We start from the raw sequence: 72,089 nt of genomic DNA, 5'->3' as shown, positions 1-72,089 counted from the left end.
AGCATCTGGGTAGCTAGGCTGATGGGCTTTGTCTATCAACAAGGCTACATACTGAGTTCAGCACTTGTTTTGCAACAGGCTGATGCAGTGCTAGAAGCTTTGAGAAGAGTAGCTGGAAAGTTGCCTGGCAGGAAGGGACATGGAGGTGCTGACTGACAGCTGACTGAACAAGAGCGAGCAAGGTACTCAAGTGCCCCAAAAGGCCAACAGCATCTTGGCTGGATCAAAAGTAGTATGGTCAGCAGAACTAGGGAAGTGATTGTCCTCTTGTACGAGGCACTAGTGAGACCTCATCTTGACTTCTGCATTCTGTTTTGGTCTCCTTGCTGCGAGAAAGATACTGAGTTGCTCAAGTATGAGCAAAACAACTGGCAGAAGTGCTAGAAAGACAGATGCCAGTAGTGGGTGAGGAAAGTAGGCTTATTTAGTCAAGAGAAGAAGAATTTGATGGGAGATATTACTCACTACAGCCATCTGAAAGGAAGTTCCAGTTAAAGTCAGCTGCTTTTCTTAGGTGAAAAGCAACGTAATGTGGGAATTGCAAAGGATGCATGGATATGGTGTTTAGGGGCATGGCTTAGTGGTGTTAGTGGAATGGTTGGACTTGATGACCTTAGGGTTCTTTTCCAAACAAAATTATTCTGTGCTTCTATTCTGTGATTCTAAGTGGACAGCAGAAAGCGATAATGTAAAGCTAAAGGACCACTGCAGGATTGTTTTGTTCCTGTACATTTTCATGGGGCTTATTCTTGGTTGCTTTTGGATGAAGATCTCTGTATGCCTTTGGTCTGATCCTACTAGGCAAGTAGGAAAGCACATGGCTTGGAAATACTGTACTGAGAATTAACTCTTAAGATCATGTTCTGCTACTGTTTAGGTGCAGAAAAAATACAAGTAACAAATTAGTTTGGTTCTCAGCTATAAAACAAAACTAGTCTGATAGTCTAGATATTAAAGCTGTTTGAGAGAAGACCTTTACCTTTGATCTTGCAGGTGGTTCTAAAACAGTCTGTATCTCTGTCAGTAAGCGAAAGGTGTGGTAAGAGCAGAACTATCTGGAAAACCAAAGATGACTGGGAGCGTGGAATGTAAACAGTGAAAACAGTCAAAACTTTCAAAATGCTTTAAATTTATCTTCATAAAGTTGTAAAGGAGCTTCAGCAGCTGTAGCAAATTCTCTAGAGATTTTTTCAATACAGTAGTTAGTTTTACAAATGTCAAAATGGCTGTTATGTAGCAGTCCTTAGGAAAACAAAGAATTATTGCTTCATGTAGCTGAAATGAATGGAACCAACTGCTTCATAGGTAGTGAATGTGAAGAACCGAACTTTTCTTTCATTGTTTCATAATTATCATGGAGTACAGATCTTCTAGAAATCCTTATCGATACTCTTGCATTGCAGGATTAAATGTAGCACCATTAACTGTAGAGATCAAAAGGTTTGAAGGAAGAAAAAAGGACTTAGCTGGGAGAAAGCAAATATCTAGGAGCTCAATTTCAGAACCAAGAAATAAACCTGTCCCGAGTTTCGTACCCACCTCCTGAATTCACACATGAGAGCTGGTGGACTGTGCAACGCAATTCCTTCAGTTCTCATCTTCTTTGTAGGTGTTTGGGACACAGCTAGATGCCTACAATCCTTTCTAGTTTGGCTCACTGTGCATCTCAGCTGGAAATGAAAATAATGCAGCTTCTTCCTTGTAAATTCATTCTGCTTGAGAGTGGCAGATCACAAATTACTGTTGGAACCATAAGGATTAGAGCTAGTTTGCTCTTCTGGTGGAGTATATTGCTGCAAATATTACCTGCTCTGATTTCTTTTAGTAAGACCAGTTGGCTCTCTGACATTTTTGTCAATAGTTGGTTCTCCAAACAGCTTGTTCTCTCATTTGGAATATACATTTTATATCTTCTTGTGCCAATCTGTCTCAAGTTTATTGTGGAACAAGGCACTTTCACTGTTACTTTTACTCTGCACAAAACAGTAAGAATATTTAAAAAGTAATTTTGAAGCCTGTGTTAGCTTAGTCTTGTTCAAGAGTTCTACTGAAAAGCCTCCTTTATGCCTTTCTCTGCGGCATACCCTGGTAGTCTGCTTTTCTCATAAATATATCTTTCCCTACCGCTTCTCATTTTCTGTCTGTTTAAAAATGATTTTGTAAGTTTTATTTATCCTGACATCAGACAAAAAAGGGCTGCAAATTTCAACAGTAGGGGACTTGTGGTGTCATACTTAGCATTAACTGCTGTGGAGATGTTTTCCATTTACTCCCTACATTTAGACAACAAGAAATGACTGAAAATCTTTGGCTGCAAGATCTTTATCTCTGACCCCTGAGGCTCTGCAATGTAATAAAATTCTTATCTATCCTTTTCTCCAGCACTCTGAGGGAATCCTTAAATGTCATCAAGAGTGAAGGAAGATCTAAATTTTGTAATTTTCTAAGTTTTCATGATTTTTCATATTCCATAGTTTTTAAAACAATAATATCTCCATACTATCAAAAAGGAGAGGAGAAAAAAAAAGCCCTGACCATCAGTGGTGTATTTTAAAAGCAGCTACTTCTCTTTCTAACTTCTATTTACGTGTAGCTATGATTTGGATGCTACGGGAATGGAAAATTCATTGGTTTTTTGCTCTGGGGTATTAAGTGTAATCTTTATTATGCGCTCTTGCAGTATTTGTTTTAATGGTCTGGGGATGCTGAGTAGTTTCAGATAATCTAAGGAAACTGGAGTCTCAGAGCAATTGTTCTCTTGGGTAAGCCTGGGACCGTATCGTGCTGGGCATGGGATGGTAAAGCCCTACATACTCTTCTGTGTAAGGCAAAAATATAGAGGGGCAGAAAATGAATTAGTACACATATCTACCCTTTCCCAAGGTTTCTATTTTCCTGTACCAGCTGTGACTCAGTGTGATATTTCCATCTTCCAATCAAACCAAGGCTCTTGCTATTATTTTTTTTTTCTGCATCTTGAAGCATGTCATCTCTATGGCATCTGTTACGGCCTTGCAGCGAATAATCACCATGAAAAGGTATCTTCTCAGGATTAGTTTAAGCTTCTTCCCAAATTTTCATTTGTATTCAATTATACTTCCAAAAGTTAAAACAAAACAAAATGATGTCTTCATTTCCCCCTCCACCCCCAACTTTTTTATTTATTTATTTATTTATATATATATTTTTAATAGGAGTCTTATTGAGTCTGCAATGTTGGTCATGCTTAGTAAATCATTGTATATTTTATTCTACCTTCTGGAGTAAAGCAGGTTCTAATATGCCAGTTTTTGCATCTGTTCATGCACAATAACCATCTGGCTTTTTCTTCGTGTGTATTTAGGTTATGCATGTATAGCAATCCACTGTAACTTAATTAGTTTTAAATAAGGTGGGGTAACTGCTAAGTGACTGAGTAGACTTCAGTTAAAATTCAGAACCTGGTTCTTTACCCAGCTGAAGATGAGGAGGTGAGAGTGCAGTGAGAGATGTCTGTCTTTGTTGGAAAAACTCAGTGGGGAAGAAGTATAGGGATAGGAGAAGCAGAAGAACTGCTTTATTTTGAGAGCTTTGTTCTCCAACTCCTGTGTTCTAATCTGCATTTAGAGCTAGGGATTCTCAAATTTCTCAAAATTAAAAAATTGCTAAATCTTCTAATCTGCCATCTCATCTTCTTTGCTCCCTTAATTCTCTTGTTTTTGCCCATGACTTTGCTTTTCTTGTTGCACATTCTTTTTTCTGGCAGAGAGCAGGCAGTGAAAGTTGAAGTACTTGAGTGTGACTCAGATGCTGCACTTATACTGCTTAACAGGTGATAGTCTGAGAAGTGGATAATTTGGCTTTAGAAAGATTTTGCATCCGGTGAGATGAAATTATTCATCAGAGAATGAATCCATTATGCAATCTTGCTGTCAACAAAAGCACGAAGGAAGACAGTTAATCTCTACCACTTTTTTTGTTACTTTACTTCTGAAGGGGTCACTAACCTCCTGCATGGATTATGAGAATCATCAAACTACTTTTCTTAAGAAGAAACCAATCTGTCACATCTGTCTGAAGTGACTGGCAGGATCTTCCCACGTTATACTATCCTTACATGAGTTCATAGTGATGTATGTTACTTGTACTAGTAGCTTGATGAAGTCAAGTGTTTAAGCAGTGGTACTATCCATGAAACGGGAAACAGATACAGCTATCCAATGAAGGAGACAAACCTCACTTTTAGAATTCATCCATCATAAATGGGGATGGAAGAATTAACAAGGATCCCTTTTTGTGATTTTATTTTTATTTAAAGTCTACACAATGATGGCATTTAGATTGGATCAGAATGACTGAAGCACTAATAATCCTCCTTCTGCTGAATGTGTGAGGAATATTTTAGTCACCTATTAGGCACTCAAAAATACACCCACAACCTTTGATAGAGATGTTAATGTAGTGTTGTGTTTGTTGTATAATTCACTTTTTTGGAACTCTAAAAAGTAATTGGACAGAAATTCTGAAAACAGCTTATGGAATCATTGTGTTCTTTGCTTAAGGTGCATTAAATGTCTCTCTTCTATGTCTTTTCCTCTTAAGGATTATTCTTTTGCGTAGTTTCGTTTTGTAGATTTTTTTTTTTTTTAATGTGTGCCCTTTATATTGAACTCTGTGGGTTCAGGTAAGATTATTTTTCATTCCCCTGCTTGAGATTTCTTCTACTAAGACTGAGAACTGAAACTGAGATGCTGTGTATGAGGAGAATTATGCTAAGAATTTAATTTAAAAGTGCATTTTCTTTTGCAATGTTTGAGCAGTTTGGGGATTTCAGCAGCACTTCCTTAGTGGTGGTGCTTCATTGCAGCTATTCACCTTCCTTGAAAGGAATTTTGAGGCATTTTCTTCTTTACAATAGAAATCCATTCCGTTAACTGTATTGTGAAACCAATAGTTGTATTAATATCTGATCTATCAGTGGCTTACAGTGTGAAATTAGGCAAATAATTGAGACTCCTTGTATTTCTGTTAAGTATAAGAATAGTGATTGTTCCATTTAAAGTACCCTAGTACCAAAGTGCAATGCAGACAAGAGTATGGAAACAACTGTGTATTCAAGTGCCTTTGCAGTTGGTAAAGTTTGCCTCTAATATTCTAGACAATCTGATGGCTATTTGTGACTCATAGAAACATGTTCTTTATCTACAATAAAACTGCATTGTAGGGTTTTGTTTTTAAATAAATTTAATGCCATATAAAAGTTACCAACAACATACAAAATAGGGCCATTGTTTGGCTTATCCTATCCTATCTCTTGGGGTGTTTTTTGTTCATTTTTTCATCTATCTGCGTACCAGAGGACTGTAATTCCACTTTGACCTTCTTGTTTTGATTAATAAAATGAAACTCAAATGATTTATTATTTGATGAAATTGGCAGGTGGGTATATAGATGTTTGGTTTGGAACTAGGTGTGGGTGTAGTGTTTCTTACATGTACTGGCAGTCAAAGTCCTTACTGTGTGCCAATTAAGAAAGAAAAAAATCAATTTAAAAGATCGTTTATTGGTAGGTGAACAGATATAACAAACACTTAAGGGTAGGAGAGAGTAGCAGGATATCCATTTGTATCAACTGGAAAGCCTTGTCAGAAGTGGCTCATTCAGAATACTTTAATTCCTGCTTGGGATTTCAGTTGTAGTCAGCTTGATTAGAATATACATTTAACAAATATTGTAACAAGTAGTATTTGTAGTAATTTGTCATTTGTTGCATATTAAAGGTAGATGTTCAGGAGTCCAAACTGTGCATAAAGTCAAGAGCTGGTTGTAAAACCCCCTGTTGACTTCAGGAGGTCTTGGCAATTTGTCCCCGAGTTCAGCTGGAAGCAAGTCTTGCTCTGTGCAGCTTCCATGTTCAAACCCCCTCTCTCCCCCCCAAAAAAAACCAACACAATACCACTTTGACTGTAACGTGTTACTGGTTTTTAGATTTAGATCCAGTTCATCTACTAAAAGAAATTGCTTTTAATAAAAATTTATCAAAGTGAGGCTGCAGTGCTTTTGGTAAACTTTTTGGGGAAAGCTTAGCTGGGTTTATCGTGTTATGATTATGGCTTGTTTTTTGTCACCTGTTTATTAGTTAGATATTAATATTTGGGTTTTTTTCTGTTTTGTCTGGGGATGTGATTCTTGAAGTCCATGAAGGTCTACCCTCTTGCAGCAGCTCCTTCTTGACCCTTGCAGCTAAGTTTGGAATTTGTAGCCTGGCTGAACTGAGTTAAAGCTGCAATTGTGTATATGCATTATGCTGAAAAGCTCCACAGAAAATTGAAGTTGCTCATGAATTTAAGACTGGTCAAGGAAAAATTATGTATTGTTCTGTTACTTAGGCAGTATGCTATCCTGCATGGTTTCTGAATGGGACTGAAGTTAAGCAGAAGGAACTCATGTTATGTTTGGCATTACTGAGTGGGTACATCCAGGGAAGTTTCCTTAGAGTTGTTTGAGCTCATCCAAGATTGGAACGTAGGTGGAAGCCCCTGAGTTAAGAACTGAGGTTAAGGTTGTACTGTGGCATGTACTGAGAGACTTTGTTAGGTCTTTGTCACCAGATAGATAAACTTTTAGGAAGCTTAGTATTTGTTCAGTGGGAATTTTGTAATGTAACAATTTATCAGTATAAAAATATAGTTATGCTTTAGATATTTCTTCTTTCTTTATAATGTCCTTTTGTAAAGGATCTGATAATAGCACAATCTAGAATGACACATTTTGAAATCCTAAGAAGAACACCATCTTCTTATCTATCTTCTGTTATCGGTGCTGGTTATATCTTGGATTTCCTTCTGCACACAGTCCAGTAATATGAGTTTATCTAAAATCTATTTTGTATCAACTCCTATTTTAAAACTAAAAAATAAAGAATCTACTGCTTTCTTGACTGTTCCAGCAGTTAGTCTTATTTCTGAGAGAAATAGAAAAATGTATTTCAAACAGGTACTTATGATTTTAATCTTCAGCTACTGTATTTCAATCCTTATTTGCTTTTCATTATATTATTTTCATGAATTTGTCAGGTAGTCTGCTGTTGCTTTTTGAATTAGTGGGGCACGATTCTCGTGCTCTTACTTTCTGCAATTTCTTTAATGTTTCTGTCAGGATTTAATGTCAAAAATCATGATAGTTCTGTCTGTAACTTCAGAGCTGAGGAAAACACACAATACATGTATAAATAGCTCCCTATATTTATCTTATTCAGAAATACTTATTTCTTCCTTTAGAAGTAAAGCAAACAACTAAGTTCGAATAATCTTACTCAGATGAGAGTTCTGTAAAAAACAGATGCACATTATAAGCATTGGTTTCTTCAGTAGAAACAAAAGAAAAAATAAGTTTGCTTCTTTTATATTCCACAAGAAAACAGAGAATTTGAAACATTACATTGGTAAAATGTGGTTGTCTTCATTAGATTTGTTATTATCCCTTATTTTAAACGAGTTGCTCATTTTCATCATTTTTTGTGGAATTTCCACTAGTGGCCCATTTAACGACAAGCCTTTGTTTACTTTCAGAGCCCTGGGTTGTTTTTTTATTTTTTTTGCTTCCAACTTTTTTTTTTTTTCCTGACAATCTGTGTTTATAGAGATAACGTGATCTTGGCAAAGCTTGTAGTGCTGTATCTTTGCAAAAGCTGGCTGGTATTTCAGATAGGGAACAAGTGGAGGACTCTCAGGCCACTGATGATTAAAGAGGCATTAAGTAAACTATCATGCAAGTACATTTTCCTGAATTATAAAGATAAAATGTCAGTGTTGTTATCATAAATGATTCAACATTATAAAGCAATTAAAAGGGTTTAAAAAAAGAACACTACTTTTTTTTTTTTTTAAACATGCTAGAACCCTTCTATAAAAGAATAACAGAAAATGCCATGTTTATATGTATAATAATTGAACTCTTAAGTCACTCACTATTTAAGAAGCTTTTGAATGCATTGATACAGGCTTGGGAGTTTTAGCATTAGTTAAACTGCCATTTACAAAAATCAGTTCTTTGCAAGTATTTCTTTGGCATTACCTTGAATGATATTGTTATTTGAATTTCTTAGAGGGTCTTTTTTGTATGTGTTTTTTATCACGTTAAGTAACCAGATCCTAATTCTCTAATAATTCATCTGATCTAGTTTGTGCTCCATGACTGTTTATAGTGTCATTGAATTCATTTATGATCAAGGATGTTGCAAGTAGGAAAGTGTTGCTGTGGTTTCTTTTTAGTTTAGTTTTCTAGGACAGGTCAAGTCTTCAGTAGGTTTTTACTTGCTAGTGCAATACTATAGAAAAATTAAAAACAAATATATAGCATCTTATACAGATTGTGATTAAATTGATTGGGATTAAATTTTCTGAAATAAGTCAGACTTAAATGCCTGTAAATAAAATCAACGTTTCAAGTTAGTGGAGCTTATATATAAAGGCTTAGGTTTGTTTTGTTTAAGTAATTTAAAGCATATTTTAAAAAAGAAGTAATGCATCCAAACAAAAGAAAAAAAAAAGAAAAACACCCACTCACACTTTAAGGAATTTGTACATGAAATTTGCATCAGGTCTTGTCTGTTTGTATGTAATTTCTAAACTGAAGCAATTAAGGGAAGCTATAAAAGCAGGGTGGGCTGAAGACTAGGGTGCAAAGGAGACAGTAGAATCTATACCTTTTGGCTGTCTGTAGAGATTGCTGATTCACTCTGACTTAAATGTTATCCTGTTTACTTTCTGACAGTTCCCTTGGCAAAGTGCTAATTCGGTAAAATGCACATTTTCAGATTCTCTTCTGCTGTTGTAAAAGCTGGGATAGAAGTACAGGGTGACTTCATTCACCTAGATATTTCAAACTGTTGGCATTTATCTCAGTTTTACTTGTCTTCTTGCCCTCGACCCCCTAGTTTTTACTGAAAAATGTTAGAGAAGTTGAGGTCAGTTGTATTCTTCAAGCAGTATATTATGCAATCTTCTTGTCCAAGTCAACTTTACACTTTGCTTGTTCCAGTTGTGAAAGCTGGAAGAAGAAAGAAACCAAAAATCACAGAATTGAGGACAGCTGAAGGGGTATCTTATAAAAATAATTCAGTGAAAAACATGGTTCATGTATTTATTTTCTCTTTTTGTAGGCAGAAAAGCTGACTGAGGTTGTGATGATATTTTCCATGATGCTCTACCCTGTATGGTGAAGTGTGAAGGTATGCCATTATTGTCTATATGTTAGAGGGTTAGAAGTGTGACAGAAAAGTAGTCTGTTATGATATCCTGACTGTTGAAACTGCAGACACTTATTTGTCTTGGACAGTACAGCAAGGAGGCATAGCAATACAATTCTTTGCAGTGGTTTCTCACAGCATGTAAGGTGACTAAAAATCTCCTTAATTATTTTTGGAGTTGGTTAACATTTCTTAAATTGTTCTGATGCTTGGCCAGTGGTCGGTATCTGTCTCTGGTTCATTTTCTTCCCCTATTTTTTTCATATGCTTATAAATTCAAGTTGTGTTAGAGGAGATTAAACCTCAGAAGGAAAGTGTTTTGAGTCATCTTGAGAGAGTAAGGTCTAAAAAGCTTGTTTTGTCACCTTTCATCTTTGCTTTCTGTTACTTCCTTCTTCTTCATACCTCCTCCCACTTATAAGACTGAACCTATAAGAGTTTTGTGGTGTTACTTCTGCTCCTCCTTCCCAGGAAGAAAACTAGCTTCTCAACTCGCATGAATTTCTGCACACTGTGTAAACACGTATGACAGTTTCTTCAGAGGCAGTAGTTGTACTAACATCTAAGGAGGGAAGTTGCCAAACTGGGAAAGTGAGATAAGAGGACAAGAAAAGGGAGATAGCAGAATTCACAAGGAATGCCCCAAAGAATTCAACTTTTTAAAATCCTGTTCTTGGAACAGCTTGCTGAACCACTACAAAATGGGCAGTTTGTCCTAGTTTTCAATGGTAGGTGGAAAGAGTTGACTAATTTTCCTCACAGAAATGTTTGCCATGAGAACCCTTCATCTTCCATGAAGGAAGAGAACGCTGTGTGTTCTACCCGGATATAACTATGTGATGAAGGATTTGTGCTGTTATTTGCCCAGAAGATATCATTTGCGTAGACTTGAAGCTTCACAGCTGTCCTGTTGCTGGAGGGGATAAGGAAGTTGGCTCAGATTTAAGTGCTCTTCAGAAGCTATGGCAAGTGATGGATCATGACTGTTCCATTTCCTCTGCAGTTAAGCTCTTGAGAGCAGACATCTGCTGAGAAATCTCTGCCTCCCAAAGGAAAAGGGCAGGTGTTTGAAGGCTGAGAGAAGAGGGACAGTTTTTGAGACTTTCATTTGTGGATACAGGGGCTGTTTTCTGCTGTGTCACTCGCATTGCAATGTGAAATGCATATGGCTTCTAGTAGTTTAGTGTCACTTGCTTGGTTCTTGACAGCATCTGCTAAACTGGCATTTGTTTTGTAATTATTGATGTTGTTCTTTGGCAACACAGAACTGTACAAACAATTGTTGGTTCATGTTTCGACAAATCCTTCTTCAGTTGTGGCACAGGGAATTGCATTTTTTGAAAAGGTTAACTTGATTTCTTCAAAACTGTCTTCCAGCATCACTTCCCCACTATTTGATATGACCAGCGTAGGATCTCTTAATGTTTAAGAAATCCAAGCAGTTAGAAAGATGACTTTGTTGCTGCTGCGTTGCACTTTTTGTTTTCCTTTGTGCTTTCAATACTTATTTTAACTCATAAATGTAGCTATAACTGTCACCTGTGTACTCTGAATTGGCAGGTTTTTCCCCTAAACATTGTTTATGACAGAAATGCCTTTTAAGAGAAAAATACTGCTTTCTGTTTCTAGTGGTGAATCAGAATATTTTTTCCACTTTGAAATGTGATTTATTTTTTTTTTTTTAACCTTTATTGCTTCTTAATTCCTTGGTAATTTATTAGTATTTGTTTTTACTCATAAGCCAGTACTTGGGTGTAGGAAAGTGGTTCAACATTTTCTACAACCAAAAGCCACCAGGGAGAATGAAACTACCAGTCAGCAACCTTCAAAAATACTATTTACCTTGATTTAATTTGCCCCAGATATACAGGAACATCAGCTTTTTTTTTTTTTTTTAATATATTTTTGAAATAAATTAAAGAAATAATTAGCGAGTATCTGTCCTGTACTAATTAAGCCTTATTTTACGGTCTGATACAGTAAATAGAATTCCGCTTTCAATATTGCTTAATGAAACATAAAATCCAGCATGATGTGGTGTAGTTATGGAAATACACTTAGACTCCACAGCTAGCAGACTGTTTATAAGAGAAAAAAACAGTGAGGATGTTCTTGAGATCTCTTTTGTATCCACTTCAGTTTCAAGCAAGAACATACAGATTGGCCTGCTGTATAGTGTCCTGGTTTTGCTGTTGTCATTCTTCACTGCATCATTTCATAAGAATTTGAGAGATGTATTAGGGAAATGAATGTTTTTTTCGTGTACCTTGTGTGAGAGGTCTGTCTGACCTACTGTGTTTACTCATCCCACGTTCTCTGTGCATATAAGGCTGTGCAGATGACGGTGGCTCTGATGGACTAAGGAATCTCAAATGTCATGTCTTGGGAAATATTATTTGCCAGAACAGTTGGGCAACTATTTGAATTGCTTGGAAATTTTCTGATAAAATAATCTTTTGCTGAAGTTTATCAACGTGGTGAAATTTAAATGATTTGCAGACACAAACCAGCTTTTGCCAGAGTTCTGATGGAACCCAACCAGAGCTGTTGTCTGTGGGCAACCTTTGATTTGATTGCTTTTTTTTTTTTTTTTTTTTGGCAGCTCACCTACAAAGATTACTATGGTGGCCAGGCTTCTGTAATGTATTTTTCATTTGCTTTTTAGACAACATTTCTTGGCAGCTTTCTTCCTGAGAACAGCTAGAGTAACGGCTTCTTTCAGTTGTGGATAACATAGAAATCCCAATTTTTGTTTCTAATCAAAGCAACAGACTAAAAGTCTCATGCTAGCAGCTTCTGTCCTGTTAGCCCCTGTGTCGTGCAGGCAGACCAGACCAGGATCATTACTCTTTCCTTGTGCAAGAGTTTGTGGACTCTTGCTGAATTGCTGATACAAGTGAGTGGTTTACCAAGGGAAAACTGTAAGCAAATGTTATCTTTGTTTCTCCAGGTTATTTTACCACATGTTTTGTTGTTGATATGTTACAGATCTGTCATCTTCGTTCTACATCTGCTTGTTACCATTTGCGTTCAAATTTCTGATATATTAAAAATCATTGTGTGATATTAGCATAGCTGATGAAATAGGAAAAATTCCTTTGGAATAATCTAAATTTAGCAGTTGTTTCTTGTATGAACCATTGCTTTTCTTGTGTCTATGTATTTAACTTGCACAGGGCAACAAGTGGAGCATGTGAACAAGAGGCAGTGGTAACTGAAGGTATATTACTTCTTTACAGAATGCCTTTAAATATGCTTAAGGGAAGACATTTAGATTTTTGTGAAAGCTGCTTTTGAAGTCAGAACATGTTACCTGGAAAAGGACAGCAGAGTTCTCTAAGTGCAGAGTATGATACAATTAAAGCGTGGATTAACTGTCTGATTAAATTGGCTTCTGTAGTTTAAGCAGTGGAGAAGTTTCTCAGATTCTTGAGATTGCTAAAGTATTTTTGTTGCTGAGTACTGTGAGTTTGATAAAGTTAGTGAGAAGAATGATTTCTTGTGAGTATATGTGGTGGAAACGGGATCTGTTGTAGTGATTTTTCCTTTTTGGTGAAATACCAGATGCTGTTCAACTGCGTTTTGGCTGAGCAAAACCATAATAATCTTTTGTTGATCCTTTAAGGAGTAGCAGTACCACTGCATGCACCAATATTTTGATGATATGTTTAACTACTTGTTAGAGAAATGTATACATTTGGGTCCTTTAACTTAATATGTTTTTCTGTCCAAAGAAAAAGAGCAGCCAACAAAGCAAATCATATCAAGGTTACTGCATGTTACATGCACAATATGAATACTGTTACATTTTCAAGATTTAAAGTTTTCATAGATGCATGCTATGAGCAGGTTTATTTGTGCTCCATCTGCCTGTATAACCAAATCGAATTGTGAAGATATTCTGAGTATAAATATTAAGTATAATAAATATAAACAAAGAGGCTATCAAAGCAGTCTGAAGTTGGGAACTGACAGACTTTTCATCTTACTCTCATCTTATATAAATAAGTAAAATTTCATTTAGTGTTCTTGTAACAAGATCTATAATAGTCATTAGGATTATTAATTATGTTAGAGCTTTGTGAGACATTTCTGTACTCATACCTACCCTGTGACAGCCTGTTTACCATCAATTGAGAAGGTTCTCATAGTTGCTGTTCATGATATTCTTTCAAGTTTCTTGAAAGAAGTATGTGTGTATAAGGTGAAAAGTGTGTGTTTCTGGTATTTTCAAGCTTAAAGATGATGTCCTACTTACTGACAATAAACTAATAGTGTTCTTGGGAGGTATCTAAGGCCTTATTTAGAAATGTAAAAAAAAAATAGAAAATGCTATTTTTTATATTCCTCCTCACTTGCTTATGAATTGAGTATTCAAGTTACTTAGTAGCAGACACAATAAGCATTAATTGCAATTATAGGAATTCTAAAAGCTTACTGAGAAGGGCCTGTTTCAGCTTGCAGAATCTCCACTGCATCTGTACTGTGTTCTTTGCAAATCACAGCAGCAGGGAGATGGTGGACATACTTAACTGTTTCATTAGATTCTAGACTTTGTTTTGCAACTGGGAATTTAAATCCTTGCAACTGTCAGAAATGTGGTCTGGTGTAAACGTGAACAAACTGGAGGAAATGTGAGAGCTGGATTTCAGGCAAGATGGTGCACTGTCAGGTCAGTCCAAACTGTAATATGGATGGCATTCTTTGAAAGTCCGCTGCTAAAAGAACAAGCTATGTTATACAAGACTTACTCAGCCTGAAAAGTGTATAAATGAAGTACATAATTTTGTATGGCCTTGATGAAGATCTTATAAATAGATATGTCTGTAGGCAGGAGGAACAGAGGTTGACCAAAAGAGGGAGATGTTACAATAGCCATAGTGAGCATATTCAGTGTTGGCATTTTTGACAGTGCTGACGGTGTTTTTGTCCAGAGCTGTGAGCTGTTCTATCTTAAGCAGTCATTTTTCTGTTTGTTAAGTGAAGTATTATAGACTTCATGTTTGGCTGCTTTACCCAATTGTTGTGCTTGAAGTGCAAACTGTGATGTTACTGAGCTTGTCGAAGTATTGTAACCCTTGTTCTAATGGGCACTGCTATAGCCAGAGTGGAAGTGAGTTGCATCATTAACTCAACGTGGTTTGTATCATCAGTTCATTGCCGACTGCCTCATATAACTTAAAATATTGTGCAGTTGATCTGGAGTTTTGGGGGAAAGTTCACAACCAATTACAGTCAGGTAAATCTCCATGTGGTTTTCCTCACTCGAAAGCCAGACTGGGAGTAACAAGCATGAAACAGTAGTCTCAGAGCAGAAGGTAATTTACAATTACCCAGCACTGCCCGGAGGTATGCAGCCTGCATGAGCAGGTTATGGTTGTGTGCTCTGTTGGAACTGGTGCCATCAGATTAAAATCCAAGGAGCATATGCTCCAAAGGTGAACGATATGCTGCTCTGCTCCTGAGCAATTTATTCCATGCCTTAACACAGGTCTGGAAAACTTGAATTAACTCTAGAGGATTTTGTATCAGATACTACTTGGAAGACCAGAAAGCATTTTAAGGAGCATCCTTGAAGGTGCATAGAAAATATGCAGCTGTCCGAACAAGGTGTAACTGCTTATCTCTAAAGCGAGATTCACAACAGAAGAAACACTGTTCTCAGAAGTCTGATTTATGTGGAGACAGAAGCTGACTTTGCAGCTGTGTTAGGTGAGTTCCATTTTTCAGGGCCATGGATGGTAAACCTGGTAGAAGTAGCAGGTGGTGCTGAGGAATTTAATTTCCTCTTTTTTTCCTTCTGCCCAAGACTTGTCTGAAAAGTCATCAAATCTAAACTCTGCAGTGTTCTCTGAGTTTCATCCACTTTCAATTATCCACTATCGTGTTTTTTTTTTTTTCTCTTCTAGTCAGCTTTAAAATGCACTTTTTTTTCTCTCTTCTTCAGCCTTTTCTTGTGGTTGAAGCATCACAGCAGGGTATTTCCATTTTTTTCACTAATGGATAGAGCTACTGTTTTGCTTAAATGCTTTCAAATGGTGTTTATTACAACCACAGAAATATGCAAAGGGGATGAAAGTAGGCGTGACCTTGTCCTTCCTCCTGCAAGACATTTGGTACTAACTTCCACACAAATTATAAGGAGAGGGTGTTATCAGTTTTTAGCTAGGATTGTTTTAGCAAAATGGAGTGTTACAACCTTAAGTGAATCTGCCATGTCTTTTTTGTTATTCTTTTCATTTCTCTTCTAATGCCATCAACAGTTCTCTTAAACCAATTTATTTACAAAAAAGAAAAAACACAGTGTAAGAAAAAAAGACAGCTAGGAATTAAGAAACAAGTGTACATTTAGTGTACCAGCTTATTGTTAGCAGTAAGGATCAAGGTCTAACAAACCAAAAATATGGTTTTGAAAAGTTCTTCATGAAGAAGACAGTAGGAATTCAGGCAAATGAAAAAGGAATGAATCGCACTATCTGAAACTCAACACCTGAGTTCTTAAGTAATGATATATTTGCTCAGGGCCGTTAACTTTTTTAATATTTAGTATGTTTCTATTGCAGATACGTTATGTTCTACCGTTGCCTGTGTGCCTGCTTTGTCTGACCTCCTGTGGATACCAACAGCAAGTGGGTGACTTTTGTTGTGTTCATTTAAAAGGTTTCATTATTCTTATGTTTTATACAGAGCTTTCTCAAGTGATAAAAGGTAGTTAACAGAAGATTTACCTGTAGTGGGAGAATGCCATTCTAATAAATAAATAAATAAATAAATAAATAAAAGCTGGAAGGGGAGAGTGATTATTTTCAAGAAAAGAGTTTAGACTTAAAAAAAAAAAAAAAAAAAAAAAAAGCAGCCTATAACTAGAAATAGTCTGTAAGAAGAAAATTTTAATAAACTGGGCTGCGAATGCTGAATACTATTAAATCGTGAAGGGCTTTTTAAGCCCTCTGCATTTTAATGTATTTTCCTACATTGTGGTTATTTTCAATCTGTTAATTAATTCTCTTTTCTAGTTGAAGTTATATTGTTATTTTAAATAAGTGCAGGACAGCATGGAAGGTAGAATCAATCCTTCGGTGCATTGGAGTTGCAGGCAGAAACAGAAAAGTGTGTATAAACATGTTGCACTGCAAATGCTGGTTGTTGTTAGAGCAGCATGAGTAATAATTAATCCTTTAAAAATTCAATCTTCAAATATGATCAATATTAGAAATATCAAAATAACCCTATTGGATCAAATTAATTGTTCCTTAGTTCCAGAATCAGATCTCTTACAGATAGCTGCTTTGATCACCAAATCAAAACATATTCATAGAAGATTTTGTTATTTATACTAATGGCAAAAATGTTTATAAGTGAACTGGTAATTTTTAATTTCACTGAGTTCTGGTTGCATGTTGGATATCAACTTTCAGATATATATGGGCCTTGTACATTGCATCTGTTTGGGCAACAAATACCTGTGTGGGTTCTGTGAGTAACTTACCTACAGATAAGTAGGGAGTACTGAGTATATTATTATATTATTCTGAGTATATTAAATCTTCAATGCGATGGTTATTTTCTTCAACAAAACATGAATTTCTGGATGGCTTAATAGAAATGCACATTTATTCCCCTCATTGAGCATTGTTTGCCTGATTGTGGTCTTTGCAGCTGAAAGACCTTCATGGCAATATATGACTGAGGCCCAGAGGCCCACAGCCCAAATTCACTTGTACTTAGAAATGTAGATTTATGATTCTGTGATATATTAGCTCTGTGTTGCTTCAGTTTGGAAATTAAAATGATGTATTTTTCTATTGATTATGTCATGATCTTCTTGTTGGGTACTTTATTTTTTGCTTTGTTTTGCTGGCTTTCTGTTTGTATTTACCATCAAGTTAGCATAGTTCTGTCCTCTTCTATATGTAAATTGAGTATTTTTATTTGTTACATAGATCATGACATGAATACTTTATTCCTTTGAGGTGTTAAGCCTTTTTCCTGCTGGCTTAGCTATTGTGATCTTTTTTTAGTAGAACAGGTCATTTTTAATCCATATAAATGTAAACCCACATAAATCATATAGTCAACTTTTCTTTAATAACTGTAGTTTTGAGAGGGGGAAAAAATTAAAAGTAACTCTCCAAACAGGTATTTTATGATAAAGCAGTATATGTAGGTTTATCCAAAAGTAATGCTTATTTATTTTGGTGGAAACTACAACAAATATCAAGAGAACAATAATGCTATTTGTCAGAGAATATTCTCAGCTAAAACCACTATTTTTTAACATAGTTATCACCATGATCTATACATTTTTGCCAGCCATAAACAAGAGCCTGAATTCCAAGCTTGTGAAGATCTCCATGGCAGTCTGGAACATGGCTTGTCATTGCCACTGCTACAGTGCACCACTCCACTGCCTTACTGTGCTCATATCCACTGTTTGGTCTCCATAAACATTCAACAAACATCCATGAATGTCAGTAGGAACAATTTTTTCCATATGGGGGAATTCAGTGACACATCTTTGCTTCATACACATGGCCATGTCAGATGCTATTTTGTCAAACTGCCCCTCTGCTGCCATGTGTCGTATAACAACAAAATATTAAGAGAATTTTGGTGGGAAGGTTCAAATGCTTTACTACTAACATCTCCCTTCGATGTCATAGGCCAACATAAGATAATAAGAGGCATTACTTTCAGAGCAGCCCATGTAAAATAGGAAGCATTACTTGCAGAGTAGCCCTCATAGTTTTCATAACAGCTTTGTAGACTATGGCCAGTATGGGTACATCTTGAGACTGGTGTTCAACATCTTTATTAACAGATGTGAGACTGTGAGGTTGAGTGTACGCTCGGCAAGTTTGTTGATAACACTGAGTGGTGCAGTCACTACAATAGAAGGGAAGGATATCCTCCAGAGGCACCTGGACAGGCTTGAAAAGTGAGCCCATGAGAACTAATGAGGCTCAGTAAGGTCAAAAGCAAGGTGTTGCACTTGGACTGAGACAATCCTAGATATGAATATACAGAGAATGAGAGAAGAACTCATTGACGTCAGCCATCCAGAGAAGGACTAGGGATTCTGTTTGATGAAAAGCTGGACAGGAGCCAGCAGTATAGCAGTAGAATCATAGAATCACAAGGTTGGAAAGGACCTACAAGATACATCTAGTCCAACCGTCCTCCCACCACCATTGTTGCCACAAGCTACTAAACCATATCTGCTAACTCCTCATCCAGACGCCTCTTGAACACTGCCAGGGATAGCAACTCCACCACCTCCCTGAGCAGGCCATTCCAGTGCCTGACCACTCTCTGAGAGAAAAAGTTTTTCCTTGTATCTTATCTAAACCTCCTCTGGTACAACTTGTGGCCATTTTCTTGGGTTTTGTTTGTTGCCTGAGAGAAGAGGCCAAACCCCTCCTCACCACAACCAGTAAGGTCTCCTCTGAGCCACCTCTTCTCCAGACTAAATAAATCCCAGCTTTCTCAGCCGCTCCTTATAGGGGTTGTGCTCCAGACCCCTCATGAGTTTCATTGCCCTTCTCTGGATACATTCCAGGGTCTTAATGTCATTCTTGTAGTGAGGGGCTCAAATTTGAACACAGTACTCAAGGTATGGCCTCACCAGTGCTGAGAGCAGGGGGATGATCACCTCTCTGCTCCTGCTGGCCACACTTTCTAATGCAGGCCAGGATGCTGTTGGCCCTCTTGGCCAACTGAGCACACTGTTGGCTCATGTTCAGCCAAGCATCAAACAACACCCCCAGGTCCCTTTCCTCTTCACAGTCATCCAGCCACTCAGCCTGAAGCCTATAGCGCTGCATGGGATTATTGTGGCCAAAGTGCAGGACCTGGCACTTGGCCTTGTTGAATCTCATCCCATTCACCTCAGCCCAGTGATCCAACTTATCTAAATCCCTCTGAAGGGCCTCCCTACCCTCAGGCAGATTGACACTACCTTCCATTTTGGTGTCATCTGCAAACTTACTGAGGATACACTCAATCCCTTCATCTAAGTCAGTAATAAAGATATTAAACAAGATAGGCCCCAGTACCGACCCCTGGGGGACACCTCTTGTAACAGGTCACCTGATTTAACTCCATTAACCACTACTCATTGGGCACAGCCCTCTACCCAGTTCCTTACCCAAAAAGGTATACCTGTCCAGACCACAGGCAGCCAGTTTCCCTTGTCAAAAGCTTTGCTGTCAAAGCCTTTGCTGAAATTTAGGTAGACTACATCGACAGCCTTTCCTTCATCTACCAGTCTGCTCACCCAGTCATAGAAGGAGATGAGGTTGGTCAAGCATGGCTTGCCTTTCATGAACCCGTGCTGGGTTGGTCTGATCCCCTGGAATCCATGCATGTGCTGTGTGATCTCACCCAAGACAATTTGCTCTGTAGCTTTCCCTAGTACTGAGGTCAGGCCAATAGGCCTGTGGTTCCCCAGATCCTCCTTACAGCCCTTCTTGTAGATGGGAGCCACATTGGTAAGCCTCCTTCATGCAGCCTGGAAGGCCAGTGTTATCCTGGACTACATCTGAAGAGTGGTGACCAGCAGAGAGAGGGAGGTGATTGTCCCCCTCTTCTCTACCCTGGTGAGACCCCCACCCTGGAGTACTGTGTAGTAGGTTCTCCAGGCCTGGTCAAGAAGGATATGTAACACTTGGAGCGTGTCCAGAGAAGTCCCACAAAGATGGTCAGAGGGCTGAAGTACCACACCTATGAAGAAATGTTGAGGGAATTGTTTCTCTTGGAGAGGAGAAGACTCTGGGAAGACCTCATTGCAATCTTCTAGAAAGGATCTTACAAGGAGATGGGGAACCAACTTTTTACACAGGTGGAAAATGACAGGACAAGGGCAAGGGGAAATGGTTTTAAACTGAAATAGGGGAGATTTCAGTTTGATGTTAGGAAGAAATTTGGAAGAAACCTGTTCCAATGCGGTGAGGCATTGGAACAGGTTGCCCAGAGAAGTTGTGGATGTCCCATTCCCGGGGGCGTTGAAGACCAGGCTTGGTGGGTTCCTGGACACTCTGGTCAAGTGCTTGGTAACCCTGCCCATGGCAAGGAGTTGGAACTAAATGATGTTTTAGCACCCTTTCAACCAAAGCCATTCTGTGATTCTACAAAATTAAAGTGAAACTCAACTTTTAGTAGACCTTCTAAGCTGTTCTCTTATTCTCAGTAATAAGAGTTTATGTTCCTTGTGTCAGAAGGGTGCTTTTGTTAGATAAAAGTATTGCGAGCAAGACTGTATGCAGTGATTCAAAAAGTACTCTTTACGTTTCTTTTAGACAAATGTTCTGAACAGAAACAAAAGGAAAACAATGGCCTGTCTTACAATGGCTAATATAGAAGGCACAGCAACTGCCACTGTACACCAGAATGGTGACATCCTTGGGAATACTAGGGCACCCAAGCAGACAGAGCCATTGCTTCAAGTGTACCTTTATTATTCACCTGGGAAGACGGGAGGAGATTATCTTCAATTTCCAGCTGGAGAATACATTGCAGAAGAGATTTGCACTGTTGCCTGCAAAGCATGTGGTAAGTATACATGCTGTGGTTTTTTTGACAGTGTAATTGCACTTGATGCAAGAGAGCTTTTAATAAACCAAAGCTCATCATAATACTGGTGTTTTAACAGAAATGCTAATTTCTTTAATGTTTTTCAACTCATCATTATCAGTAGTGATTAGCACAAGGCTTCTGTTGCTATCAGAAAGCTTGTGAAGCTGCAGTTATAATCTGGTGACCATGTCTACTACATTCATTTGTATTTGTAATATATATGTTTATATATTTATGTAAATATAAGTATGTAATATAAATGTATAATTCATATTTTTATATTTATTTATATTATTTATTTACTTTAAATGCTTCACTTTACTATTTATTTATTTACTATAAATGAATCACTTTTTAGATGGAAAATGGTATATTAGATTAACATGACCACTATGTCTGTGGCTTTTTTCTTTTGAATCGTTTACAGAGTTAAGTCAGCAAATATGTAATCAACTTTAGAATAAAAAAATAAATAATCCTATGTCTAGTTAACAATGCCTTTGAGTTGTTACATTTACCCAGACCATAGATAGGTGCTGAGACCTATAGTAAAACAATTTGAATGTGTTTTGTGCGAGGATTTTTCCTTTCATTGCAGTAGCAGCTTGAATCTCTGAATTTGGGCAATTTGGAAACAAAAAAAATTAATCTCAAAGTCCAGATACCAAAGAGACTTTATTATGCACAAGTGTGCACCTGCACACAGTTTCTCTGTCTCTTTTTGGGACTGTCCATCGTAGAAGACTTTGTCTTTTAGTTCTCCAAATGCCACATTTCAGGTACAAATGACTTTAAAAGAAGCGATCATAATTTCAGGTATTTGTTTTCCAATGAGTCACAAACGTGTACCCACTTTGGAAACGTCTCCTTAGTGACTTATCGATTATTGTGAATTCTGTAGTAAGAGAACATTACTTAACATTGTTGCCAGTGTTTTTGGTGGGTGTTTTTGGACTTTTCTTTTAATACTAACATGGCTGTAATACCCTCAAGTACAGTATTTAATAAGTATGTAAGGCTAGTTGGCATAGGGGAGGAGGTTCTTCACTTTTTGAATGCTGAAGTGGTGAATTTTTTACATTAGATTATATTTGTTCCCATAAAATATTTAACTGTTACTGCAGTGAAGGACCAGTGCTGAGGGGATTAACTAGAGAATGATTTCACTAGAAAGTGGAGGAATAAAATGTTCTTTAAGTTTAATCTTCTCATATCAACTTGCCAGAATATTAAAGTAATAAGGTCTTGTGTACGTCAAACTTAGTATGTTTGATGTATGTCTATGTTAGAATAGCATAGTCTTTGAAGGAATATATTGTGTGATCAGCTGGGATGACATCAGGTACTTTCTTTTTCTTACTATTTATTTGACTACGTTATTTTTGTCATAGAGAGAACGACATAAATTCTTCTAACTCTTCTAACAAATCAGTTATTTAAAACTCATCTTCCAGAAAACCAGGCAACTTACTACTGTTATTTCTTGTCTACTTTTTATTTCCATTTTCTCTTCTCTAATTTAAATTCACCTTTTTTCAGTTTTCAGATGTTTGTTTAAAGTCATGTTTTTTCCATCCTTTCCCCACCACCACTGCTAGAGAGACACTTACATTACCATCATTATATTATTTTTAGATCATTTTTAATGAAGATTTTTGATGGATTTCAATAGTTTGTATGTCTTAATTAACTATTTCCATTTTTTACTGTCTTCTGCACCATCTCCAATTTCCCATGAATATGTGCAGACCAGGTCGTGTACAATATTCTTCTCGTCCATGTCACAAACATGCAAGATATAATTCCTGCTAACCTAGGAATCCAATTGGTTGTATTTCCCATGACATTATCTAAAGACTTCATGTTTCTTGTTTTCTCAGACGCCACCAGTCTTTCTCAAGGCTTCTAGCTTCCATTTTGTGGGTTTGACTGGTTTCTAGCTCCCAGATGTATCCTTCTATAACTGACTATTTTAGGAAATAATTTTGTATAAACAGAATTCCTTACTGAGTGGGTTTTATCTTTTTAGCTATTGTTACATCACTCTCTATCAGTTTGCAATTCTTATTTGTAGTAGTGTTGTAATTGCTTCTATAAATGAAGTATTTTGTTATCTTGAGCCTTCATCCTTTTAAAGCTAAGATGGAGAAAGTCTTCTGAAGAGTGGTTTCTGCCTGACAGCTACCATGGCAGTATTTTGCTGCCAGATTGTCAGAGGAATTTGTAACTTCATTACCTTTTGAATTGGTGTGAAGACTGAAACGGTTTTTGTATGTAGGGCTTCTTTTTCTTTTTCATAATAGTTATCAGTTCTTAAATTACAAACTATCACTTCTAATCATTTTCACTTTTTTTTTCAATGAGATTTTATGCTTGTAGGTCTACATAGCATACATACTCCAAGAATGCTTAAACTGGCAAGAATTTTCAGGAATTTTCTATGAATCAATATACTTGATAAAGAAGAGAGTAGTTTAGGTAGTAGGAATGTCTGAGATGCAATGAATTTGGAAAATATTGAAGAACTTTCTCCATGATTTGAGTAACTGCTAGATCCCTTGATGGCAGACCTGGTTACATCAAAGTATGAATGCTGCTTGTGGCAAGCAGTCTTGTGTACCTTTTAGACAAGTTAAACAATTGAAGGTTTTCCTATCTCAGCTGGCTTGGCTTCAAATCTGCTGAATATGGCATATATTAGCTCTATAAATTTTCACCTGTATAAATATTCTGTAGTTGAGTGCCAGTTCAAGACATTCATGAAGTGGCTAGGTTTTTCCTCTTTTTATTAAAAACAAAAAAAACAAAAAAGCAGCATTCAATTTTGGGAAAAATGTAGTTAATACAAACCTTCTTGTATGTTGTTTGGATTTTGATATTAAAAACTGTCATAACACAAAACTGACAAATTTTCTAACCAGAACTGTTGACTTTAAGGTTAAATCAATGAGTTGTTTTCAGCAATCAGCCTTACCTATGTCATCTGCCCTGTAAGATGACTCTAAAATAGTTGCAACAAAATGAAGGGAAGCCTTAACCAAAGAAAGGAAATGATATTAGAACAAGTAACTATCAAAATGAGATACAAAAAATTATTCTAGAGGTTATAGCATCATTGCATTAGATTCATTTTCTAAATTCGGTATCTGAGATCTGTTTTTGCTAATGACCATCTTAAATCCTTTCCCTTTCTCTTCTCCTTCAAATTAATCTAAAATGAAATTATACTTTTAAATAGTTTTTAGTATTTATATTTTTTACTAAAAAAAAAAAAAAAGCATAATCAGTGTAGATGTGGAGCTATGAAAGCACAGTGAGGAAAGGGAGGAGCTCTATAAAAATGTTTTTGCTGTGGTTTTTTTTTTTAGGCTTGAGGTAGAAGTTTGAGGATTAAAACTATGCTGTGTTAAAGACTTTCATGATGTTGCTTGACAAATGGTATAGGGTGCTGTGGCTTTTTTGTTTAGTCTTGTCTACTAAACAAAATACTTGCCAAGAGACAGCTCTGGTTTTGTTTGCTGTAGTCCAGACAATCTGCTTAATAGCCTTGCTAGGCATGAAAAGTGGAGAGTAATTCTACTTTATTGTGTCTGAGTCACTGTTGCCTCTTCTAACTATTCTTTGTTTTATTTGCTAATGTGATTAGTGAAGTGTAGAAAACCTGTGGAGGTTTTTAATACCTCTTTGAACAGCTTTTCTGATTTTACTTGTATTGAAAATGATTTCTCAGAAATTTTCACTATTGGTTAGTTGTCTAGGTTTCATGGGAAGGCTTAGATGCACAGACACCCTTTCCCTCCTCCCGCTCTTCCCCATCCTTTTTGGTTTTCATTGTTTCTGTAGAAAACACTTAAGTCCTCATGGTGCTAGTTGTTTGAAATATCCCTGCAATTACTAGTGCTGCCAAAATTTACAAGAAAAAGGAAGTGTTTGAACTTTGCTTTCATCAGACCATGGCAATGATGTGATCTGAGTTGAAGTATTGAAGTGTTGTGTGTAAATGTGTATGTTTCTCTTTATTTTTATTTGTTTTTTTTTTCTGTAATGTACTTGGTGAAACACAATACCTTAGCATTTGAATTTAAAAATTACTTGGAATTGTTCAGTGAACTTATTTCAGATTTTAACGGGGTAATATCTTAATGAGACTACATAAATATTCAGCACTGTCTTCAGTGGTGTCTGGCATCTGGCTAGAATCTCAAATAGGTTGGTAATTTACTTGCATTATACTGTAAAATATTCTGTGATAATTTGGTATGCATACGCCACACAGACTCAGAACTAAAGTCAGTTATTGTTGCTTTGAAGACTGGTAATCTGTAATATGAACTGATCTGATTTCACAACTGAATTCAGTTGCATAGGGTTAGGGTTAGGATAGACTTGTTCTTAACTCCAGAAAAAAATGTAATTTGTTGTTTTTTGTTTTTTGGTTTTTTTTTTAAATCTAAGATCAAATATTTCTTACTGTACCATGAATTTGCTACATCCTGATTTACACTCAGTCCCTCATTTGTTAATCTGTTCAGGGTTATTCTTGTGGGATTTTTTTGTTTGTTTTCATTCTTCTTTGGTTACTTCACATAGTTCCTTCTGTTTTCTTCCATTGAAAATCACGTGTTAGTATCTGTAGACCTGGCACGTTTTGGTGAGCTATCTCAGATAATTAGCTTGTAGATTTCAACAGCTTAATCTGACAGCTACACAAGAGCACTTGCTCTTAGCCTTGTTGCTGGCTCCCTGCCCGCAACATACTCAATTTATAAGAAGTTTAAGCTTGTTCTTAAGGAGAGAATTACTTTTTGTTCTATGTGCTTATGCAGTTTTATACCTCTAGGTATAAAGTTGATTCGTTTGTTTCTAAATGATTAAATGTGCTTTAGATTTGATGACAGGGGCCTACCTCCTTCAATAATTACCTGCACTTAGACATTGTTACGAACCTCTAGCTGGGAACTGTGGGAGCAAACTCCCCCAGCCACTGTAAGGGCAGAGCAAGTCTGAGGTCAGCTCAAGAGTCTGAGTGTGTGCAAGTCCATGGGGTCAGACAACATGTATCACAGGGTTTTGAGGGAGCTGGCTGATGTAGTTGTTGAGATGCTCTCCATCATATTTCATAAGTCATGGCTGACAGGCAAAATCCCTGGGGACTGGAAAAAGAGAAACATCACTCCCATTTTCAAGAGAGGAAGGAGGTGTCAGGGAACTACAAGTTGGCGGACCTCACCTCTGTGCCTGGGAAGATCATGTAACAGATCTTCATAAAAGACATGTTAAGGCATGTGATGGATGAGTAGATGATCCGAAACAGGCAGCATGGCTTCACCAAGGGCAGAGTTGTGCCTGGCTACTCTGATAGCCTTCTGTGATGGAGCAACAGTATCAGTGGACAAAGAGAGAGCAACTGATGTCACGTACCTGGAGTTGTGCAAGGCCTTTGACATGATCCCGCACCACATCCTTATCTCAAAACTGGAAAGATAAAGATTTGAAGGGTGGGCTTTTCAGTGGATAAGGGATTGGTTGGAATTTTGCATCCAGAAGGTTGTGATCAGTGGTTGTGTGTCCAAGTGGAGGCTGGTAATAAGTAGTGTCCCACAGGGGTCAATCTTGGGACCAGTACTCCCTGTCAGTGAGACAGATGATGGGATTGAATGCACCCTCAGCAAGTTTGTTGATGTCACCAAGCTGAGTGGTGTGACTGACAGAGCAAAAGGAAGGAAGGCCATCTAGAGGAACCTAGATAAACTTGAAAGGTGGGCCCTGGTGGACCTAATGAGATTCAACAAAATAAAGTGGAAGGTTTTGCACTTGAGTGAAGGTAATCCCAGATATGTATACAAACCAGAAGAAGAACTCCTTGGGAGTAGCATTGCTGAGAAGAACTTTAGGGATCCTGGTTGATGAAAAACCTAACATGAACCAGGAATGCACACTTGCACTCTGGAAGGCCAATGTTATCCTGGGTTCTATCAGAAGAGGGATGGCCAGCAGGGCAAGGGAAGTGATTGTCCCCCTCTACTCTGCCTTTGTGAGACCCTAACTAGAATACTGCATCTCTAAGTCTGGACCCTCCAACACAGTGAAGATGTGGAGCTTTTGGAGAGAGTTCAGAGGAGGGCAATGAAGATGTTTCGAGAGCTGTAGACCTCTCCTGTTAAGACAGGCTGAAGAAACTGGGCTTATTCAAAATGGAAAAGAAGAGAAGGCTGCAGGGAGACTTCATTGCAGCCTTCCAATATTTAAAGTTTAAAAAATTAGAAATATGAGGGAAATCAACTTTTTACATGGGTAGATAGCGATAGGACAAGGGAGGATGATTTTAAACTAAGGAAGGGAAGATTTAGATTAGATGTCAGGGGGAAGTTTTTTTTGCTGACAGTGGTGAGGTCCTGGAACATGTTGCCCAGAGAGATTGTGGATACCCTATTCTTGAAGGTGTTTAGGGCCAGTTTGGATAGGGCCCTGGGCAGTCTGATCTAGTACTTGACCTAGCAGTTGGCAACCGTGCCTGTGGCCAGTGTTGGGGCTTTATGGTCCTTGGCATCCCCCTGAACCCAAGTTGTTCTGTGATTCTGTGAAGTCTATAAAAACTTTTTCTTTCTCTTGATTTCTGTGTGAATTTCTGTCATTTCCTTCTAAGTCTTCAGGATGGAATTGATTTTTAGTGTTTTGCCTCTTGCCAGAATTCTTGTGTCTCTTAACATTATTTGCAATTGCATTTGTTCTCACTATCTGTGAGGTATTTAAAATATTTGTGTTTATTTCGTAGAATAGAATCATAGAATCACCAAGGTTGGAAAAGACCTTTAAGACCATCTGGTCCAACTGTCCTCCTACTAGCAATATTTTCCAACTGAACCATGTCCCTTAGTACCGCATCTGAATGTTTTTTTGAACACTTCCAGGGATGGTGACTCAACCATATCCCTGAGCAGCCCTTTCCAGCACTTGACCACTTTCAGAGAAGAAATGTTTCCTAATATCCAACCTAAACCTCCTTCAGTGCAACTTGAGACAGTTCCTTCCAGTCCTATAGCAAACTGTGTGGGAGAAGACACTGACCCAAACTTGACCAACTGCCTCCCTTCAAGTAGTTGTAGAGAGCTATTGTCTCCTTGAGCCTCTTTTTCTGAAGACTGAGCAGTCCCAGTTCCTTCAGGCACACCTCATAAGGTTTGTGCTCCAGATCTCTCACCAGCTTCCCTGACCTTCTCTGGGCATGACCCAGGGTCTTGATGTCTTTCTTGTAGTGAGGGCCCCAAAACTGGACACAGTACTTGAGATGTAACCTCACCAGAGCAGAATATTAGGGGACAATCACCTCCCTGGTCCAGCTGACTAAACTATTTCTTATACAAGCAAGGGTGCCATTGGCCTTCTTGGCTACCTGGGCATACTGCTGTCTCATGTTCAGCCAACTATTGTAATCCCCAGGTTCATTTCCTTATCTTGACTTTCACCCTACAGCTTTTATCCTACTCTCTGATCTGTGCACCTGTATCCCATTATGTCTTGTAAGTTTTTCAGTGGTTGAATTTCTTTCTTTAATACTGCAAAGTCTTGGATATCTAACCTGTTTTCCAGATCATAACACTGGCATCACACACAACAGTATGTTATATTACAGAACTTTGTTGTCTGTCTTTCAAGGTAGTCTGTACCCTGCAGTTAGAAGCCTCAAAGGCAAATTATAATTTTGTGCTTCTGAAGATCTGGTACTTCACAGATTTACACAGTTTAAAAGCAGAATTGATTCTCAGTTCTCACTGAAAGAGTTCTCTGAAAGAGAGCTTTCTGAGGGAAAAAAAATATATCCATTTTTGTACATTTGGTTTTGTTCTTAACTGAGTGTAAATGGCAGGTTGTTCTAGTAATGATGGGCTCTGATTATTCGTCAGTCAGGAATAATGAAATCAATAGCTAGATTCGATTTTTGGAAAAGGTAAGGACAAAGTAACGTACTGTTGTTGATTGTTACTTCTTGAACTAAAAGGCTAATAATCCCTTGTATTAAATGCCATTCAGATAAAATCTTATAATTTGAACATTAAGAATAGAGTAACATGTAAGTACAATCTTGTTAAAGAATGAAAAAACAAACCAGAAAAAAATCTGCAGGTTTTAAGATGATCTGTGCAATGCTGTTGACAGTGGTAGAGCTGTGTAATGAATAGTTGGAGAACTACTTTTAACAATGTAATTTTCATAGTAAGATTGATTCTCTATGAAAACAAATTCTTATAAATACTTCTCTGTTCTTTATTTAGGTATCATGCCAGTGTATCATAACATGTTTGCACTCATGAGTGAAACAGATAGAGTTTGGTATCCTCCAAATCACAGTTTTCACATAGATGAAGCAACCAGACTAATACTACTGTACCGGATAAGGTAATCCAAAGCAAATGTTACACACTTTTCATGATAGTATAGAAGTGTGTGAGGAAAATACAGTCAGTAATGTAGTTAGATGAACTGTAATTTCTCTGTTACAGACACTGTTGGTGAGATCTGGATAAAAGACAGATAAGAGAATAAAAATCAAGTAACTTCAGCTGTATACGTATTATATGTATGCCATTTCAAATTGGAGAAAGAAAAAATTCAAATGTATGAGGAATTAAAATAATATTGTTCTTAGGAGTACTACATCTCTATCTCCTTACTTGCCCATTTGGAGTCTGTAGGAGTTCTGAAATGCAGAATGATTATTTTAGTCAGGTGGATGCCTGCAGTAGATCCATTTTTGTCTACCCTGATTTCTGAATGCGGGCTTCTAAACCTACAATCACCGTTTTCCTTAGGGAATAGGCTGCTTTTTCTTTAAATTGCATAATGTAACCTGATAACTTGATTGTTTCTTTAGGAATTGTTTTAGAGGAAACTGAAAGAGTAACACAAGATCTTCTGTATTCTGATTAGTAAGGGTAGATTTGCAGAGCTCATTGTTTTTACCAGTGCAGCTTCTCACCCTCTAAGTGTTGTACTACACACCAAGAACTAGATCAAATCCTTCTGTTGACTTTGGAGGGCTTAATATTGGCTTTTCAGAGCAGCAGAACAGCCAGCACTTACTTTAGGTCTACAAAATATGTAATTTTTGGTGTTGGTAAACAAGCGTATATTTTCACTGTCATTTACTTAAATATTTTTTAACAGGTTTTATTTTCCTCACTGGTATTGCAATGGCACAAGCAGAGCATATCGCTATGGCATTATTCGGGGTTCAGAAAGCCCTGTTCTTGATGATCTTGTCATGTCTTACCTATTTGCACAGGTATGATTTTCTTGATTATATCTTTAAAATGCAGACTTAGAAAGGTTGATGGTATTTCTGCCTTTCACTTCTAATAGTAGTTATGCAAATTCTTTTGACAGTTTGAAGCTTTTAAACAGAAAAATTAAAGCTTGTGTCACATTGTATTTCTGCAGAGGTGAAGTTCAAATGGCGGTTGTGGAGAAAGCAGGGAGACTGTGCAGTTCCCATCTAGTGCCACCACGTGAAAATCTTTCTACTGTGACTTTCATTTTGAACTGTTATAATGTGGAACAACATCCTCCACATATGTTAGCATTGCAGTTTGTATTACAAGTTGCCGTCTGTCTGCCATTTCCAACAGCTCTGGTTATGGTATCCATTCAGCAGATAGTTGTGTCTTCTGTGACACCTATAGCCTTTCCAACTACAGAAACTGATGCAGTTACATAGAGTTCCTGAAGGAACATGAAGCAATCCAGGTTTCAGGTTGCAGGATGTGCCCAAGCTTTCCATCAGTGTCTGGTGACAGCAGTGAGCACACCTGTAGGAAATATGACCAGATGGAAGTATTTCTCAGCCTGTGGACAGAGCTTTGGGAGGAGATGAGTGGGCTGATGAACATCAGGAAGTTGAAGGAGACTGACTGGTGGAGCTGTTCTCTGCCATCCCCAAGACAGATGCTTTAGCTGACCACAGCAAGAGAAATGAAGGGCTACCTCTCTTCTCAAAAACAGGAAGAAGGAAGGTAGCAAGGAGAGAGAGGGGAATAGAGGCAGGTTTCTGCTTGGAGTGGCAGGTGAATCTCCTCCCTGCCCATCTCACCCTCACATTCAGGTGCCCTTTTACATAAGGAAAGAAACTTTGGAATTTGATGAACAGATAGATGATGTAGATGAAGGTTCATCCAGGCTGCAGGATCACCTAGGGCTAGACAGCCTTTCACCCATATCATAAGCACCTCGGTCAATACAAGAAGTGTTTTTGTGATAGGTGACTCCTTTCTGAAAGGAACAGAGGGTCTCATATACCAAACAGACTCAAACCATAGGAAAGTCTATTGCCATCTTGGGTAAGAGACATCACTTCAAAACTCACTACCCTGGTGTGTTTCTCTACTTAATGTCTATTAGTGGGTTTTCATGTCCATGGTGATGAGGTAGCAAAAAAGTCCAAGAGAAATCAGAAGGGACATCAGGGTCTTGGGGTTATATTTTTCTCTATCCTCCCAGAAGCCTGGTGCAATGTTGAAAGGAACAGGCAGACCCAGGTGTTGAATAGGTGGCTCCAAGGCTGGTGTCACCCGCACCAGCGCTGCTTCTTGATCTTGGAATAGCCTTCTCAAGTTGAGACCCACTGGTAACCACTGAGTTGCACCTTTCTTAGAAGGTGGGAAGACTTCTGTGCTTGAGCTAGCAGAACTGATTGATAGAGCTTTAAACTAGTTTTGAAGGGGAAAAGAATAGAGCCAGTCTCACCAGTATTAAGTTATGGAATGACATACCAAAATTTGAGGGCATTATTGGCATAATTGAAATCTGTTGGGAGGAATCCTGGGACCCTGTGTGATGAGGGATGGTTATAGATTCATCAACAGAGAGACATAGGCAGGGCATATAAAGTGGAAATGTGGTGCTGGGTATGAGGGAGGGCCTGGAGTGCATGAAGCTTGTAGTTGGCAGTGAGATGGTTAAGAGCCTTGGAGTAGGGATTAAGGGACAAGCAAATAGACCTTCAAACAACATCCACTTTATTACATGTCTTCCAGCTGAGATGATAACATCAGTGAATCATTACTGAAGGAAATAAGAGACCTCTTGATCAACTGCCCTTGTGACTTCAATTTGTCAGGCTTTAACTGGGAATACCACACAACTGATACAGATAGATTCAGAATATTCCTAATACACCATGAATAACTTTCTGGTACAGGTACCAAGGGAGCCAATGAGAAAAGATGCCCTACTAGATTTGCTGCTTATGAGCTGAGAAGGTCTTGTGAGTGAAATGGCAATTAGTGGCTGTCTTAACTGTAGTGACTATGATGTTGTATAGTTTATAATCTTTAGTGGCAGAGTGAAAACTGCCATCAGGACTTCAGCTTTGGATGTGAAGAAAGCAGACTTCAGGCTGCCCAGGAAACTGGTTAGAAGTGTCTGCTGGGAAACTAGTTTGAAGGTGTTGGAGTTCATCAGTGCTGGTCTGTTTTTGAGTACCACCTCTTAAAAGCCTAGGAACAAGCAATTCCAAAGTGTCAGAAGTCAACAAAGCAGGGCAGAAAGCTGGTTTGGCTCAACGGGGATCTTCACCTAGAGCTCAGGCAGAAAAAAAGAGTGTGGCCACTGAAAGTGAGGTTAGGCAGTATTGTAGGAGTATAGGAGTGCTGTTCCCTTCTGTAGGGAGAAAATTTGAAAATTTGTACCAAAAAAAAAAAAAAAAAAAAGGTCAGTAAGAATTGAAGCTGACCAACAAAGAGAATAACAGGACTTTTAAAAAAATTTTGATGTAAACAGGGCTAGAGATCGGACTGGTGACCAGTCACTAGAGTGGGATTCTGGAAGCTTCCATTTTTAAGGCCTGTTATTAATGTTTTCATCAATGACTTGGATAAAAACTGGAAGGTATAGTAAGTAAGTTTGCAAAGAAGACTGAATTAGGAGAAGCTGTAGACTCTCTAAAAGACATCTTGAGAGATAGAGCTGGAAAATCATCAACCAAATGAAGTATAAGAAGAGGAAGTGCCAGATTCTCCAATCCTAGATATATGTATAGAGTGGGGGGACAGGAGTCTAGAGAGCAGCACCACAGAAACGGATCTCTGTGTTCTGGTTGATGGCAAGTTGAACAGGAGACAGCACTATGCACTGGCAACCAATAGGGCTAACCATGCCTTCATGTTTATCAGGTACATCATTGCCAGCCAGTCAAAGGGAGGAATTGTCTCACCCTGCTCTGTACTGGTATGACCTCACCTTGAGTACTGTGTGCAGTTTTGGATGACACAGTATAAAAATATAAAACTACTAGTGTCCAAAGGAGCGCTACAAAGATGTGGTAAAGGGTCTAGAGGGGAAGATGTATGAGGAGCATCAGAAGTCCCTTAGTTTGCTTAGGCTAGAGAAGAGGAGGCTGAGGGGAGACTTCATGGTGGCCTACAGCTCCTCATGAGGGGAGCGGAGAGGCAATGCTAACCTTTACTCTCTACTTGCAGCAACAGTACTTGAGGGAATGGTACAGTGCTGTGTCAGGTGAGGCTCAGGCTGGGGATTAGGAAAAGGTTCTTCATCAAAGAATGATCAGTCACTGGATCAGACTCTCCAAAGCAGTGGTCATGGCATCAAGCCTGCTGGAGTCCAAACAGCATTTGGACAGTGCTTTCAGAAATATTATCTGATTTATGAGAGTCCTTTGTGGAGCTAGGAGGTGCATTTGATGATATCTTTCCTTCCCTTCCAATTCAGGATATTCTGTGGCTCTGTGACACACGGACCTAGTAAAGATTTTAATCAAGCACATTTTGAGAACAGTTTCTAATCACAATTGTATCTGGTGTCCAGTATGAGCATATGTAGTTCTCTGGAAATGGAAAGTTTCACTTAAAAGAATGTAGAATAAATAGCACAACCAACAAAATAAAATTATAACACTGCAGTTCATGTACAAATATTTTTAGTTGCTTTCTTGCATTTTTCTTCAGTGGCGAGATGATTTTTTGGGTGGATGGATACAGATGCCTGTCACTCATGAAACGCAGGAAGAATGCCTTGGAATGGCTGTTCTGGATATGATGAGGGTGGCCAAGGAAAAGGACCAAACCCCACTGGCTGTTTACAACTCAATCAGGTAACTCAATAGTTCATAACTGTGTAACACCTGTTATCTATAGATATTAATTTTGCACCCTAGTCTGTCGCGAGTTGAAGATCTTTTGTCCCATAGCAAGCGGGGCCCCCTTTCCCCTCCCCATTCTCCTGCAGAAAGAAAGCAGAGAAGTGAAAAGGAGAGATTACAGCTCAAGTGAGTTAGAGAGAAGCTCATTTACTAGAAATGATAAAGGAATGTGTGATAATACAACACGAAAGGAATCAAGGGTAATAAACAAAGAGGGCAGAGAAACATCTTTCTGACTGTGCTGCAAATGGTAGTATGGCCAGAAGTAAGGCCATGGAAACCATGTAAGAGTGACTGGAGCTGCTGGGAACTGTAGTTCCCAGGAGCTGCAGCTCCTCAGCAGCCATCCCAACTCTGACAGTTCACTGCATGATGTCATGGTATTGAATACCTATGAAAAGCCATGACATAGCCATCTGGGTGGAGATGTTTAACTACTGGGGATTGATTTAGCCTTGCATATTGGTTCCATAAATTTACATATAGTGTAAGCTTGAAATCAATAGAAAGCTTGTATCACAACAGCTATTCTTTTTGTTTTTCAGTACATGGATTTTTTCCAGTTCAGATCAGGGCCAACTTCAAAGTTGAGATCAAGTTGCACAGGGCCTTGGCAGTAAAGTTCTGAAAATGTCCAGGAATGAGGATTCCACCATGCCTTTGTGAAGTTTTGACATATGTATTATCATCCTCACTAGGGAGAGTTTTCTCCTCATTTGATTGATCTCTCCTCTGTGATACCACATGTACAATACCTTGTCCTATTACTGTGCATATCTGTGAAAATCCTACATCAACTAACATAACTAGTTAGTTGAACAAAATTGCTAGAACACCTTACTGGGGCCTTTTCTCCACCCTGTACAAAATTCCATAAGCCTTTTTGTTCATATTGTATGTTCCAGGCTCTTAACTATCTCTGACAGATCTCCACTAAACTTGCTTCAGTTCATCAGTGCACTCCAATTTGTCAAAGTAATCAGTTTCTGCTTCAGCTGAGTGAATTCTGTCTCTGCTTGGTACTTCATTATTAGTGTTTGTCTTTTAATGAAGGCGAGCAGGTAGAGTTAAATAAAATAAGACAGCAGATTGACCAGCTGATTGGAGGTGTCAAACTACATTTTTGTCTTTTGATCCAATATGGACAGTGATATGAAATAGTTTCATGAGAATCAGCAGCAGTGTTACTTGTGTTCTACTACCTATTGTATTTTCCATAATGAACTCTAAATTCTATTTGTTGAGCATCTTCTTTCCACTCTATACACTAAACAAAGCAACTCTGTATCTTGCAATTTTTATTTATTTATTTATTTATTTATTTATTTATTTATTTATTTATTGCTGTCTTGCCTCAGGCTTAAATAATGTCTTCAACTGGTGTCCAGATATATGGAAAATGCATAATGTAATATATGTTCAAGTGAAGTTGAGGGGGGACAAAAAAGGAAAATGGAAGAAGAGATAAGGCTATATTTGAAGGATTGTATTACAAGCTGAAGAAAGAATCCTTGTTATCCTAGAGCTTAAAAAGGTTACATTTAGTGGAAAATGTTTTTTTCACGTCTTGTTCAGCACAGAGCTAGATATCTTTGCTGGATTTAATGGGTTAAATCATTAGTTGTGGTTTTTGTTTATTTGTTTTTTTTGTTTGTTTGTTTTGTTTTGTTTTTTTATGGTTATATATTCACAGCTACAAAATGTTTTTGCCCAAATGTGTGCGAGCAAAGATCCAAGAATACCACATTTTGACCCGAAAGAGAATAAGGTACAGGTTCCGTAAATTCATACAGCAGTTCAGCCAATGCAAAGCTACTGCCAGGAACTTGAAACTTAAGTATCTCATAAATTTGGAAACCCTTCAGTCTGCCTTCTATTCAGAGGTTTTTGAAGTAAAAGAACCTGGTGGAGATCCTTCTGGAGAAGAAAGTTTTGCAACTATTGTAATAACTGGAAATGGTGGAATTCAGTGCTCAAGAGGAAAACTTAAAAACTGTGAGATGCTGGCAGAGCAGGTAATTTCTTTAAATGTATCTACTTCATTATTTTAGTAGTTGCACAGTTTGTCGTTGATTAGCTTGATTAGTTTGATTAGCTTGTTAAAATTTATGTTCAATAAAATGCATGTTGTCCTTGAATTCTGTTTGAAATCAGGACTATACAGGATCCAGAAAAACAAGGCAAATTACACTTTATATTGCTTCACTTAGACTCTTACCAGTGTCTGAACTAGCAAATTTAAAGAGATGTTTCTATAACTGCAGTCTGTTTACTCCTTTTTTCAAGAGCTAGGTGATAAGTGGTTCATGACTTGTAACTTGTCATGATCTTATGCTGTTGTATTTTTATTTATCTCTATTGTTTCTTTTGTGTATGGTTTCCCAGCATGACTGTTCTTTGGTAAAATGTACCAAAATCTGATAGTAGCTGTGTAAAGTAAGAGTGTGGGAATTTTCTAAAGGTAAGATTAAGGGCAAAGTGAAGCAGATGTCAGTTTTCCAAAATAATTACATCTATTCCTTGGTAGTTTTAATGCATAAAGTGTAGCAGTCAGACCAAACTACAAAAAAAACTGGTGACATGTTTATAATATACTATAATGATTTGTAAAAATGCCATTTTTTCCTAAAACTTTAAAAAAAAAAAATATCTGATTACTTAACCAGATTTTCTACTTTTTTTTCTTAGAATGTTTGCAGATTCATTCTAGGTCCAGTAATTTCCTTTACATTATGTGGCAGTCCTCATCCTTGTGCAATTTTCTGTAGTCACTAGTTGCTCTTGCAGGAGCTGATGTTTGGTTTCTGTAGTTTCTAGTTTTTGGTGCACAAAACTTATGCATTTTGTGCTGTCATGGCAACTAAGCCTTTAGTAAGTGTAGTGTTTAAACTGATCTCTTTTCAAATTACTATTTCAGAACTATTTTTCGTAATTGATAGTATTAGCATCCTTAGTGACAAAGACAGCATGTAGGCCAAATGTATTTTCACTGTTACAGAAACTGTGTACAAAATATGTTGTGAAAATTTAATGAAGGAATAAGATTGACTGTATGATTGATTGATACTTATGATTGATCATAACTTTCAGCAGACTCTACTGATGACACCTGATTGAGATGTTGAATTGAAACAACATTTTTAATTTTTTGAAGTTGATAATAGCGTATGTGTGGTAAATTATAAGGAAATTTGTTTTGCCAGTTCACATTTAATAATTAATTAATAGAGCTTCAGAGTCTTAAATGTATTTGAGCTGATTCATGACTTCTGATAATCAATTCAGTAGTATGACATTCAGTAGTATGACATGTGTTAGGATACACTTACAGCCTTATAAATAGGATGAATTTGCTTTGGAAGAGTAGTTTAAGATAAACACATCTTTATTTAAGATGTTTAGCATTTAAAGTTCTGCTGCAAACAAAACAAGATATGACCTATATGACATGGTAATTTGACGTGTGAAAGACTTAAGGAAATCAGGAATATTATATATTATTTTATTAAAAAGTCCCTGACCTGCCACCAAGTGAAAAAGTCATAGATTTCCTCGGTGGGAATCTTCTTACCTGGTCAGAGATTGTCAAAGCTGAGAAGATCTTTTCTTAAACATTTTCTCCATCAATACTATCTCCATCTCTTTGGTACCAGATCTTGCAGCTTGCATTCCTGCAAATGAAGACATCATATTCTGAAATGTTAACAGGCTCTCTAATCAGGATGTTAAAAAAAAAAAAAGAAAAAGAAAAAAAAAGTTAAACCTCACAGAATACTGCTTTTCATTAATTTTATTAGTGTGTTTAAGGCTTGTTGAGCCTCTTCATTTCTAACTTCACAAGACTAGTGTTGTAGGAATTCTAATGCTACAAATAGATGTGGGTTTTTTCAGCTGAAATTTGTTGATGATGAGGCTATGTAATTATTTGTTGTAGGATTTACAAACATATTGTGATTTTCCTGATATCATTGATGTGAGCATTAAACAAGCAAGTCAAGAAGGTTCCAGTGAGAGGAGAATTGTCACCATTCACAAACAAGACAGCAAGAATCTGGTCTGTGTACATTTGCTTGCCATTTTTGTTTTCCGTATAGATGTTGCTTTGAGCAAACTGCAGTGTTCATGGTTTTACATAACAAAATATTAGTTGTTAATTAAGCGTGAGGTAAAACTGAAGGCATTTTTGCAATATAAGCAGTGTATTAAAACCCTGAATATCTTGTGTGTGGACTAATGTAGACAATTCTAGCTTAAGATGATCGTGGATAGATTGATTCTCCTTTGTTGGAGCCTGAAATCTGAGTCTGTGTTTTAGCAATCTAGCATACTGTTTGTATGAAGTCATGATTAAGCTGGCTGACAGTGACCAAAAAATTGAAAAGGGGTCAAAATATTCTGGAGAAATGATAATACTTTAAAAAAAAAATGTGCACGGACATAACATTAATGTCATTGCTTCTACTTTTTAAAATGCTTTGAAGAAGATACTGGAAAATAATTTTATATGTGAGTGTAAAAAGTTGTTTTAGTTTGGCCTCCAGAAACTCCCTTGCCAGCTGCTGGAAAGTCTGATTCAAGTGCCATACAGTTCTCTTCCCTTGTCTCCATGACTGGTCTGCAGGTCCTCAGGGCTCACATTCTCTCTATTTCTGTGATCAGAGAGCTTCCCACTGTTCGCATGAGGAAGCTACATACATCTTATGCACTTCTTCATAAGAATAGTAATTACAAAAACCCTCAAAAAGCATTAGTCAGTTTTTAGTCTTCCTAACATGGCTTTTGGACAAAAGCCACATGGTTCACTGATGTATGGAAGAACTGCGAATTTCTTTAATTTCTGATGTTAACGGTATAAAATTAATGGCCTGTTAAGAACTTGAAAATTTGTCCACGCCTTTTATAGAAATGTAAAAGTAGCTGAGATATCTGCAATATACATTTACAGTGCTCAGAGTATGAAAATATTTTGGATAGGAGAAAAGTGCTTTCCTTAACTATAAGCCATGAAAATTCTCTTAAATTCAGAATTTGTGAATTAAATTCTGAACATCCAGGAAATTTGCATTGACTGTTACAAATTCTCATTCTTTCTCTCCTCTTTCTCTTTTCTCTCCTCTGGCTATTTAACAGGAGGCTGAATTTCAGTCTTTAAGAGAAGCTCTCTCCTTTGTATCGTTAATTGATGGATATTACAGATTAACTGCAGATGCCCACCATTATCTCTGCAAAGAAGTAGCACCACCATCAGTGCTTGAAAATATACAAAGCAATTGCCATGGACCAATTTTGTAAGCAAATTTTAGTGATATAACAAGGTGCTGTTATTTTTGAAGGATAATTTTTAGCTGATTGTGAACCGTGATGGACGTCTTAAGATGTGCATTTATTTCACTTCTGTAACAAAATGCTTTATATTTTTCCTCGTTTTTCAGTTTGCAGAATAAAATACCTCATTGATGTATTATCAGAAATAGAACAAAGGATTGTGGCTTTAATTTTCTTCCCTTAGAATTCTGTCTTTTGTTCAAGCAAGACACAGCAAAGTCATGCTGCTGATTTTTACTGAATTACAGTTATTATCAGGGCAGCAATGCATAATGCTATAGAGGACTTCATGTTTTAACTGCAGCCTCTATTAGTTATACTATTTGAGTTGCTAAAGAGAAAAAGACAAATTCAAGTACAGTAAAGTGCAACCCATGTAAATTTGAGGGTTTGCTTGTTTTTCAAGGAGTCTTGTCTCCTTGTTCTCTATCTCTGAATTTCAATACCTTCTTAGATTTCTTTTCTTAACATGGGAGCTTAGGAATGTTTTCTTAGGCAGAAAAAAATAGGTATTGGCTTTAGGTACAGAAAGCTCAAAGGTAGAATATCTACAAGATACCTTGCATAGAACTAGCACCATCCTACTCCATTAATACCAAATGCTTCTGGAAATTTCCCAATGACAGAGTATAGGTGCTGTACATGTGAGGGCAGATGAAGGAGAAGAGGAACAGAGACTTACGTTTCAAAGCATGTCTTTTGCATCTTGCAGACCTAGACAAATACCATATATTGATTTTTATTTAGAACTATTTAGCATGATGTACTGTAAGTACAGAACTTTCCACACCATTCTCTTTGTAATTCCTTGAGATAGATAGAAATAGTTAGCAATGACTGGTTAGAGAGAGATTAGTTGCTGTAGTAACAAATGAAGCTTTCTTTAAAATCCCTTTTGTTATTAGTCCTTTCCCAATCTAAACTAGTCATTTTCCATGCACACAAATGCTTCTCTAATCTTAGCTTGCTTATCAGACAGTTTCACTTGAACAGGTTCTTCCATGATGGAAATTGAGAGTCATATTCATAAGCCCAAGGCAGTGCTTTTTCAGACTGCCAAGTTTTTGATCAAATAGGTCAATGAGATTTGAAGTGTTAAGAGTCTTTACTGCATTCTTTTGTACAGAAGCAGCTACTGTGACTACTGGAAAATAGAGAGGCAAATGAATTATTTTAAAGGAGAGTTTAAAATTCAGAATTTGTATTGTCATTGTATGAGATATAATAGTGCTCATAAGTCATTATCTGGTCTTGTTCTTAAAAATTATGCAGTATTAATCATTTTCTTTTTATATAGCATGGACTTTGCTATCAATAAACTGAAGAAGGCAGGTAATCAGACTGGCTTCTACGTTCTTCGTTGCAGTCCTAAAGATTTTAAAAAATACTTCCTCACATTTGCTATTGAGGTTTGTATTCTGGCATGGACAATACTTCTATAATTTCTATCATGTTGTGATAATGTGCATGGAAAGTTCAGTAAATGATTCTGGATTTTCTTTTCAGAATGGTAGTATGTCTGTTGATTCTACAGCTACTTGTGTCAGACAGGCCTACTTTCAGGGTCATATGAGAAACATACTAAAATAAATTTATGATAAAGAATCACTGGCACAGAATATATGCCCCAAAACCAAAAAAGGCAGAGTAAAGAGAGTTTGATAATTTTGGGGTTTGGAATGTGACTGTTCAAACTATTGTAATTGTTTGGGTGGTAATGTGGGGATTTTGGTGATTTCTGTTGTTTCTGGCACAGTAGGACTTAATTACTGAGTGTACAGTTGATTGCTGTGGTGATCTAAGGTTGTCTCTCATTGATGAGTTTTTATAGGTTTGAGTTGTATCCTTCATCCAGCTAGATGATCTGGTGCTTGTTATGTCAGCATATATCTTCAGGACATCTGCTGTAAACTAGATGAGAAGCTGCACTTGAAATGCCTACAAAACTCTCATGCTGCTGAAAAGCCAGATGTTCATCTACTCTATGAGACTGTAGCTAGTGATAAAGCAGCACTTTAATAGTGCTGTTACATAATTACACAATCTTGTTCCAGTATTGATGTTGTTCCAAGGGTGGGATTATTTTTATTTAAATGAACAGAGCTACCTTTGGGTTTTTAACTGGAAAAAGTAGCATACACGGTTTTTCTTACTAGTTTTGCAAGAAGCTATCAGATTTACTCAACACTGTCACAAGTAGGTAGATGTTTCAAAATGATAAAATAATGTTGATTTGTGGGTGGAGAAGTAAAGAGCCATTTTTAAGACCAGTTTTAGAAAAATTTTACGTCTAGCCATTGAACCGTATTAAGGATTTTTTGGTCCCTGAGCAAGCTTAGGGTCAAGTTCTGAGTCAAGCTTGCCATTAACTGACCTGGTCGCATTTGTTTTTCTTGTTCTAATTATTTCTGGGCAAGCCATTAAAAGACTTTTCAGATTTGTTGGAATTTGTTGGAATGTTTTTCACAGCATTAACATGAAGGATTATGAAAGCATTGTTAAGAACTCTTCTTGATTAAAAACGTCTAATGGTACGTTTTCAAGATTCATCAAAATAATTCAGTGCCTATTGAGAGCCTAGTGTACTAGGAATGAATTGCTTAGAACTGCACTATACACTGCAGAAAAACAGAAATACACCTTAGATCTCCAAATACTTGCCAAAATGAAAGAGTTTGAGCTTTTGGGTTATGGCTTCCAACATTTTTTCTATTTTATTACCCCATGTAACAGTGAAGGAACTTTTATTGCTACATCTGAAGATATGAAGGATCTTTCCTAGGTTCCTTTATGTTTTCTCAGCACGATATTTGGAGATTTGTTAATGTTTGTTCATCTTCGTGGCAGCATACTAATTTCAGGGATGGAGGTAGAATCTTGGCTGTGTTTGTGTTGTTTGGTTTTGTTTCTTTTCCCCCTCAGAATCACTGTTACATAGTGAGTAAAAAATAACAAATAGTGGTAATGTTTCATTGAAGGGTGGGTTCTTTAGGTTACTGCTGTGCATTTAATTTTTTTAATGACTGAGTATTGATCAATTTTCTTTTTGATGGGAAAAAATCTCTGCAGCGTGAGAATGTCACTGACTATAAACATTGCTTAATTACGAAGAATGAGAATGGGGAATATAATCTTAGTGGAACCAAGAGAAGTTTTGGTAATCTTAAGGATCTATTGACCTGCTATCAGACAGAAACTGTCCGCTCAGACAGCATAATTTTCCAGTTCATCAAGTGCTGTCCTCCAAAACCAAAAGGTAAGAAAGGATAGTTTATTTCTAAACAAGAATGTTTTACTTTTAAGTCTTTATAAATTGTAAACAACAAAGTAAATGGCTTTCAGGTAGGTAAGTACACATATTGGCTTATGTGGGTTCTCTTCATTCCACTTACCTGTTTTTACTTTGTTTTGACATGACTATCTGGACAGCACTGATAGCCATCACAGTTTCATTGTTAGAACTGAAACTATATTCTTGATTACTGTAGGAAACAGTGCCGTACAGAAACAGTAGGAGAAGCAGCAAAAGCAGTTTTTGCTAATCCAAAAAAGTGAATTATTTACCAAGACACTCTATAGCTTTTAAAATGGTCTCAGATAGACATTGCCTTTTTTTTTTTTTTGTATCTACAGCTTCTAAATATGTGATTTTTATATTTTATAGCTCAACTTTACTTCTCTTTCTTCTCTCAGATAAATCAAACCTCCTTGTCTTCAGAAGCAATAGTGTCTCTGATGTACCTTCATCACCAACTTTGCAGAGGCACAATGTTAGCCAGATGGTCTTTCACAAAATCCGGAATGAGGACTTGATTTTTGTAAGTCTCTTAGTTGCTTCTTTCATTGCAAATGGTTGGTTTAGTAAGTGCCATATAAAAACTCCATGTGCATTCAGAAGAGCTTTTTTTCCTTAAAAAAGAAAAAGTGTCCTTTTGACTGCAGTGGTAGTTTGTTTTGTTTTGTTTTGTTTTCCTCTGTGGTTCTTTCAGCAATTTGTCACCTAAGATCCTTGACAAGTTAGTAACTTTTTAAAAAAATTAGCAAGGATTTAAACTGTTCATGGTATACTTGTTTCAACTCTAGAGGTAGACTAGCTGAAAAGTTTCACATATATACATTGTTTATTGAAGAAGTTGTCTGTCTTTGACAGAACACGTAGTAATTTCTCATTTTCCCTTTCCTGCTTTTTGTCTTTTTAGGAAGAGAGTCTTGGACAGGGCACATTTACAAAGATTTTCAAAGGTATAAGGAAAGAAGTAGGAGACTATGGCCAGCTCCATCAAACTGAAGTTCTTTTAAAGGTTCTGGATAAAGTGCATAGAAACTACTCTGAGGTTGGTATGATTATCAACTGCAGTGTACTTGTCCATCCCATACTACTTTTCTTACAGCAAGTAAGCAACGTGCTGTATTTGTATGATAGAGGGATGATTGTTGAACAGAGCTCATTCTTTGCCTTGTGAAACAGGGAAAAATGGGTTTGAAACTAGTTCTGTGAACTTCACCTGTATACTTCATTTCCTTTCTGCCCGCTATCTATCACAATTTAGAGCTACCACAGAGAACCAAAAAACAGTGGTTCTTTTGTACTACACAGGTAGCACAGGAGAAACAGTTTGGCCACAAACCTGTACTGGTAAACTCATGATCTACATGTGAGGTATCAACTTTTAGGGAAGAATTTCCTTTTGTTGACTGTTTTCCTGGTGTTTTTGATTTTTGTTGTTTTTTTTATTATTATTATTATTTGTTTGTTTTGCTTTGCTTTGTTTTTTGGTTTTTTTTTTGTTTTGTTTTGTTTTTTTTTTGAGTCTTACTAGTTCTCCAGTAAAATAAATATTTTGCATAAGGTCATAAAAAATCAGAAATATGAGGAACGCTTGCCATATGTGGAATCACCCATATTTGATTAGTCTTCTAGTGTTTGAATCTGTGAGCAGACCTGAACTGCCCTTTTGCAGAAAGCAATATAATGGTAATGTAAATAAGCTCAAGAATGCATATGTGAAAATTTAATTTTAAAAAATTAACAAATGTGCTATTTCTTATTATATTAGTGCAACTTTATATGGCTGCTTATTGTGTATTCTGATTATATTATAGTTTCAAATTCCTAATTAACCTAAGAGCATTTGCAGTAAGTCAGAAGAACCAGTCTCTTATTCAATGAACTTTTCAACCGCTTAGAACATATCTAAATTAAAATGTTAACTAAAGAAAAGGAGAAAAAAAATTCAAGAGCTAGTGTCAAAAGCAAGGTAGACATACCCTTTGAACATATGAAAGTAAAAATGATAATAAAAATAAGATGTATTTTAATTTTAAGAAATTGGATAATATGCTATCATTTTAGAATAGGGTGAAAATGAATTTTTTAAGGAGCTCTAAGAATAAAGAAATATGAAAATGACCCTTGAAAGAAAATATGCTGATTTTAACCTCATCTCATTGGGAAGCAATCTGTATGCAAGGAAGCGTAGCTAAAAAAAAAATAAAATATGATTAAAGAGATAAAAGCATTTGAAAATTTCCTAACAAGGTCAGATAAGGTCTCACAACACTGGATGAGGGATATAGGTGAGGGATATAGCAGTTCTTGTCTTAAGTTAAAACTTTATAATCTTCTATGAAGAAATAAATGCAAACTGGATAGCGCATTGTGAATTTGCTCATTGTTTACTTAACTGATATAGAAAAAAAAGATTCTCTTTAAGATGAGGAGATGCATCTGCCTGCAGAAAAAGAGACTGCTAACTCTTCTAGATTGTGGATTGTTTTTTAAAACAAACAAATAAAACCCACAATAACAGCAAATCAATTTTTTTTTAAAAAAAAAAGCACAAACCAAAACAAAAAACATCCACAAATAAATAATATGAAATTTTAGACAGTCTTTGAAATGAGATGGGAGATGAATCGTTTTTTAAAAAAATTATTCAAACCATATGCATCTTTTTCTACAAATAATGTGTCACAGTTTTTCTTTCACTGATTGGTTCTCTCTTGCTCTCTCTTTCTCAAAGTCCTTCTTTGAGGCAGCAAGTATGATGAGCCAGCTTTCTTACAAACATTTGGTATTAAATTATGGAGTCTGTGTGTGTGGAGAGGAGAGTAAGTATCTTTTTCACTAATTATATACAGCTACCATTAGAGTTTCTTTTAAAAGGGGGAAGAGTGGGAACTCATTCCCCACAGAAACTTCAAATATTAATGAAACATTAATAATAGCAAAATCTTTACCCTACCTATAGAAATGGAGTATGTCCTCAGTTTAGCTTACTAAACTTACTTGCACTGTAGTTATTTATTAATAAGTTTTTGAGAACACCTGATATATAATTCTAGAACCTCATAATGAAATCTTAATTTTGGATGGCAGTCCAGTTCTTATGTGTTGTCTTCAAATATGCATTACTGGACCTCACTTTACCAGTTTTCATTTTAATTCAGTCCTTGGCAGAAAAGTCAGTTTGGACTAAAACCATTTTTTTCTTCTATTTAACTGCTTGTAGCAAAATGAGGCATTTTTGTAGTAAATGTGTAGATAATGTGTAGATAATGCGTAGATAATAATAATGTGTGGACTGCTGCCTCCATTAAGAGAAATGGAATTTGCAAAGCAAGGAAGGTGAGGGCATTTTGTACTGAAAGTGGCTTTTCTTACGAGGTTGGAAGGCAGTACATTTTTTGTCTGAGAACTCATAATACTGGTTTCAATTTTAAATACTTCCACAATTGCCTTTCCTAGTTCATTTATATTATCATGCATAGAGACTATGTATAAAATTCCAGATAGATAGTGTATCACTTTAAAACATGGAAATAATGAATTCCTATTATCTAAGCGTGAATATTATTTCTCCGTTATATCACAGTCAGACTCTGTAATCTTTTTTTCTGAAGGTGAGGCTTATGAGGCTTAGAACATATTACTCTGTGGCAGTTAGCAAGAAATGGGAAGAGAAGGTCTTACTTTTTCCATTAGACGTTTGCCGTACAGACTTCAGAACAATTGTTTCACATAACTGTTATTTTAAAAAAAGTTTTCTGTCTAAAATAATGTCAATAAAAATTAGTTTACTTTCATTAGACAAATATAAAACGTGTCGTTTCCAGAGTGTTCAGAGTGTAAAAAGCTCTATAATGTGAGCATCCTCTCTATACCTTCTGGAGGAAGGGGAGAGGAGAAGGGAGGCTCTGGGCTCTTCTCTCTGGGAGTTGGTATCAGAGCAGACAAGAATGGATTAAAGCTGCCAAGACAAGGTTCTCATTGGACATCAAGTAAAATTTATTTACCATGAATGTGGCCAAACACTGGAACACACTTCCTAAAGGGGAGGCTTTTGTATGGTGCCCTCAGGAATATGCTTTAACTTTTGGATGGCCCTGACATGATCAGGCAGTAAAATACAAAAATCTCTGTATGGCCCTTCAACTGCACTATTACAGTCCATCTTGCAGCTGAAGACAGGATTTCAGTACTGCAATTTAATTTTTTTTTATTGAAACAGATTGTGCAGTACTGTGAAGTGGATCTTGTTTCATGGGTTGTTCTCTGTATGACCGTGTGGAGACATATGTCATACATATATGCAAATGTTTATATTGTAAATTTTTATTGATCTGTTTTCAAGAAATCTCTTTTTTTTTTCGTGAAGTGTCTTATTTTTCCAGTAAAATTGGAGATTATAAGCACCTAAGAAGTGAATGACTTGAAATGGACATTGTTTGACTTACTGCATTCGTGTTGCTACGTACGGTGCTATGTTTATCAGAAGCTATGTTACTTATTGTGCCTTTGGAGTGAGGGTGGAAGGATAATCACTGCATTTCTTAAGGTGGAAAAGTAAATTGCATGAAGTATTTGTGACAATACTAAGATGTTAGTTTGTAAGTTAGTAAGTTAGTTTGTCAATGAATAGTGAAGAAGGAGATGGGTAATATTATGGTAATGTCTGCCTTGAATTTCCATTTGTTTTTTGTTGGTTTTAATTATTACACTTTTAACATTTTAAATCAGATATCCTTGTACAAGAATATGTGAAATTTGGATCTTTGGACACATATTTGAAAAAGAACAAAAACGTTATTAATATCTTGTGGAAACTGGAAGTTGCCAAGCAGTTGGCACTAGCCATGCATTTCCTGGTAGGTAGTTTATTTTTTATTTTTTATTTTTGTTAATGGTTGAGTTAAAGTGTTTCAGGTTAATGCATGTAGAGTGATGAGCTATTATCCTACCTCTTGAAACTAAGTGTAGAGTGTGAAAATAAGATGTTGACTGAGTGCTGAAGTCAAACCTTTATATCTTACATAGAATGTAATAGATTTTTTTGTTCTTTTGAAATATTCCTTTTGATAGAGTTTAATGCTTCTTGTGTTCATTTTAAATGCATTGTGTTGATGAACCCATCCATTTAAGTTAACATACTTCTAACTACAGATAAAGTCAAAAATATGTTGATGATTAAAATGAATGAAAATTTCCATAGAAAAACTTAACTAAAAGGAACTGATGAAAAGTCTGAGATTTGGTCAAACTTATCTCTGATCTTTATTTTCTTTTTTCCCTTTATGCTGTTAAGTGATTTTTGTTTGTTTGTTTTTAAATACCTTTTCAATCATAAGGTATTTTTGTCTGTCTGTAAAAGATGCCTTTTTGTTTATCAGGAGGATAAAGGCCTTGTTCATGGGAATGTCTGTGCAAAGAACATCTTGCTTATCAGGGAAGAAGACAGGAAGTCTGGAAACCTTCCTTTCATAAAACTAAGTGATCCTGGCATCAGTATCACAGTTTTGCCAAGGGACAGTAAGTCTTTGTGTCAGCTTTCATTTTCAATGCTTCTGACTTGAAAATCAAGATTATTCTTTTTCTTGCTGCCATCTTATTACTTTTGTTTCAGTAAACCACTTCATTCTTTTGTCAGTTTAGAATAATCCCCACAGTCTTACTTAGCAGTTTTGAGTGCATCCTCTTTTTCGTCAAATAGACACAGGAAAAAAAAAGTCACAGTTATCCACTGTATGAATATTTTGTGTTGTTCCCATTCTAAACAAATGCTTTTCACTGATAGTGCTATTAGTATACTATAAAGTACTGTAAAACTGCAGATAGCTGCTGGGCTTAGTATCCTGTTATCAATCAGGATTGAATTGCTTCATTCTGTCAAAGTTTTCTGAACTCCAAGTTAATGCACTTATTAAAATGCTGCCTGGCAGTTGAAAATTATCTTTGGTATTTTGATGAATGACTCAAGTCACGGGGGTTGCTGAAAGTACTATGTTATTAGCTTTGCCAAAAAAACTATTTTACTGCATTATGAACAAAATTATCTCATACTGGAAGAGGCATAAAGTGTGTGCAAGGTCCTTATGCTAATGAAACAGAAGTAATCTTCTTATCCATTTCTGAGTCTTCATAATTTTTTTTTTAAAAAATGAACACATCTTAGACTTGCTAATTTTATGCAGAAAATATAACACATCTAAGAGACTGTAGGCAGCATAGAGCTTATAGTCTTTCTTAGCCAATAATCTTTCACTCTTTTAATATACAAAGCCTTCACTAACCTTAAAAATATCATATTCTAAGATCTATATCCGCATCAGAAAACAAATTGACTTTCTACATGTTACTAGACTCACTAATACAAGCTCTAAAATCATAAAGTGGGAAACCACTCGCCGTGGTTCTTTTATACTGCTGTGCCATAATGTATCGACAAACAGTAAAGTACTTTTGGCTGTTTGCTATCTAGTTCTTTCACAACAGCTATTAAATCTTGACAATTTGGGGGAAAATATTAAAGCCAAAACAAAAATATAGTGTGGAAATGAGTTTTGAAAAGTATTTATTTAAACATTAGTCTAACTCAATAGTAAAACTAATGGTCTTCTGAACATGTGTTTTCCTAAGTATTCATAAGTATTAGTTTTGTAGTACTTAATTCTTAAGTATTCATTAGTATTATTGATTCAGAAGTATTACTTCTGTGGTTAATCTGTAGTTTCAAGAAAAGAACAAAAACTTGGAATGATATTAAAAACATGTTACAAAATGAAATACCTACGTATTCTAAAACCATTTTTACTGAATCAAATGTGTTTTAGAATTTTGTGGTTTTATTACTGATCTTAACATAATGTTTTCTTTGCACGACTAACAGTTCTTCTTGAGAGAATACCATGGGTTCCACCTGAGTGTATTGAGAACCCCAAACAACTAAGCCTAGCTACAGATAAGTGGAGTTTTGGTACCACTTTATGGGAAATCTGCAGTGGAGGAGATAAACCACTGAGCGCTCTCGATTCTTCAAGGGTAAGTGTCACTGTATCTGCAGTAGGGGCAGTTTTTTGGATACTTTAGAACGTCTGCTTTTGTAACCAATCAGCATGCAAAATGGTGTGGCCCATAACCACTGTAAGAAACATCACGTTGTCTGGTAGATGGTGATCATCGTAAGTGATGATTTAAGGATTATTTTTACATTGTTAATTTTTTATTTTTATGGGGACAAAGTTCAGTTATGCCAGAATTATCTTGCCCACACTTCTTTTCCTTTGTTATAACCTTATCTCACTTAAAAAAAAAAAAAAGCTTTCCTAACAATGTACGTGACCTTTGGTTGGCATAATTCTAGTTATGCTGTAAATGAATACCTAAATACCTAAAACCTGTAAGATGGTGTGTGTTGCTGACAATTCTATTTTATTTAAAACAGAAATATTAGCATTGCCTCAGGGGCTCAAGGGATGGGGTTGTTGAGCAGAAATATATTCCATAAAAATATTATTTCTTATATCTTTAATTTCTATTTGGAAGTGAGCAGAAGTTACCATTTTCTGTAATGACTTGTAGAATTATTATTATAAGTTGGCTGTTTTTCTAACAAAGCCTCATCCAATTTCTCAGGTGTTGTAATCAGCTCTTAGAAAAAATTTCAAGATCTTTAGACCTAGCTTCTAGACATCTGTGTTTTTTCAAAAGATGCCCTCATCTCTTCTACTAAATCACATTCTTTTCTAGTGCCAGTGAAGATTTTTTACATCTAGTGAAGCTCACTCAGCTCACTAATGGATAAAATTTTCTGCTGGATTTAACCCAATGGATAAAATTTTCTGCTAGAATGAGATTACATACAAAGGAGATAGCTTCTTGTGTTTTCTTATTTTCCACCTGTAACTGCTTTGGAGCTTTTCAACTCATTTCTCTAGATTATGGTAGTTCTTCTAAACAGCTGGTCAGTTAGTCAGATGTGAATGTTGGTGAGGTGATAAACCTAGGTTGAGAGCTGTATTTTTTCACTGCTCAAGTCAGAATATCATGGCTATTAGAATTCTTCCTGGTTATATGGTAAAAAGGCTTTTCTCCCTTCTGTTCCAGAAACTACAGTTTTATGAAGATCGACACCAACTTCCTGCCCCCAATTGGACAGAGCTAGCAAATCTGATAAACAACTGTATGGATTATGAGCCAGATTTCAGGCCATCATTTAGGGCAATTATACGTGACTTGAATAGTTTGTTCACTCCTGGTGAGTCTGAGTCTGTGGTACAAAAGGATAGCATTAGATAGAAAAAATCCTAGTTTCTGCAGGTTACATTTCTTATGGTGGCTCCCATTTCAGTATTTTGGCCTACAACCACTCTTCAACTCCATAGAGTATTCCATTACTGCTGCTTAGTTTGTTGTAAAAAAAGAATATATTAAAAGTTAGTGTGAAATAAAAATAATGCTTTGAGTGATGATTAATGTCTATCTTAACTGTTCTAGTCTCCTAGCCAAATGTATTTGCAAAGGTGTTTTTTATCTCTGAAAAGTAAGAGATATTTTACTAAGTGGAACATGCACGTTATCACAAGCCCAGGTTTTTATTTCTTCCCTCAATAATAATGGAGTCATTGTGCAATAGCTGCTGAATTTAAGTTCAGTAGATCTTTAAAAAAAAAAAATAATTTGAAATTACAGCAAGACTTGTTATGAGTCAAGCTACTTGACTGTTTGGTAATATCTCATTGTCTTCATGACTGCAAATTACTGAGTAGAAATAAAGGAGATTGTTAATATTCTACTAAGCTCAGAGTTTGCCTAGGGTTAGGGTTAGGTAAAAGATGTACTGTAGTAAGCTTGTTTCATTCTCCTGTTTGCTTCTCTTTTCTTTCTTCATCCTTTTTCTCTTCCTTCTACACCTCAGATTATGAGTTATTGACAGAAAATGATATGTTGCCGAATATGCGAACTGGAGCTCTTGGATTTTCTGGGGCCTTCGAAGATCGGGACCCAACACAATTTGAAGAAAGACATCTTAAGTTTTTACAGCAACTTGGCAAGGTAGTATATTTGGAAATTTTCTAATTGCCTAAGAAATAGTTACTTTTTTCAATTATCTTCTAATGACCCTATATACATTAGTATATACATTGGATGCTTCCATTACAGAAATAAATAAAGAAATATCTGAGCACAGTGGAAAAAAAGATTTGAAAGGAACTTGTTTGATGGTTTTAGACAGAAGAAAGGTAGCTGTTTTCTACGTTGAATCCAGTCACCAGGAGCGGCTTAATATTTCCAGTGCAGAGCTGCATCTGACGCTTAATTTTTTGTTTGTCAGTTTTTATACTTGGGATTCATTTACAATTGTTCCAGAGCAATCTTGTATAGAAACCAGGAGGCTGTTGTTTTTTCTTTTTGGGAACTCTGAATACAAGGGCCTGAAGCTCAGTAATGTCTTTGAGATACCTGTGGGCCTCAAACTTTTTAAGCTTTAGAAATCAGCATTTGGTTACAGTGTTTTGCAAGTCATTGCAGCTTGGCTGTGGAAAACATGCGCAGACAGATGACTTCAATGAAGTTCTGTCAGTTGGACTAAGTACGCTTATTCCAGAATGGTTTCTCACTTTTTTATATTGGTTACTGATGTGTAGCTACATGTCCACTTGTCTCTGTAAGTGACAAAACCTGAAAGCAAACTGGCAGAAGTGCTTCTATTTGTAGGTGATTGTTGGCTATAAACAGTAGTGTAGAGTAGGGAAAGGAATGGATTTGCTGGTGATGACTGCAAAAAGGAAGATAAAAAGAGTAGAGAAGAAGAAGGTAGAGCAGAGAATGGAAGAAAAAATACTGAAAAACAAAGGAGAACCATGAACCAGAAGGAGCCTTAATGTGTAGTTCTTTAGAAATGCAGGAAAAGAGGTATCCCAGTGGGCATTATGAGACTTAAGCAGAAGTCTGTGAAGAAAGGGGAGAAAATGAATGGATATCACTCCTTGCCCTCCTTTTTTTCCAGTGCTGTTCACATCCTTTCACAGAGCATGTTTCTTACACACAGTTGCTGCAGAAATGTCACTGTGATAGAATCATAGAATCACTCAGGTTGGAAAAGACCTTAAAGATCATCGAGTCCAATCACAACCTAACCAAACTACCCTAAATCTAACAATCCTCCACTAAATTAAACACATTCAGGGATGGTGACTCAACCACCTACCTGGGGAGCCTATTCCAGTGCTTAACAACTCTTTCTGTAGTGAAGTGTTTCATGTTATCCAACCTAAACTCACCCTGGTGCAACTTAAGGCCATTTCCCTTTGTCCTGTCACCAGTAAGAAGAGACCAACCCTGATCCCACTGTAAGCACCTTTCAGATATTGGAAGAGGGCAATAAGGTCTCCCCTCAGCCCCTTCTTTTCTCCAGACTAAACAACCCCAATTCCTTCAGTCTCCTCCTCAATAGGGCATATTCTTCAAGCCCTTCACAAGCCTTGTTGCCTTTCATTGGACCTGATCCAGCATCTCACAGTCCTTTCTGTTCTGGGTACCCAAAACTGAACACAGTACTCAAGGTGTGGCTTCAACAATGTTGAGTATAGGGGCAGGACTACTTCCTTAGTCCTGCTCACCACACCATTCCTGATACAAGCCAGGATGCCATTGGCCTTCTTGGCCACCTGGGCATGCTGTTGGCTCATATTCAGCTGACTGTCCAACAGAACACCAAGGTCCCTTTCCATCAGGCAGTTTTCCAGCCACTCTTCCTCGATGGGATTGCTGTGACCAAAACGCAGGACCCGACACTTGGTCCTATTGAAACTCAGTTTACCTTGGCCCATCGATCCAATCTATTCAGGTCCCTCTGTAGTGCCTTTCTCCCCTCAGGCAGATCAGCACACCCTTCCAACTTGGTGTCGTCTGCAAATTTACTGAGGGTGCACTCCATACTCTCAACAAGATCATTAATATAGATGTTAAATAAAAGCAGTCCCAGTACTGAGCCCTGGGGGACACCACTCATGACCAGCCACCAGCTGGATTTAGCTCCACTGACCACAGCTCTTTGGGCCTGGCCATCCAGCCAGTGTTTCACCCAGCAGAGCATACACCCATGCAAACCATGGGCAGCCAGCTTCTCCATGAGAATGTTGTTGGGGACAGTGTAAAAGGCTTTACTGAAGTCCAGATAGACCACATCAACAGCCTTACCTCCATTCTCTAAGCGGGTCACTTTGTCATAGAAATAAATCAGGTTTGTCAGTCAGGATCTACCATTCGTAAACCCATGCTGACTGGGCCTGATCCCCTGGCTGACCTTTAATTGGTCTATGGTGGCACCCAAAATTATCCATTCCATAACCTTCCGAGCACTGAGGTAAGACTGATAGGTCTGTAACTACCAGGATCATCTTTCTGGCCCCTTTTGAAAATGGGCATCACATTTGCCAGTCTCCAATCCACTGGGACGTCCTTGGTTAGCCAGGACTGCCAAAGAATGATGGAGAGTGATCCTTTACTCTTAACTTCTTTCATGGTGGTTTTGTGATATTTCACTTAAATAATTATTACATAAATAATAACATAGTAAATGTTACATAAAGCTTGTTATATCACTTCAATGTTATACTACAGTGTGCACTGAGGTATGTATAGACAAGCACTGGGAAAGAGAGGATAACGTGGACTCATTTTTTAATTCAAGTATTTCTGTTTATATCTAGGGAAACTTTGGCAGTGTTGAGATGTGCCGGTATGATCCCCTACAGGATAATACTGGGGAGGTGGTGGCTGTGAAAAAGCTGCAACATAGTACAGAGGAGCACCTTAGGGACTTTGAAAGAGAAATTGAAATACTTAAATCTCTGCAGCATGATAACATTGTTAAATACAAAGGAGTTTGCTACAGTGCAGGTATGTGCTATGTTGAATACACCTTAAGTTGCATAACTAAGCATGTAGACTGCAAGAAATTCAGGCAGATGTTTACAAAAGCCTTTTCCAAGGGAAGAAAAGTCTGTTATGTACAGCTTTTCATTGTAAGATGAATTTTCTTTATTCAGTCAGCTGATGGCATAATTTATATGATTTTTAAAGAACAGGCTGTTTTGACTGGTTACCCAGTTGCTTTATCTTAAAGCGATGAATCTGGAGTTAAGTAAGAAAATGAAACCATTTTTTTAACTTTTTTTAACTGTTCTTATTTTTCCTTCAATGTGATGTCTGAGAGTGGATAATACCACTTTTTGTACAACTGTATAATAAATGACTAAGAAGGAGAAAGTTTCAGAAACATATGTATTTGAATGAATTGTTGATGATGTTGAAATTGAGTGAAAGCACAAGTTTTGTGCAAGATCTGATTGTTTAAAAAAAAAAAAGTGTTCAAAATCGGACTAAGTTTTGAAGATTGCTAAATTGCTAACTAGTTGACGTCAGTTGTCATTCTGAGTTTTACCTCAGCAAAAAGAAGGAATTATGTAAACACTGGTATACATGGGTGGCACTTGTGCTTTACTTTTGGCAATAGTAGTTTTTATGAGATGTTGAATATTAAGCATATACACATTGTGGCTATGTTTAAATAAATGGTATTTCCATATCAGATACTGATTCCATATCAGATCATCAAATAACAGATGAAAAATTGCACACTACTGAGCATACAATAGAATGCATTTTTGTTAGTGAGACTTTTCTATTACTTCTGTTCACTTGTAAATACATGTTTCAAAACTTTGCATTGAAAAGTGACATAAAGTATTTTATTTGTTGTTGTAAAAGGTCGTAGGAATCTGAGATTAATTATGGAATATCTACCATATGGAAGTTTACGGGATTATCTGCAGAAACACAAAGAGAGATTGGACCACAAAAAGCTTTTGCTATATGCATCTCAGATATGCAAGGTAAGAGAGTTTTCAGTTGGCTTGACAATTTGACAAATTTGACAAATTTGCATCTACTCATTTCATTCAGAAATTAGTTGTTTTGTTATATATATTTTTAATAGTGTTAGGCAGCGAGAAAAACTTAACGTTAAAAATGATAGTAAGGTGTACTTATATTCAAGAACTTGAAAAAATTCTGAGTATCTTCATAATCCCTAATGCAACATGTTGACATTGATCTGTATACTGATTGAGGGAGAATTATATTTTGAGAGTCATTTATGTTTATGGGGTATATAGGCTTATTCAGAAGAATTAAAACATCTCTTTTTTCTAATGAAAGCTGGATTAAAATTGTGAAGGATTTAGTGTACTCATTGAGGCAAGCTATTCATGGGATACCATAACTGATATTTCTTATATATAAAAGTCGCTTAGTGACTTCAGTGACTTTATATAAAAGTTACTTAATGACTTTTAGAGATGAATATCTATAGCAGTGTTCATATGTTTAACAATATTAGTATATCGTCATTTTATAAGTAAGTAATATTATTTTTAATTTTTAATTTATTAATATTAAGTAAGTAATATTAGCATTTTGATCTAGTGGAGGGAAGGTACCTGATTCCTATGTGAAGAGCTAGGGGCTATTAAAGTGCCCAAAACTGTAATAATTCAGTCTCACTGGCTGACATTGAAAATACTTCATAAATTCTGAAAATGGAAACACGTATCTAATCTTCCTATTAACTTATTTCTTACTACCTCAGAAGAAAAAAGTATGTGTGCCTTAGATTTATGCTACTGTTGTGTTTAAGATATGAGAAACTATGGATGCTTCAGATTTCACTGCAGGCTTATTACCTTTAATTAAAAAAAAAAAAAAAAAGAAGAGACAAATGGACGTGCACATACTGCCTTCTTATTCTAAGACATGTGACAAGTATTTTAAATTTCCTCTCCATTATTTCAATTTCAAACAAGGAAATGGTAAATTACTTAACGAGTATTCTGTAGGGTGTATAGCCGTTACATATTGTCATATCTAGTAGACTTGTGCCTTCCACTTTCAGGGCATTTTGTGTGTACATGTACGCACAAATACGTGAGAAACATTGAAATACTGCAGGTATGCAGACTGCCGATGTAAAATCAAAACAACAGATCAAATGACTTTATTTCTAAGTTCTAAGTACCAGCTAGGAGGAAGGAAGCTAGAATTTGCATTTTGCGGATAATTAAGAGGGAAAACTTGTGCTTTCATGTAATGAACATGGGCAAACACTATCAGAATGTGGGAAGTCAACATAGAATGTAGAATTACTTTAGTTGGAAGGGACCTTAAAGATTATCTTGTTCCAACCCCTCTGCAGGGTTGCCAACCACTGAATCAAGCAACTAGATCAGGCTGCCCAGGACTCCATCCATCCTGGCCTTGGAACATTTCCAGGGTTGGGGCATCCAGGGCTTTTCTGGACATACTGCCAACACTTCACTACCCTCTCAGTGAAAATTTCCCTGGCACTTAGTTTAAATCCTGTTTTAGTTCAAAACTACTCCTGTGTCCTGCCACTATTTACTTGAAAAGATTACTTTCCTCCTGCTTACAAGCTACGTATAAGTACTAGAAAGCCATATGTAGAACATACAGATAATTATCTCTTGTTGACTTCTAAGGGAAGCAAAGCCTAAGTATTAGTGTGTGTATTTTGCTTTGCCTTAATGCTACTGTGCTACCTGTAAAGCAGAGGTTATTTTGATTGCACTAAGTACTTCTGTTGTATTATTTTGCTTCAGAACAGCTTGATGTTTTTCCTCATGGGAGCTAATGCTTTGTTTCACTCTGGATAAAATCTCAAAGGGTTAGTGAGTCTGTGCTTAGTTTGGAATCCAGTTTTAAGATAAATGTTTTCAAAGCAGAGTGCTTAAATCTGGCAAAAGCACTCAGTTATGATATATTACTACGTATTAAAAATGAATACATAATATTACTAAAATGAGATCGAAATACTTTTAGCTTATCACCTCTTCTCCTTTCCTTTTCTATTTCTCTCCTGTTTTGTTCCAGCGTGTTTTGTTCTTTCAGCATCTGAAGTCTCTTCTGCCTCGTGTGCATTTCTGTTACTTTTTTTTGTTCATTTGTTTGTTTTGCTTGTTAGTTTTTTAGCTGAAATTCTTTTCAGCTTCAGCCTTCTTATTTCAAGTACGTGTGAGAGAAGTGAAGACATTACCATACTAAAAGGTTAAGATAAGTGTGCTTGCTTGCAGTGTATTTGGTTCCTTACTGAGAACTGGGATAAATGTCCTGACTTCTTGTCACGGAGTTAACTAGATCTATTTATGCCCATGACCGGGGGGCAAGTAAGCCCCTTCCCTCCTCCTCCCCATCCCTCTTCCCCCCCTCCCTGCCCCCCCGGCTTTACAAAATGGGAAGGAGGAACGGGAAAAAAAAAACAGTGGCAACAATCTATGGAGAAAAACTGATTTTACTAACTATGATATTGGAATGCAAGATAACACAATCTAATACAACCTAATTGAAACTGAGAGTTTTCTCTCTCCTAAGGAGAGAGAGAGAGAGTTCCTGAGACTGAGTCAAACCTGAAAAGCTTGGAGCGGCTAGGAAAGCACCCTCCAGCACCCACTGCCAGGCAGTAAGAGAGCGCCCCACCCAGAAAGGTCAGATCCCACGACTTCTGTAATGTACAGGGTTAGGTACCTGGAATTGGGGCAGTAACACTTTAATGCCCAGTGCACTACATGATGTTTTGATGCGGAATACTTAAAGCCAAAAAAAAAAAACAAAAACAAAACAGAAAACCATGACACCTGTGTTTCTCATACTGTGAAAAGCAGTTTTCAGAGATGGCATTTGCTAATTGTGTTTCTGTAGAAGCAAATCATTGCAGCTATAATGTGATGTAGCTCGTGTCACTAGTTCTGCTTTTCTGGTGGCAAGCAATAGAATTCTGTAGTCGAATTTAAAATTTAAAATTTCCCAATGCTTTTCTGATTTTGAGGCTGTTCTGTTTTTCCTCTTTTGACACTATATTTTCTTCATTCTTGCTGGTAAGAGGGTGGGAATAATTTTGTTTTTCCACCTCATAGTGCTTAAAGTATTTCATTTATCCTTGCTGAAAGGCCCCATAACTACCATTTGAATAGCAAAGGTGAAAAAATTTGAACAGTGTCATTGAACTTGACCTCACTGTTAGTGTAATGTCAGAGGATTATGATTTCCACTCAAAATTTGCATGATTTCAAGTAAATATGTCTCTGAGGCTGGAAAATGGCTATTATAACAGGAAAGTCACTAGTATCAGAGAAACTTAAGGACTATTTTCAGTATGGTATTTAATACTACTATTTTTCAGGATAGCAAAAGATAACAGGTAATGGTGAAGATGTCAGTTTTAAACAGATTTGAGTGGATGTTCTGAATATACTGTGTTGCCACCTAATGGTACAAGGAGGTAGCATGAGACTGAGAAGAAGTAGACTTCCAAGTTACACTTTTTCAGAGGTTTCTCACTTAAAAAGGGAAAAGACTAATCTTTTTACATTAAAAATATAATGCTGATGCCCCAAATGTCTGAATTTATTCTAGAACATCATTTATTCTAGAACATCATTTATTCCTTTTTCTGTTGTGTTGCCATGTTTCTTTATGAAACTGTGAAACTGACAGCCTGCTTTGTGTTTTCTTCCATGTATGAAAATCAAGAATCTTTTAGTACCACATTGTCAGTTTCTGTTCACCATCTATTGCTGTGTAGGCAAGATTTTTTTTAATGCTGTAATACCTTAGCTTGATTGTCTCTTCACACACTGGCTTCTGCGTTCAATTAATTGCAAAAACAGAATGTATTGGTAAGAAGGGATCAGCAACAGCAGCTAAATATGATAACTTCAGATTATCGTTTCCATGGGTAGCCATTACACAAGATACAGCAAAAAGAGAGCTGTGATAGAAGATAATGGTCAATAAGAAGGAGAAAGAAGGAGAAAGAAGATTTACAAATATGAATACAGCCAGAGAATAGCTGTCACATTCAAGGACTTGTAAGATAAAGTTTAATAATGAAATTAGGAAAGCAGATGTGAAAAATAGAAAGAAGGTTAATTCAAACAGCTAATGCAAGGACAGGTTTCTTATCTGCCCTGCATCATGTAGCTTAGCCCAGACTTTGTTTATTTTTGCTTAGAAACTGGCAAACTGCACTTGGGTATGGAAAAGAGCTGTAACAGCCATCTAGCTACATAATTGTAAAACACTTGGCTGAGAAAGGTTTTCTATATAGTTGCTTTCAGTTAAGGAGAGTCTCTTGCATTTGGAAACATTAACTTAATAGAGAAAGCAAATATTCAAGTACTCTGATTTTGATACATTCTGTTTGATTTTAACTTTGAGCTTGTTTCATCCCTTTAAAGATAGCGCAGCCACTTAAAAATAATTTTCTTTTCTGTTGTGTTTGTGAACACGCTTAGGGCATGGAGTATCTGGGCACAAAAAGGTATGTTCACCGGGATTTAGCAACAAGAAATATCTTAGTGGAGAATGAGAACAGAGTTAAAATTGGAGATTTCGGATTGACTAAAGTCCTGCCACAAGACAAGGAGTACTACAAAGTGAAAGAACCTGGTGAAAGCCCTATATTTTGGTAAGTCTTCTCTCAATGTATGAAATCGTGATATGTTTTCAGCTTTGTGGTTTCAGACAACTGTTTTACATATTGTGGAATTGTGGTGTAAAATTTCCAAGTCTGTTTTTAAAGCATTGTGAAAGTCACATGCATGATCCTTGCTTTTACAGAACAACATTGAGAATTCCTAACTTTATGCATATTTCCCCTCCCCTCCAAAAAAAAAAAACAACCAAACAAACAAACAAACAAAAAAATACAACAACAAAACACCCTGAAAAAATCGTAGTTAACAAGTTAAATAATGTCACAGGGAATGTATTCAAAGATTAAAGAAATCTAGAATGCTTACTAAGGAGTGGGCTCCTGTAAGTTTTGGACCCTTAAACAAAAATATGTATCTTCTAGATGAGATCTGTTGGGTGAACCATCCGTTGGCCAAGTGGAATTAAATCGTACAGATGAGTTAGCAAGGATAAAGTATTAGGTTGAATGTTAAGGTAAATGAACCACTGGGACACATCCTGGAGGAATGGGCTGCTCTAGCTCAGGTCCCCACAAGTGGCTGCTCCCCCACCCCTCCTTCCCTACCGCAGGCTCCTTGGGCTGCAGCAATGGCCTGGGGCTGCTTCTTCAGGGGCTTTTCATGGGCTTCAGCTTTCTTTAGTCGCATCCACTGCTACACCTTTGGCTCTTCTGTTGCTGCATGTGGATATCTACTCTGCATGGTGTTCATGGGCTACAGGGGGACAGCCTACTGTACCATGAGCTAATCCTGAGCTGCCTGGAACTTCTGCTCTGCGCCTGGAGCGCCTGCCATCTTTCTGCACTTTGGGTTCTGCAGGGCTGCTTCTCTCACACTTTTTTCATTCCCCTCACCCAGCTGCTATTGTACAGCAGTTTTTCCAGTTAATCTCACAGAGGCACATTCAGTGTTGCTCATAGCTCAGCTCTAGCAGTGGCAGGTTCTTGCTGGAGCAGCTGAGTTGGCTCTGATCTGCCATGGGACAGCTCCTGGGCTCTGCTCACAGAGGCCCCCCTGCAGTCTCTTGCTACCAAAAACTTATCAGATAAATCTAATACAGCTGCATTTGGAGTATGTACTTTTGTGTATTCAAAATGCCACTTCATATTTGTGATTTTAGTGTCTATAGCTGCCATAGGTGACCTTAAAATATAATAATTAAGGGGTAAATAAAATAATATAAAATAGCGTTAACAGTAGATGTTATTGATCTGAAAAAATTAAGTCCACAAATGCATGGGACACAATTCAAAGCTTACTGATAGTGGTGGATATTTATTGATTATAACTGTTTTTATTCCCAGTCCTTACCATGTCAAAATCTTATTTACCCTCATTAGATGCAGGAAAAATACCAGTTCTTACGTACCAGTTAACTACTATTATCAGAATACTTGTTCACTTTTACTAGTGAAGGTAATGTCTATGAACAAAAGGTACTTTACTCATGGAAAAAAAAAAAAAAGTCCTATTCAAAGAAATATCTTCAAAATTGGAAAGATGCAAGTGATGCAAAACAATATTATTTTTACCATGTGTTGCAGGTATGCTCCAGAGTCTCTGACAGAGAGCAAATTTTCTGTGGCTTCAGATGTATGGAGTTTTGGTGTAGTCTTGTATGAACTCTTCACTTACATTGAAAAGAGCAAAAGTCCACCAGCTGTAAGTACTTAATTATTTTTTCCCAGAGATTTTTATTTGTTTATTTAAAAAAAAAAAAAAAAAAGTGTATGGATTTTTTCTGTGTTTAGATAGGTTGATATTTACTGAGCCTTTTTTGGAGTGTAACTTCGTGTTTGAGACAATGTCCAAATGGAAACAGCAGCATGCTGAGAAGCATTTGCATCTAGGTGTAAAAAGCAAAGGCTATCTGGAAAACAGTCTGTGCAGACTTAATCTGCTCTGTAACTTCCAGCTGTTTGAAAAAGGGTTGAAAATATCTAATTAGAGACTTATCTTTCTCATTCTTTATAGAGAGATCCCAGATGAAACTGTTCCATTGTAATATTACAAGTATTTTTAATACCATCCCAAATCTAAGGCCCAGCCAAGCAAATACTTCAACCTGTAGTAGATTTAAGTGAGGTAACTCTTAAAGTTACTTTGTTATCTTAGCAAAACCCGAGGTAATTATCTGTAGCTCAGAAAGGAAAGAGAGTTTTTCTTTTCTTGCAGATTGTTGACAAGTGTCTTTAAAGGCACTCACTAAATGAAATGAAGTACTACTTGTTTACTGCAGAACAGCTCTGCAGTTGGGAATGAAGTTCATAATGTTACCTTTACTAGAATTGCCCTGCAGGCATTACAGAAGAGATGTAACTCGAATGTTTACTAGAGCTGTCTTCACTGTTCACCAGTGTCTCAGTCCTTGCAAATGTAGTTCTGAGAGGTAAACAGTGATTGTAGGGAAAATGTATTTGACAGACCTCTACATCAACATCAGTAGAACTTAGTAATTGTATGCAATCACAAAAGATATTAAAGAATCCATTCAGAGCCATTCTGAGGGACCTCAACAGGCTAGAAAGGTGGGCCCAGCTGGACCTGATGAGGTTCAACATGGCAAAAGTGCAGGGTTTTGCACTTGGGCTGGAGGAATCCCAGGCATCCATTCAGACTGGAAGGAGCGGTCCTTGAGAGCAGCCCTGTGGAGAGGGACCTCGGGGTCTTGATAGATGAAAAACTTAACGTGTCCTTGCGGCTTGGAAAGAAAATGGTATCCTGGGTTCCATCATAAGAGGGGTGGCCAGCAGGGACAGGGAGGTGATTGTCCCCCTCTACTCTGCTCTTGTGAGGCCCCATCTGGAGTAATGTGTCCAGGTCTGGAGCCCCCAGTACAAGGAACACGCGGAGCTGTTGGAGAGCGTCCAGAGGAGAGCCACAAAGATGATCAGGGGGCTGGAGCACCTCCCCTATGAAGACAGGCTGAGGGAGCTGGGCTTGTTCAGGCTGGAGAAAAGAAGGCTGCAGGGTGACCTCATTGCAGCCTTTCAACACCAAAGGAGAGCCTACAAACAGGAGGGGAATCAACTCTGAAAAGGTAGATAACAACAGGACAAGGGGAAATGGTTTTAAGTTGAGGGAGGGCAAATTTAGGTTGGATGTTGGGGAAGCACTTTACAGAGAGAGTAGTGAGGTGCTGGAACAGGCTGCACAGAGAAGTTGTGGATGCTCTGTCCCTGGAGGTGTTCAAGGCCAGATTGGATGGGGACCTGGGCAGCCTGGTCTAGTATTGAATGTGGAGGTTGGTGGCCCTGCATGTGGCAGGGGGGTTGGAGATTCATGATCTTTGAGGTCCCTTCCAACCCTGGCCATTCTGTGATTCTGTGAATCACAGAACTACAGAACAATATAAATGATTTAGTGATCACCTAGTTGCTACCCCTTGCTAAAGCAGATTCACCAGAGTAGATTACACAGGAAAGAATCCTGGTCGGTTTTCACTTCTTCTGGAGAAGGAGACTCCAAAACCTCTCCAGGCAGCCTGTTCTGTCACTCTCTCAGTAGTTGTTTCTCATGTTCAGGTAGAACTTCCTGGGTTACAGTTTGTGTTCCTTGTCCTGTCACTGGGCACCACTGAAAAGAGCTTGGCCCCATCCACTTAACTCCCTCCTATGAAATATTTACAAGCATTGACAAGATTCCCCCTCAGTCTTCTACTTTTCAGCCTAACAGTCCCAGGTTTCTCAGCCTTTCCTTGTAAAAGAGATGCTCCCAGCCCCTAATAATCTTTGTGGCTCTCCACTGGACTCTGTCTAAAAGTTCCCCGTCCCTCTTGAACTGAGGAGCCCAGAACTGGAATAGTACTTCAGATGTATCCTCACCAGGGCAGACTAGGAGTAAGTTGACTCGGCACAGCCTCGGTGTTGCATTCCTGCCCTCTAGTGCACAGCGAGCTCAGCTCTTCTTTCTGCTCTGAGAGGAGAGGAAAAAATCCTCAATATGAACCCTGGGTTTAAGGCTTTCATGCTACCTGTTCCCAGTATACAGGAGTGTTCATATGTTTAACAATATTAGTAATATCGTCATTTTATAAGTAAGTAATATTATTTTTAATTTTTAATTTATTAATATTAAGTAAGTAATATTAGCATTTTGATCTAGTGGAGGGAAGGTACCTGATTCCTATGTGAAGAGCTAGGGGCTATTAAAGTGCCCAAAACTGTAATAATTCAGTCTCACTGGCTGACATTGAAAATACTTCATAAATTCTGAAAATGGAAACACGTATCTAATCTAGACTGTCAACTTACTGTCAACTAAGACTAGGAGTAAGTTACCTCCTTGACCTGCTGACTGTACTCTTCAATGCATGCCAGGATACCGTTGGTCTTCTTGGCTGCAGGGACACCCTGTTGACTCATTTGCAGCTTGTCATCCACCAGAACACCCAAGACCTTCTCTGCAGAGCTCCTTTCCAGCAACTCAAACCCTAATCTGTACTGACTCATGCAGTGGAGAAAAAATTCTCAGAGCAGGGACAGCTTTCTTTGTCTGATACCAAACAATGCAGATATGTGGAGTTTTTCAAAAGGACTGTGAAATGAGAAGTAATGTAGTAAGTCATGGAATATACTTTGAGTAAATAAACATTTTATGTGTTCATGATTTCATGACCAGAGCCAGGCAGCTCTCTTGGTATGTATCAAGAAAAATTTGTTTTTATCAATTTGACAAAGCAGCATGTCATCATCATTGTAACTGTTACTTGTATCACTGACTTTGGCATTCACACATTCTACCAGCAGTTATTTCACATCTTCGTGTTATCACCATTAAAGACACTTATGTAACACTGGAAGAGAAACAATCCCTTTACGTTATGCTTAGAAATTATTTTCCCTTAATAGTATTTTCTCATTTACTTTATATCTCTGGCAATCTGAGAGAATTTTTTTTTTGTCTGCTTTCAAGGTTATGTTGATTTTTGGCTAGCAAGATTTATTTATTTATTTTTAGCTGAGTTTAATTAATTTTTAGCCTCTAATTACTGATTAATCCAGTTCATTTTTTTAATGCATCTCATAATGTTATTATATGTAACAACATTTATATATACATAACATTTTGTAATGTTATTATTTGCTTTTTGCTTGACAAGGGCTTTTCAAAGCATCCAAATTTTAACATTTCAGGGATCTCTTTAGAATTACCAGTAAGATTTTTAACTTATAACTTTAAATCATATATCTATAATCCTAGTTCCCCCCCAGTGAATGGTGATTGTTGATATATTATCAGAAATTGTCATTTATAATTTTATCTTTGCTATTTAATATATTATTCATAGAATTTCTGAGGTTTGTCTTATAAAGAGTTTCCCAGGGTACTGATTTTGCAGCATATTTTTTTCCCTTTCAAATCTTATTTATGATACTTGGCCTTCTGTTCCAGGAATTCATGCGCATGATTGGCAATGATAAACAAGGGCAGATGATTGTATTTCATTTGATAGAGCTTTTGAAGAACAATGGACGACTTCCAAGGCCAGATGGATGCCCTGATGAGGTGAAGTATTATTATAGTAATATGTTACTGTAGTCTTAAAGGTGCACAGTAAGGGTGAGTATATAGTAAACTTCATGTTTCCTTCTCTGTGGATTATGGAAGAATTTATACAGCCTGAATTGTTGTGCTGTTGTTTTATCAGTTACATTATGGGTAATAATCACATTTGTTTTTATGATACTTTAGATTATACTCACTCAGGAGCTTATAATGTAGTCTTTCTGAATATGTGAAATAGGATTATTGTGACTATTACACTGGAGCACTCAGGCTGCTATTTTAAAAATGTAAATTTAATAAGACAGTGAAGTTTAGTGTATGGAATTTGTTCCATAAAAGACTTATATAAACCTTCTTGCTCAAAACTGTACTGTAAGTTTTCTGATGTGTTTAATGTTTAGGAGAGAAACTTTACTATCTACCTAGGGTTCAATTAATCGTATTTAATTCTGAGACTTAAAAAATGCTTTATCTTTATTTCCCTCTCTTGCTCTTCCTTCCTCAAGCATAGAAATACTTACATATGTTTATCATGCGTATTATTAATCATCAAACATTCTTGGACAGCTGCTATGTGCAGATTGTGCATACAGTGAAGAATATGAATTGGATTTTATCTGGACATGGGCTTTGGATTTGTATTCATACTTTTTGTAGATCTAGTATATGCCTCTAAAACAATCTAGAGAGTATGTTAATCCAAGTTTTTTAATTTGCTAATACTCTAAGTGTTTTAAAAATATTTCCTTACTATTTCTAAGCCTTTTACTTCACTGTTCTTTTGAGGAGGATGTACTTCAGCTTGAGGAATGTAACTAAAATAGATACACTATTTTTTTTTTTCCTATAACTTCTAGTCTAGATAGATTCTTGTATCTATGATTGGACACACTTGGCAATAATTGCTGAAATAATTCCTACAAAACTGCAGATAGCAGATACCGAGGTCGAGAGATCTAGCAGAGAAGAAAAGGAATGACACAGATGGGGCAGGGAAACCATTGGACATGTGCATATGAGTACAACAGTTGTTGAATCACGAAGGTTTGAGGTTTTCATAGATAATCTGGATTTCCTATAAGTATGATATTACTACTATTTTATTGAAACTAAGTTCTGTTGCCTGACATTTCTTCAGCTAACAAAGCAAGATGGCAATGCCTTTCTTCTGTTAGAAACCATGATCATCCCATTTTGATCCTAATCTTGAAACTTCCTAGGTGTTTGTAACTTACAGGCTGCTTTGGACTCAGATCAATGTGAGAATTTCAGATTTGCTGAAAAGTGGAGAATTGAGAGCTACATTTGTTTCGAGCTTTTCAGATAGTTGTTAAGCAGAAATTTTTAGAAGAATGAGAATCTGTTTATGATCTGGATTAAATTAGTGAAAAGAACACAAATGAAGAGAGTGTCACAGGACTACTGTTCTGTGATGGGATATCAGGTGCATGTTTGGGAAAATAGCATGGCTAAATGCCTTTCATATTTTCAAACAATATTTTTGATCTGTTTTTAATATTATTAGGTTCACTTTGCGTTTGTGTCATCTTACAAACTTTGAAAATTAATTCAATTTCCATAATAACTAAAAGAGAGAAAATCTTCATAAAGGCCCTTTGCTGTTCTTAAGCAAGGAAATTGATGACTATTACTAAAATCTTGCTATACTATCGTGTCACTATTGCATGGAAAAATGCAGTTAAATTGGAGAGTCTTTGCACTTAACTAACTGTCTGTAGTATCTATTAGCACAGTATTTATTTTCTTTTTTTCCCCCCCCCAGATTTATGCTATCATGAATGAATGTTGGAACAACAATGTTACTCAGCGGCCCACCTTTAGGGATCTTGCTCAGCGAGTGGATCAAATAAGGGACAACATGGGTGGATGAGGAAACTGTCCCTCCTAAAGAGCATGTATTAGGATGCAAACAAAATGTACTTGGTTTGCTGTGTATAATTGACATATGTGCACTTGTGCATTTACCTTTGCTAGAAGTAAAATCTGCATGGCAAATATCTTATATGAATCTGCAAACTGAGGAACCCTGCTGGTTTTCTTGATCAGGATATATTTGTTACTGTGAGAACATGTTGAAATTCTCAATACGGAAAGAAATTATTTTTCTAAATTGAATAATATAATATATGGTCAGTCTACAAAACCATTATTTGCCTTATTTGGCAAGCAAAAAAGAGGTGAGAAATATGGTGAGATTAAGAAATGATAAGACTATTTCCTTGTTGAAATGGAGATACATAGAAAAGACATGTAGTCTTTTCACTGTGAATATGTAGTGAGTGGCTGCACACCCTGTTCTGTGTGTTGCACAAGGGCTTTGTTAACGTGCTTTTGTAACTTTTCATTGTTGTTGCAGAAGTGGCTTCTCTGTATAACAAAATGGAATTGGTTATGTAATCCAGCAACTTTTAATGTGCCTGTCTGAATCAGTGATCAGTCAGCAGCATATGCAAAGAAACATAGTCCATGTGATATACTGTAAGTATTTCTAGGGGAAGGAAAAGGAAGTGAATTGTTTGTAATTTGGACAGCCAGATAACTCACCTGTGTGAGAATTGTAATTTAAGTTGGAAAAGAAAATAGTGACAATTTTTTTGTATTTTTTTCCCTTAAGTATTAGATTCCATTTACATATTTGAGGATACAGTGATAGCAAGTAGAATTGAAGACATTTCGTATAAGACCGTCTTCAGATTGTTTCTGAATATGAAAAAGCCAAACATACTGCTTTTGAATGTTGCTCTTTTACTCTTTCCATCTTTGTATTTTTTATGCTGTCCTCAGTGTACCTGTAAGTTGGAAACTTCCTAAAAACAGAATTAAAAATGTAGAAAATGCCCTTCAATTCCTCTCTTTGTTATGATCATGATCTTGTATGTTCCTTCCAGTACCCTAAAAAGATGGTTTATTGCTCAGTGTATGATATGGTCAGTCACCACTAAAAGTCATTGTGTCAACTTTGGGCCAATTCTTTTTAAAAATCTCCGTTTCTTCCTGTTTTAAGACCTAGCCCGTGACCATTTGGAAGAAGGAAAGTATAAGTACAATTGCTTCACATTTAGCTAGAGGCAAGAACGTGATCCCAGTTAATGAGAACTGGAAGGAGGTTAAAGTTACCTGAACAGATTACTATGTGTAATTCCACTTCTGAAGTAAATCTAACAAATTTGTGGACAAGGCAACTAATTGGTTTTCCCTCCAAGCATGAAACTTGGGAATAATCTTGTATCTTAAAGCAGTGAACGTTTCAGGTTTTGTTTATTTAAATTCAAATGATCTGTTATTTTTACATACTCTTAGATGTTGTTTGTAAAATACTATGCTTGTTGTTCTTGAACTTTTGCTGAGGTTCAATTAAGGCTACACAAGCTCACAAACCCTTAAAATCCATAATGTATTTAAAATGAAGTGTTCGTTTTTGAAATTTGTGGCAGTGAATTTGTGGAATACAGGGACTACTTTGCTGTGAGGCCTCATTAAGATTCGTGATTAATTACATCCATCTACTCAGAAGTTTAAGTAACTACAATTAAAAAGTAAGAATTTCTTGCTCAGTGTAACATAGTGCCAGTATAGCAATGTTTTGTACCACTGTGATCTTTCTTTCCCACAATTGCTCATTCAAGGTTATGATTTTATAATATGGGAGATTGCTAAGTAGTGGCGGCAGCATCAGCCCTCTTTCTGCCCCTTGCATTTAATAAAAATGTTGCTGGGCTTTCTTCCTATGAAACTCTTTCACAGAACCTTTGAACTGATTTTGCCAGCAGCTTATAAGCTGCAAAGAACTTTTGAGTACTCCTATATGTGTGTTTTCTCTGTTTCTGTATGCTGCTTTCAAGACAATTTAGAAGTTTCAGGCAAGGAGCACCTTTGCATTTGTATTCTCAGTTGTGTGTACATGTTTTTTGTAGCAAAAGAAGATAAAGCTTTAAAGCATCGAAGCAGCATTTTAGCTGGGGTAACGTATGCAGGAACTATGTAAAATTTGCAGTGTGGCAGTTGATAGCTGACTGGTTTCCAATATATAGTAGACTAACAATAATTTAAGTAAGAATCTCAGGGAAGTTTGTGTAATGCAATGAACAGATCTTCCAGTCTGCTGTTTTTTCAAGTGAATAAAATGTCTTTTGCTTGTTCTACTACCATATGATTGATTACATAGTCTGATTGCTTAAATGTAATGTGGAATTCAAGGATAATTTTTTTAAGTTTTGTGGACTTTTTACTTCAATACTTTATAATTTTTAGAGAAAGCCGTACCTTTACACTGCAGTATAACTTTGTGCTGTTGGTCAGGAGCATATGTAGTCCATTGTACCAAGTCGGTCTGTGCAAAGGGCTTGATCATCCAGGATAAGTATTCTTCACTGGATGAGTAGGACCAAGTAGTGCTTAGGACTCAGGGGATGTGTGTGATCATCTGCAGTGTCAATGTTTAGGTGTTGGAGCAGACAGAATCATGGTTTTCTCAAAAAAAATGTAAAGGTTGTAAACACAATGATTTGTTGAATTTGCTAATGCCATGTGTAGTATCCTTGTTAAAAAATAAAATAAAATTAAAAAAAAAAAACACCACAGAAATAAACCCCCACAAAAACTGCATTTCAAGAGCAAATCTATTGTAGATTTGTAGAATGCCATATTTTTATATAGTATTTTTATTAACAAAATCATATTTTTGTTTTTGAAACTTTCTTCAGTTGGCATTGCGTTTGTCACACTTCAGTGTAGTCAATATGCTACCCAAAATGCTGTGATTTACTGTAGGAAAAGTGCTGTTTTATGCATACATGACTGCTGCTACGACGTAGAATGAAGATACTAACTACCGCTTTGCACTTATTTCAAGCGAAAGTGTTCTCCTGTAAGTGCACAGTGTATCTTAAAAAATCTACAACTATTGTGTAATGTAATATAATATTGGTTTGTTACCTATCAGTATAAATAGCCTAGCCTTCAAAATCCATTTTTAAATATCATCACAACCTTGCAACAGTCATGTAATAAGCCTGAGGAGGAACGGATTTTCGAGAAAAGAAACCCGAACTTTGTCAAGTTGTGTTATTGATTAAAAGCTTCCATTGTTGAGATAGTTACCACTATACATACAGCCAAAACTATTAAAAAGATGTTAAATTATTTGAATTAGTTTTAGAAACCAAGTCTTTAATTGTTGTGTTTGCTTGAAGTATGGCCAGCTGTATTGAAATGTTTGAGAAAAGACGTTACTGCATGAAGTATAAAGAAATGTTACTCTTGTGTAAAGAAAGCAAACTTTTCAGGAATGTCTGAGCACATAAAGCTGGAGGATAGACTCTGAGAGCAGGAGTGGAAGTACAAAACTACAGGAGGACTTTTGGAAAAGGCTGTTAAACAGTAAAGAAGCATTCTGAAATGCACAACAATTTACAAAAACACTGGTAATGTCTACTGAAAATGCCATATCATTACAAATGTGCTAATGTATTTCTGAACTGTGTGTTGTCTGCCTTAAATCTAAAATTCGTAGAGACCTAATCCTGAGTGAAAAATGCAAGAATGACTATACCAAAAGAAACTGCTTAAAATTGTTCAATGCCAGACAGCAATCTTAAAAGGTATTTAAGTTTTTTTTTTTTTCTTTCTTTCCTGAATCTTGCTTTTTAAATAAGAGTTTTACAATACTTTATATTAAAGTAGAAAAAGTCCCTTTGGGGGAATGGAGAAGAAAACTCATGTTACTTGTAGTTGGACTTCACATATTTGGATACATGGCTTGTTGGAGAGAACGTAAAGGGGGATATTTTCTAGAAAACTATGTATTAATGACTGAAACTTATCTGTGCTTTTCTTTTGAGTTTGGTTAGTAAAAAATAAAATAACTGAACACAATGAATGGCACATGCCTGCCAAGGTTTTCTTTTATGCAATGCCTAGAACTATTTTTTGGTGTTGAAGTTGCTGGTGAAGAAGACTGCTCTGTTTTAAAGGGGGTGAACTGCAGTGTATACAACTTTGTGACCTTTCTGGGGTAGCTATATGTAGTGTTTTTCCTTTTTCTAAGGAACTCTTCTGTCACAAAATAAAGGCTGATTTTGGGTGCTCCCTGAAGTTAAGATTGACTTAACTAGCTTAATATGAAATTGGTCATTTGGGAATGAAGAAGCACTTCCTTTTACTGTCAATATTTACAGAGAGGCTCTGACAGACTGCCTGTTAACCAGAGTGCAGTTCTTTGTAGTTCCTAATGCAAGCAAACCTGGGTACAAATGCAGAAATGAACATGTGATTTTTGTTACTTTATCAGAGGATTTCCTCTAATTTTTATTTTCTTAGATATATAAAGATTATCACCACTTTGAACAGAATTTATGCAAATGGATTTTTTGTTGTTTATTTTAGGGGAGAGGGGAGTGGGTTTTTTTGTTTTACTGATTTGTGTTGGTTTTGTTTTATTTTGCATTTTGA

At 36.8% G+C, this 72,089-nt stretch overlaps 1 protein-coding gene across 1 annotated transcript; it reads left to right on the top strand.

The window, feature by feature from the left end:
* Nucleotides 1-15,804: 15,804 nt before the first annotated feature.
* JAK2 (Janus kinase 2) lies at nucleotides 15,805-67,509 on the top strand (the record flags this gene model as incomplete). Its single annotated transcript, XM_079548725.1, has 24 exons — nucleotides 15,805-15,858; nucleotides 20,527-20,779; nucleotides 29,077-29,200; nucleotides 29,969-30,086; nucleotides 33,763-33,908; nucleotides 35,650-35,971; nucleotides 37,891-38,010; nucleotides 39,087-39,244; nucleotides 40,579-40,690; nucleotides 42,351-42,537; nucleotides 42,975-43,099; nucleotides 43,481-43,615; nucleotides 45,305-45,392; nucleotides 47,302-47,429; nucleotides 47,952-48,090; nucleotides 49,448-49,599; nucleotides 50,665-50,815; nucleotides 51,476-51,612; nucleotides 54,273-54,462; nucleotides 55,333-55,457; nucleotides 59,931-60,103; nucleotides 61,655-61,772; nucleotides 65,505-65,618; nucleotides 67,402-67,509. Exons 2-24 carry the CDS (start codon nucleotides 20,560-20,562, stop codon nucleotides 67,507-67,509), a joined length of 3,390 nt encoding a protein of 1,129 aa, XP_079404851.1. The 5' UTR covers nucleotides 15,805-15,858; nucleotides 20,527-20,559.
* Between the last annotated feature and the right edge of the window lie 4,580 nt (nucleotides 67,510-72,089).

The sequence above is a fragment of the Tetrao urogallus genome (genome assembly GCF_951394365.1).
Source record: "Tetrao urogallus genome assembly, chromosome: Z".
Lineage (NCBI taxonomy): Eukaryota > Metazoa > Chordata > Aves > Galliformes > Phasianidae > Tetrao > Tetrao urogallus.
The sequence above is the reverse complement of the archived record's forward strand: the minus strand, read 5'-3'. Positions and strand labels throughout refer to the sequence as shown.